This window comes from Dromaius novaehollandiae, chromosome 27 (genome assembly GCF_036370855.1).
Source record: "Dromaius novaehollandiae isolate bDroNov1 chromosome 27, bDroNov1.hap1, whole genome shotgun sequence".
Lineage (NCBI taxonomy): Eukaryota > Metazoa > Chordata > Aves > Casuariiformes > Dromaiidae > Dromaius > Dromaius novaehollandiae.
Genome location: NC_088124.1, coordinates 2,939,184 through 2,998,654, shown reverse-complemented (window position 1 = coordinate 2,998,654; position 59,471 = coordinate 2,939,184). Strand labels below are relative to the sequence as shown.

Here is a 59,471-nt window from a genome sequence, read left to right as displayed (position 1 = left end):
GGATACGCACGAGCAGGGTGTGCGGCCGTACACCCCTGTATGCTTGTGCGCACATGCTTGGGTGTACCTAATATCCCTGCAGGTGTGCACGCAGCTGTGCACGTGTGTGCAAGCAACTGCAGGGGGTGTTAAAAAATAAAAATATTTGAAAATAAATAAAAATATTTGAAAATAAATAAAAATATTTGAAAATAAATAAAAATATTTGAAAATAAATAAAAACAACTTGTTAAGTTGATTTCCTTTTTAAAAATACCCACTCCAGACAGCGGCCTTCGCCTGAAGCGGGCCGGTCCGCGGTGGCTCCGGCGGGGCTCGCGCTTCCCACCCCGGCTCCCGCATCCGCACCGGGTCCAAGCTCCGAGGGGCGGCCTGAAATCCTGCCGCGGGATTTTTATTCTAAGCAAGTCGGGGCAGGAACAGCTGTTTTCAAAACAAACAAGCGCTTCGCTGCAGCGGCAGGTTGCATCAACCTGAAAGTGAAACCGGCTGCCAACACCCGGTGCCGCTGACTAAGCCCCGGCCGGGGAGAAGTGCAAAAGGTGAACGAAACAAGTGGGCCGGAGCGAGCGGCGGTGTCCGGCATCCCCGGGAGTGACTCCGGGGGCTCCTGCTCCGCCGGGGACATCGGAGCCACCGCATCTCCCAGGCTGTTGCGGCGGGATTTGCTCCTCGGCGGACATCGTGTTTCCCTACCCGCCGGACAACTGTAGTTTGGGAGATTCGACTCGGCGGGCCGCGGAGGTGAAAAGAAGGAAAATACCGCTGGCTTTTTGCGGACCCCCCCCGCACCCCAGCAGCAATGGGGGCCGTGAAAGCGCCCCGGCCGCGTCGGGCCCGGGACGGTCGAAGCCGACTCGCTGTTTTTATTGGCAGCGGGTGGGAGACGGCGGTGCGAGCGGTTCAGCCTGTTCGGGATCCTGTTCTGCGGCAACGCGGGTGCTGCCTTCCCTGGTCCAAATCCAGGGAAAAATCCCAAAAGGCGGCTCGGACTTTTTGCATTAACAGGGTGTTTGGCGATAGCGGCCGGCATCGCCCAGGCCCCGTGTTCGAAGCGTTTGGCTCGCCTCGCGCCATCGTTCTCATTACTTCATTGCTTCCTAGTACCCACAGGCAAAACGATGCCTGAACTTTTCCCTTTTCTAGTAAAAGTGGAGATTCCAGCTGGGGGTTCTTGACTAGCAGCCTTGTCCCTTTTCTTTTTTTTCCTTTTCCACAGAAGTTACTGGCTGAAATGCCTTGCCGAGTTCCAGAGATAAGATAAATAATTTACTGGATGTAGGTTTCTGATTACTCACTCTATTAGCATTTAGAGCAAAGAGCTCCAGCCACTGGGAGCTAAATTATTACAGACGAAGCCCATCTGGGTGCCTGTGCCTGCGCGAGACCGAGGAGTTCCCAGCATCCCACACATACTTGTGGAATGAATTGCTGAAATCTAATGGGTTTTACTGGAAGCGCTGGTGAGCGCCGGTCTCTTTTAGTATTTCTTCAAAAAAAAAAAAGACAAACAAAAAAAAGAAACACAACGATGCACGGCCGCCCTGGCCGCTCGCTGAGTAAAACCCCGACGGCGCTATCGATCTGCAAACAGTTCCCCAGAATAAGATAAGCGTGGAGCGGCTGCTCATCTCGCCCCGCCGCAAGAGCCAGCGCTGCCGCGCCGGGCGGTTCCGGAAGCGGCTTTTTCCTGGAGCATCTCCGCTCTTCCCCCTCCGCCGGCCGCGTGGCGTGGGGCAGGTGCCGGGGCGGATGCCGAAGCGCGATTCCCGTGCTTTCCCGGATGCTCTGCAAGGGCCCCCTTTTTCCCCCATCCCGACTTGCTTTCTACGTTTTTGTTTCGGGAAAGACGCAGCGGCGCCTTTTTCCCTTCCTCCTTGTTTTTTTATTATTATTATTATTTGGGGTGATGCAAGCCCAGGGCGGAGGAGGAGGAGGGCAGGCAAACGCGTTTCTCCGGCGTTATTCCCACCCGAAGCCTGGGCAGGTTCGAGGCGACCAGTTTACGTGAGTCAACGTTCGGCACCGGGGCGAAGTGACTCAGCATCTGGCCCCAAAACTCGTTATTAAATTCCTCGCCGCTATGATGAAAGGTGCCCAAGGGGCTGCCCTGGAAACGGAGGCTCTTTATTTACAAACAAAGCTCGCCCGGGGAGCGGCAGGGCTTTCCTAGGGGCTGCCTTCCTCCGACCTCCTCCGGAGCGGGCAGGCGCGTCCCTCCTCCTCCTCGCGCCGGCCAAGCTGCTAATTAGTGTCAGAGGCAGCAGCGTGTCTTGCAACCCGGATGATTTGGGGCCAAATCACCGATGTGCGTAAACCTGCCCGAGCGCTGACGTCTCTGAGACGGCCGGTCCTGCCGGCACCGAGGGGTTGCAGCCCGGCAGCGAGACTCTCCGGATTGAGGGGGAAAACCATCCCGTGTCTCGGAGGCGATGGGGAGTCGCTCAGGGGAACGGCTGACCCGCAGCGCTCCGTCCTCCTTCCCGGCCGCATCCTTCCCTTTCCAGAATGACCCACCCAGAAACACCTCCGTTTCCCAAAACGAGGGCTCGGGGGCACTTTCTCACCCCAAGCTCAGCCTGCACGTGCCTTTCCCCTCTGCCTGGGCTTTGCTGGTCCCGGCTTGATGCGATTAGCATCTGTCAGACGCTCAAAATAACGCAAAATGCACCCGTCCTGCTCGCTACCTGCCTCGCGCCTCTCGGGGGGAACAACCCCTTTTCCAACCTCTTCCGCCCGGATAAAAGCCTCTGCCCGTGATTTTGCCAGACCGAGGCCTGGCGGGAGCCCCGGGGAACGCGTTGGCAGCTCCGGGAGGAGGTTGCACGGAGCCTGCCGGGAGGAAAAACCTGGGGGGCACCGTGCAGCAGGCTCAGGGAGCTGCAGCACCCGCCACCGCCCGCCCGGGCCCCGGCAGTGGCACATTGCACCGCGGAGAGCAGCTCCGGATGGACATCGGCAAGATCCCGGCAGCTTTCGGGGCTCTTCGGCGGCGTTCCAGTCTAGCCGGGGCTGCCTTGCATGATAATCAGGCTTAATTACTGCTTTATCGCTTGATTGCCGTGCGGGGCCCTGGGCGCTGCAGTGCTGCTTTCCGCAGTTGAGCTTTTTGTGCATTCCCTGCCCTCCTGCCCTGCCCCGCGGGCTCGGCCGCCCGCTAGCAACGAGGTGAAAATGGGCCGGAGCCTGGGGGGGGAGAGAGGGGGGCAATTCCCTGCACTGGCAGGGGGGAATTTGCAGCATCGGTGGGTTAAAACGGCGCCTTGTGCCATCCCTGGATGGCTTGTGCCATCCCTGCACGGCGCCGGTGCCAAAGTAGCAGGGTCGCTGCCAGGCCGAAGGGAGCCCAACCTCGTACCTGCCGCCCGAGCATCCCGCTCCGGCGGGGACAACCTGCCCTGCGGGAGGGAGGGCAGGATTGCAGCCGCCACCCAACGAGGGTTTTGCCGGCAGGAGCCTTGAGTCTTTTTCTTTAATTATTATTATTTTGATGTCTTTCCGTGGGCTGCGAGCGCGGGCTTTTCGGCGCGGGGCCGGCGGCGGCGTGGCTAATCCGCTTTGTGAATGGAGGCGCGCGGGGGGCGGCCGGGGGGAGCGGGGCGGCGGAGGGAGCCGCGTGCTTGGGATTCCTGCAGCTGGGTGGGCTCCGGCTCCCCAGACTCTCAGGATGTGGGAAATGGAAGATGAAAGGCGCTGCATTTCCAGCCTCTCCGGTTACAATGTCTAAAGCAGGGGGGAAAAAGGGGGGGGGGGGATGGTTGGGGAGGGGGGATGCTCCGGGGAAGGAGGGGGGAAACCTGGGTTGGGAAAGGGCCCGGCGAGCTTGGGGCAGGCGAGGGGGCGGCCGGGGCCGAGGCGCTCGCGTTTCACATCACGTCAGGCCGGAGGAATTTCCTCCGCTCTGGGGGAGCCTCGCGCGGGGAAAGGGGGCGGCTCGCGGGGCGGCCGGGGCTGGCGGAGCGGCTGCCGCGCACGGAGAGCGGGGCTCGGCGCTGGGCACGACGCCGGGGCCTGACCCTGCGGGGCTGCGGGGGGAAAAGGGCTCGTTCCACCCCGAACGGCGTCGTGCGGGGGGAAAGGACACGAAACACGGCCGCATCCCGGGTCGCCCCGCGCCGGCAGAGCCGCTTCCTTTGCACGGAACGGTTGCGCGAGGAAAGCGCCCTTTTAACTGGATTTAAACCGATTTTGGCAGCCGGCGGGCGACCAGAGCGTGCCAGGCTCTCCGCCGAGGCAGCCTGCAAATGCGGTCGCCTCTCCTCCGCCACCGCCATCCCGCGTGTCCTCGGTCCTATCCCTTCATCTCCCCGTCGCCGCCCGGGTTATGAACCCTCTCCCGGCCGCTCGTCCGCCGCCTTTGTTGGCCCAAGGAGGAGCCGGAGGCAGAGACGGATTTGGCCTCGCTTCCAGGAACGGGACGCGATCCGCGGGGCGGCCGGGCGGCAGCTGGTGTCGCGGGCAGCCCAAGCTGTCCCCGCATCCCGCCGCTCTTTCCGGGAGAGGAAGCGGGGGGAAAAGCTCGTGTTTTGGGAGCAGAGGCGGGGCCGGGCACCCCGCGGGCCGCAGCGGCCGCATTATCAGCACGCCCGGGCTGTTTGCTGGAAAAGGGCGGCAGCCGGGCTGGGTGACCCAACGCTTCCTTCCTTTCCTGGAAGCCGCTCGCTCCGAGCGCGGCGCTCGCGCACTGATAACCGGCCGCTGTGGCAACCCGCGGGGCGGTGACGAAGTGTGTCAGGTCTCAGCCCGCGGGCGGCTCTCGCTCTCCCCTCGTGCACCCCCGGGGCCAGACGAGACCTCCCGGTGAGGGGGCCCAGGAGTCCTGGCTCCAAGGCCTCCGCTCCCTGCACACTGGTGCTGGCAGGATCCGTCCTGGGGGCCGGTGGCGGGTGCCGAGCGTGGTCCTGAGCATCACGGGGCTCATGTCCCCCAGCCAGCCGGACCCCGGCGGGGGTCCTGCACCGCCGGCCGGCCGCTCAGCTAGGACGCCTGGGCCCCTGCGCTGGGAAGCGGGAGCCGGGGCAGAGGCGAGGAGGAAGTTTGCAGGGCGGGTGGCAGCGGGCAGGTAAACAGAGGCCAGATGGGACCCAGATCGGCACCAGGCCGAGCCCGGAGACGCCCGCCGAGCCGGGTGTGCACAGCCCGGCCGCTTATTTGCTCTAGGGAGGGTTTTTCCCCGGGGCGGACGTCAGCGGCGATGCAGGGACGTCACGGCGGGAGCCTTGCCGGGCTCCTCCGTCACTGGCCTGGCTGCATTCCCGCAGCCGGGGCAGCCTCACATCCCAAAGCCCGGCACCGGTCTCCATCCCCGCCGCCGCCGCCAGCGTCTCTGCGAAGTTTCGGCCGTCGCTTCGAGCACCCGTTTGCCGCGTCAGGCGGGAGACGCCGTAAATCCCCCCCGGTTTAATTGAAAGCCGGTGCTGTGGGTTTGGCTTAATCCGCCCTCCTCCTCCTCCTCCTCCTCCATTAGATAACGTCTCGCTGCAACCGCTTTGCAAACGCGCGGCATTCCTGCGCGGCGAGCCCCGGCGCGCGCCCCGCTCCCGCCGGCACGGGCCGCGGCGGCAGAGCACTGCCCCGCTCGTGACACGCGATCGCCGCGGGAGAAAGCGGTGGCAGCAGAAGCGGTTTTTCCTTTCGCGAGGGAAATAAAGATTTTCGGAGCGATTGGAAAGGGCCGGGGGGGGGGGGGCCCCCGCGGCTGGTGTTCGAAAGAAAAGAAATGGGGAAACGCTCGGCGGTGGGTGACGCCGAGCGGCGAAGGGATGCGCCCGGGAAAAACACCGGCGGGCTTGGCCGCAGCGGCCACGAGCCCGGCTCCTCGCCCCAAACGGGGAAACCGAGGCACGGGGCTGGGCAGGGCTGCGGGGGGGCCGGGACCCCCCATTTTGGCGCTGCCCGCGGGGCCTGTTCCTCTTTGCTTTTCTTCGGAAACAGCGAAAGGAGGAAACCTGCGGGCGGGCCTGGGCCGGGCGGGTTTCTCGCGAAGTCGCCGAAGTCGCCGCGGCCCCGGGGACCCGGTGCGGGGGGGGGGAGCGGGCTCTGCGAGCGGGGGGGCCGGCGAGGGCTGCCGGGGATCCCGCACGCCGCTGACCCGCCAGGAATGCCGTGACTCACGGCGAAGGCATCCCTGCTGCCTCCCGGCCCGGCCTCCCCGCAGGGGCCGGCGCGCTTTTTTTTTCCACCTCGGAAATGCGAAGCTGGGCGGCTCCGCGGGACCCCCCCGACCTCGATCCCCCCCCCCCCAGGCACCCAAGGGTGCACCGTGCCCTGGGTCTGGGGAGGCCAGACATGAACTCAGCCTCTCCGAGCGGGCCAGGATGACGTGGCTTGTGGGAGGTGACCCGGGGAGTCTCCGGCAAGATTTATTCCCAGTGTTTGGAGGACCTGGATCCAGCACAGAGGTGGGAATGACCCTTTTCCTGCCGCAGCAAGTCCAGGAGGGACGAAGCCGGGAGCATCGCGCCGGTGCGGGAGGAAAAGGTCATTCCCACCCCTGTGCCGGAGTGCGACTCATGCGGCTCCTTCCTCCGAATCCCCATCTCTACCCTCCTCCTCCTCGCCAGCGCTGGCCGGCGGTGGGTTTCCAGGAGGGAGAAGCAGCCCCTGAACGAGCGCTGCCCGTTCTGGGGGACCGCGGCGCTGCCGACAGTCCGCGCTTGCTCCCGGGAGGGATCGGGGACTTTTTCCCGTGGCTTTGGGATAGTCCTGCCCGGAATGGCAGGAACCGGCTCCCGCCTTGCACCCGTTCCCAGCACCGGGAATGGGACCCGGGAAGGGCTCCAAGATGCGGTCGCGGGGCCCGTTGTCCCAGCCATCCCATCCCACGCTGGTGCTCGTCTTCCCAGAAGCAGCAAAGACCCGATGCTCTTGTGACACCTAACGGCAGTTACCGTCAGCATCCTCCCTGCATTCCCAGGAAAGCTCAGCTTTCCCCGGATGCCACTGGCCCGGGCAGAGCCCTGATCCGCCGTCCGGGCTCACACTAGGGCTAAGCACGCAGACAGCCCAGGGAAAGGGAGATATTGGCCCCGAAAGAGGAGCCTGGGAGCAGTTTTCACTCCCTGTTCCTCAAGGAAATGAAGCCATGATGGTGATGGCTGCCTCCTCCCAGGGACTTCCGACCCTCAATCCAACCACAAATCCGACCAAAGAGCAAGAGCCGCAGCGATACGAGGTGCTGCAGAGGCGAATGGGCAGGTGCCTGGAGAGGAGAGACTCCGGCTGCTCCATCCTCCCCCCGCACGAAGGGGGAGGCGGGAGTGGGTGCACAACCCCCATATCAGACATCAGAGAATCCACACCAACTGCCTCAGCGTGACTCCGGCTTCCCAAATCCCACCGATGGGAGACCTCCACGGCCCGAGGAGGCCGGGGCACGTCCAGCGCCGAAAGGCAGCGCCTTTTAATCACCGGGGCCCTACCGGACTCATCGCGGGGCTATCGAGCGCCTCTCGTTCCCATTGATCCGCGCCATTCCCATCGGCTGCTGCTCATTAATAACCCCCAAAGCAGCCGCTGGCCCCCCCCAGCCCCCCTCCGGCTCCTCCCGGTGCCGGGAGGGAGAGGAGGGCGAGGCCGAAGGCTCCGGCAGCGGGTTTCCCGAGTGGATTTGGGCATCGTTTGGAGCCGGCCACGAGTCTCGGCTTATCCGGGTGGGAAAACCGGGCTGAACCTGGCACCAGGGAGAGGTCAGGGGCTGCTATCAGCCAGCCCAGGCCCGGCGCGGGGCCCCGCTCGGCGGTTATCTGCACTGCCCGGCGCCAGCGCCCGTATCGGCTCTGCCCACCGCTGGCACTGGGCCCGCTGGAGCTGTCGGCGCCGGGGGTCCGGGCTCCGGCCCCATCCCGCAGCATCGCCTCGCTCCCGGGCCCTCTCTGTCGGTGCGGGGATGGAGGATGCAGCGCCGGGTGCTTCCAGCCTTCGCTTTGCAGTGAACACGTTTCTGCTCACACCTTTTTTCCCGTTGCACGGGAGCCTGCCGAGGTGCCGGGGATGCGGCTGCGCCCGGAGCATCCCGAGCATCCGAGCTCGATCCGGAGCAGCCCCGACCTGCTGACGGCGGCAGAGCTATTTTTAAAAAGTGGCCGGTCAGCGAAATTTGCCCCCGCTGCCCGTCCTGCTGCTGCCGGGGGGGGGGGAACCCGCCCCGAAACAGGGGGCAGGAGCCTCGGCACTGGGGACAACGGAGCATCACGGAGCATCATGGAGCTGGGGGGGGGGGGGTCCTGGCAGCAGCAGTGTCACCACGGAGTGGGGGGACCCGGCGGGACAGGTGGCCCCGGGCGCTGCAGAGGAAGGATGCTGGCACCCGGCAGGGCTCCGTGTTTCCAGGGGAACGGCTGGACCGGCTGCAAGCGCGCGGCGCGGGAAAGCCGGAGCGCTGTGCTCTGGCCTTGCAAACCCAATTTTGCAATTAAAAAAAAGAAAAAAGGCCCCTGGGCGAGGTTTTGGGGGGCTTTTGGGGGGCGCCTGGCTTTGCCACCAGCGCACCCCTGGGCCGGTTACTGTAGAAACGGCGCGAGCTGGGCGCGAGGGCCGTCCCCGAGCTCGTTAGCGTAATTACAGCGCGGCACCAGCTGCGCGTGAGGTCCAAGGACCTTCTGCATCTCGTGGCAGGGACCGGCGGTGCGGGGGACCCGGGGGGGGCAAAGCACCCCGGCCGGTGCAGCATCAGGCCCGGATGAGTTTCCCCAGGCTCCCCCCATCCCAGGGATTGAGACAGAGCTTTAAGGAAAAATCAACGTGCGGGAGCCCAGGCGCCGGCGCTGCCTTGTCCCCGTTTGCCCTGCGCCGCTGGCAGCTCCGGCGGGGAGGGCTGGGACGCGGAGCGAGACGCTCGCCGGCAGCCAGCGATAATGGGGGCGGGAGCGGGATGCATCCCGATGGACCGGCCTGGGCAGACGGCCACCAGCTGTCCCCCCCCCCCCCCCCCCGGTGCTCCTGCCCCCTCCGGCCTGGCACCCCGTCCTGCTGGGGGGGGGCACAGGCTTGGCAGGGCCCCCCCGGAGCGTCTCCCCTGCCAGCGCGTCGCTTTGCCCTCCTCTGCGGCTGGAGCTGCCGCGGGGGGATGGAGCCGAGGCAGACGATGGAGCTGATGCGACGGGAAATGTCTGGTGCAGAGGGATGGAGCTGAGGGAAAGGGATGGATCCGATCCAGAGGGATGGATCCGATGCAGAGGGATGGATCCGATGCAGAGGGATGGATCCAATGCAGAGGGACAGATCCAATGCAGAGGGACAAATCTGTTGCAGAGGAACAGATCCAATACAGAGGGACGGATCCAATGCAGAGGGACGGATCTGATGCAGAGGGATGGATCTGATGCAGAGGAACAGATCTGATGCAGAGGAACAGATCTGATGCAGAGGGACAGATCCGATGCAGAGGGACGGATCCAATGCAAAGGGATGGATCCGATGCAGAGGGATGGATCGGATGCAAAGGGATGGATCCAATGCAGAGGGACGGAGTTGTTGCATCGGGATGTGACTTAAAAGCATGGCATGAGCCTGGGGGTTTGTCACCCGCCTCCCCGTGCAGCTCCCCCCTGCCAGCCCTCCACCCCCCCCGGAGCGGCTCCCTGCCCCTCACCCCCGGCAAAGCCACCCCTGTGCCCGCCCGTGCCTCAGTTTCCCCGCGGCGACGGGGAGGGAGGCTCAGCACCCCAGCCCTGCCCCGAGCATCCTCGTCCCCCCTTTTTGGGGAGGAGAAAGCCCCCCCGGGACTGGCCGCAGGCTCACGCCGGCCCGGCACCGCCACGGCCTGCTGGCAGCCGAGGGACCGCGAGCCGGTGCCACCAGGTAGCCCCGGTGCCCGCGTCGCCCGGCCGCCCCACGCCACCCGGGCACGAGGCACCCGGTGCCTCGGGGAGGGCGCGGGGCTCCGCGCCGCCCGCCGCCGCTCTCCAGACAGGAAGACATTAGCCGCGCGCTGCTGTCTGCATCTCTAATGGGCCTCGCTGCCGCTGCCGCTCCCCCTCCCAGCGCCGGCTGCGGGGGCTGCGGGGAAGCCAGGCGCGGGGAGCCCACGGCGGCCGCCTCGGCACCTGGCCCCGGCTCGGGGTGCTCTGCACCCCCGGCTGCACCTGTGCCGCGTTGCTCGGGTGTGCACATGCATGCACCCGCGTCTGCGCACACCCATGCACCCGCATGGGGCCCACGCGTGCCTGCGCTCGGGGCCAGCGCAGCGTGACAAGCCGTGGGGACACGTGCACCCACCCCAGCGTCCCTGCAGGACCGATCGGACCCGCGGGCAGGGGGGCGTCCCCCCCCCCGTGGCGCTTGCTCCAGGCAGGATTGGGTCGGGGCTTAGCATCACCATTAGCACCCTGAGCCTCTGCCAGGGGCTCAGGACCAGCGCTGGGCACCCCGGGATGCAGAGCTGAGCACCTGGGACCAGGCTGAGCACCCCAGGGTGCATTAATGATAGCCTGGGATGCAGGGCTGGGCTCCCAGAACAAGGGCTGGGCACCCAGGGGTGCATTACTGGTACCCCAGGATGCAGGGCTGGGCACCCAGGACCAGGGCTGGGCACCCAGGGGTGCATTACTGGTACCCCGGGATGCAGAGCTGAGCACCCAGGACCAGGGCTGAGCATCCCGAGATGCAGAGCTGAGCACCCAGGACCAGGGCTGGGCACCCCGGGGTGCAGGGCTGGGCACTGGGACCAGGCGCCGTGGTGCACACCGCAGCCCTCCCGGGCCGGGCGCTCTCCCAGTTTATTTCCTCCCCTACATGATTCCAGCTGGCAGGACGGCGCCTATACATATACATATACATAGGGGCACCTTTACGCGACGGCTTCTCCGGGAGCGAACTGCAGAGCTGCCGGGCGGGCGGCCGCGCGCGGGGCCCTGCCTCAGTTTCCCCCGCACCAGCCGGGGGCCGGGCTGCCTTTCCCCGCGGTGGCACGGCTGCTCCTGGAAAGCTCACCCAAGTCGGGGGGGCGGGGGGGGGGGGATTAGTGGTGCTATTTATAGCTGCCTAATGGCTTGTTTTGGCTCTTATTCGCCGCGCGGTGATGGGTGACTGCGTCCGGGGGCGATGGGTGCTGTGCACCCAGAGGTGCCCGGCGCGGGGGGGTCCCAGTGATGCCCCCACGCCGCCCCGGCTCGGAGCTGCCCTGCCCCAGCTCTGGCTCCTCGCGTGGTTATTAGCTGAGTCACAGCTGGGGTGCTGCTAATTAAATGTATTTCTTAATTAACAAGCTCCCAGGCGGGGCTGGGCTCTCAGTCACGGCTGGCGCGGGCAGCTGTGGCCTGGCAAGGCCTGGGGGGGGGGACCAGCCCCGCCTGAGGTGTGACGAGCTGCCGGTGCTCAGCTCCGAGCTGCTTCCCACCCGGCTCCGAGCAGCGCAGGGCCGCGGCTCTTCCTCCTCCTCCTCTTCTTCATCAGCGTGCCGGTGCCTCTGGGGTGCAGCGAGTGCGCCGGGTCTCAGCGTGGGGCTGGGGGATGCCCGGGGGTGGGCTGCGCCCCACGGCCTCACCTCCACCGCCTCCCTGCCCGGCCGGGACCCCGATGCACCGGGTTTCCTACAGGGAAAAAACAAAAATGGAAGCGGGCTGGGGGGGCTGCGGGGGGGGTGCCGCGGCCGGGGTTTCTCCCCGCGCTTGGCAGTCGGGTCATGTCGCGCCGGCGAGCGCAGCAGCCCTGAGTCACGTTCCAGCGGCAGCGGTGACTCACGGCCGCCCCAGGCTCCCGGCGAGCCGCCGGCGCGTTGCAGAGATTCCTGGACGGAGGCAGGAAAAGAAAATTAAATAATAACGCTGCCCCCCCGCCACCCCCCCCCCCGCAAGCCGCGCGGCCGCCTGCGCTGCGGGAAAGCCCTGCTGCTCGCTGCCACCCGCCTCCCCATCTCGCTCCCCAAATCCCCCCCGCCTGGGGATGCCGGTGCAACGCGACGGTGGGGGCAGCCCCGTCCCCCCGACGCCTATAGAGCAATAGCCCCCCCTTGCATAGAGCCGGCCCCTATAGAGCCGGGCTGCCCTAGACACAGCCCCAGGCACTGCAGAGCAGGAGCTGCTGCCCCCCCCCGAAGTGAGCAGCCCCTATAGAGCGAGAAACCCCAGCCCCTATAGCAGTCACGCGTGGGGTGTGTGCCTGGAGAGCCCTGCAGCTCAAGAGCCGTCCCTATAGAGCCCAGCCCCTATAGAGCCACCCTGCTTGGTAGGGAAACCCCCTATAGAGCCTGACCCTATAGAGCAAGAGCCCCCATCCCACGGGCAGCTGCGAGAGCCAGCATGGAGCAAACTCATGAGCCGGCAGCTCCGGCCCTTATAGAGCCCATATAGAGCGGTCCCGCTCCTGCCCCACGCCTGGGGGGGGAACTGGCCCTGGGGACCTGCTGGGCCCTTTGGGGGTGCGGGGGGGGGTATTGCACCATACAGACCCCATAGCGAGGTGCAGGGGGGGCATTGCACCGCACAGACCCCATGGCAGGTTGCAGGGGGGGCACCGCACAGCCCCCCCCAGCTGCATTTCCCACCCCCGAGCCTTTCGGCATTGCTGTGCCCGCGCGGGGCGCAGAGCGGGCTCCCGTGCCCGACCAGGATTCGGGACCAGCTCCGTAAGGAGCCTTCGCCTCCCACCGCGGCCCGGGTTTTCTCAATGACAGCAGCCCGGCCGCCCCCCCCACCCCCCCCCCACCCCGGCGTAGCTGCGGCGTGCGGGTTTCACAACGTATTTTGGTCAGTGCTTACAAGAAAAGGCCCGGGGGAGGGCCGCGGCGCGGGGGAATTCCAGTAAATGGCCTCCGGGCCTTCCTCATTCGCGAGAATAGGAAACGGCGCGACTCGGCCGCAGGGTTTCGCTTTCTGCGCGCGGAGGCGAGGGGCTCTGTCGGACCGCGGCCGGAGCGGGACACGCGGCAGCCGCCCCGGCCGCGGAGAGCCCGCTTGCTGTGCGAGTACGAGCCGGGCCCTGTCTTCCCCCAAACCCATGCGTTGGTAAAAATGGTGCATTTGTTGCATCTTGGGTGCAAAACTCTCCTTTTCCTGGAAAAAAACCCCTGTGGGGGCCACACAAAATGCCGGGTCTCCCCGAGAGCCCGGCTGGGGGATGCCTGCAAGCAATGGCCCCGTGCATCCCTCCACCCGCCTCTCCATCCCAGTGCAGCATCCGCACGCGCAGGGGGACTGCCGGCCGCCTTGCCCGGCCCCGCGGGCAGCTAAGCGCCAGGAACAGGATGGGCAAAAGCTGCTAAAAATAGGGCCCGAGGTGCCCTGTGCCCCGGGAGCGAGCTCGCACTCGGTAAACAGGAAATCTATTCTTAGGCCCATTCACGGCAGAGGCCCCGGGCTCCGTTCGGTTCCTCCCCACATGCCGTGCCGCCCCAGAAAGCCGCCCCATGGCTGTTCCAGCCCCCCCCGGGCTCCCCCTTGCCCGTGCTTTCCCCCTCCCACAGCGCCCCGTGGGGTAACCAGAGCCCCCGGAGCCAGATCAGGCTGCAAGCGCCGGCCCAGGGCTGGTTAGGGTTAAGGGGACGCCGGGGCGCAGCCCCCGGTGACGATACCGCGGGCCACTCCGCAACCCCCCCCACAAAGGCTCCTCGCTCTGCACAGAGAGGTTGCAGGTGGGATTTATTGCCGAGGCCCCCAGGCCCCAGATGCTTTCACGGCCCTGGGCATCCTGCACCACCCGGCACCCGGCTCGGAGGAAGGCTGAGGCGTTGCTGCCCTCGGGCGGCAGCCGGTGGCATGGCACGGCGGGCTGGTTCGGGGGTCCTGCGCCCCAAATCCCCCGGCTCTCCCCCCACCTCCCCGCTCAGGTACTTCCACGGTCTCCGTCCAGGTCCAGCTCCCCATCATGGAGCATGAGGAGGGAGGGGAAGGGGGAGCCGGGTCATCCGCGCGGCAGCAAGCGCGCCTCTGCCTCGGCCCTTCTGCGACAGGGAAAACCGAAACATGGAGAGATCAGGGGATCCGTCCAAAGCCAGCCAGCGAGGGAGAGCAGGGAGGAGGTTCAGCCCGCGGGGCTCATTCTGCTTCGTCGAAGGAGTCCGTGTCCTCGTCCTCCTCGGGGTGGGTGATCCCCGCCGCCGAGCGCGCCATGGCCCTCATCCAGCGCCACTTCAGCTCCTCCGTGTCGGCCAGGAAGGTGTAGACCTGCCGGGACTGCGCCAGCTGGAAGAGGTGGCGAGAGTCGCCCTGGGGCAGGTCCCGCACCTGGTAGCCCAGCAGCGGGATGGAGGTGTGAGCGCGGACGTCCTGCCGGGAGAGCGGAGACGGTGGGTGGGAGGCCGGGGGACGGGCACCCCGGGCAGCCCCTCGCAGACGGAGCCGTCGCTGGCCTTACCTGGGGGGCCGCGTAGATGTACAGCACGAGGGGGTCATCCCGCGGGATCACGAACCAGCCCCGCGTGCCTCCCTTGCTGTTCTTGTCCAGCAGCTGCAGGGAACCGCAGAGCAAACTCCTGCCCGACACCTCCGCTGCTCCTTTCTGCCAAGACACAGCAAACAACCCCCTAAATAACCAGGCACGGGGCAAGGCAGAAAAGGCACTGATCAAAGCGCCATTTCCCGGGAAACCCCCTACTCCGGGATTTCCCAGAAGTTAGGTGGGGAGCTGCAAAAGCCAGAGGAGACACCTTCATCTTTTTTGGGCTACAGAATAAAACCGGTGTGTTGGGAGAGGCTTGCTTGGGTGACTGCTGAGCAGCTAAACAAGTGCTTTGGTGCAGGCTGCAGCTTCCCAACATCCCTGCAGGACTCTCCAGGCAGGCTCGTGGGCTCAGCCCCTGCTCCGGCATGGTCCTGAGCCACCACCTCAGCACCGTTGGCAACAGAGCTCAGAGAAAGAGGGACAGAGGATGAGGGAGGAGAGGCAGAGCGCGGCAGAGCTCACCTCCAGGATGCCTTTGTGCTTCCCCTCCCGGTCCTCCAGCACTACGTGGCCCGTCAGGAAGACGTAACACTCCTGGCACACGCGGTTCAGGCGGTTCCCGTCATACTGCAGCTCGGCCTTGTAGTCGGAGCAGCGAGCGCACACCACCTGCGGCCCCCAGACACAGACACTGGTGGGACTGGGGCAGAGCTGGGGGGACCCAGGGACAACTCCATCCCCATGGGAGCAGAAACAGAGAGCTGAGGGCCAGAAGCAGCCCTGAGCAAGGACACAAGGCACACGAGGGCTGTGTTCCTGCCCCAGCGGCCCCCCGAGCAGGCCAGGAGGGAGGGAGCGCTGGGGGACAGGGTCACTCACGTATCCACAAGCCCGACAGTGGTGCCTTCGGCGCATGATGGCGTTGAAGGGCTCCTTGCAGCGCATGCACATGGTCACCAAGTTGTCCCGCACCCACTGCGGGGCTCGACGGCCCAGCTCCTCCGTCTGGAGGCGGGAGACGGCATGGCTGGGGCAGGCGCTGGTGCTGGCCAGCCTCAGCGCGGCGGCTGTGCTCACGCCCCACTCGGCCTCCCGGCTCCTCTGCTCTCCCCCTTCCCTTCCCCAGCCCCTCTCCCTTTCCCAGGCCTCCCCCCACTAGCTCCGTAGGGCTGTCTAGCTCGGGAAACCGAAGCACAGCCGGAGGAGCACTCCCTGTGCTTCAGCGCAGGGGGATGCTGGAGCCAGGCGAGGCACGAGGAGGGCAGGACAAGGGCTACCTTCAAAGCAGGAGGCTCCGTCTCTGGCCCATGCACAGCCGTCTTGAAGCTCTCGCTACTCTTCTCCTTCCTTTCGATGGCGTCCTGGAAGGCCTGGAGGGGAAAGAGGGGTTGGAGGGATGGCTGGGGAGGCGGCACCAGCCACAAGCTGCAGACATGAGTCCTTAAATGTGACGTCCTGGTGGCAGGGCTGCAGCCGGCCTGGGAACCGGAGCGGCATCCCTGGACACGCCAGCATGTGACACATGTCTTGGGGTGGGGGATCAGCCTGGGCCAGGACCCAGGCGCTCAGCCGGGGTGGGCGACACTTCTCCCAGTACTCAGCCGTACCTTGATCCAGGAGTCCATCTCCTCCCTGGACCTGGGTGCAGAAAAGGAGATAGATGAGCCGGCGTCCCTCCTCCCTGAGGAACCGCAGGACTGTCGCCCTTCTCCTCACCTGGCCTGCAGCTCCAGTGTTCGCTGCTTGCCCGAGACCAGAAAGGTGTGAGGAAACTGCGTGTCATTCAGCTCCCGCACCTGAGGGAGGGACCAAACAGAAGATGGGGAAGCGCTGTGGACCCAGCACGCTGGGACCTTCCTCCATAATGGGGGACAGGGAGCTCCCATGGGCACAAGCCCTTCAGCCCCTCGAATACCGCGTGCACAGGTTGCGCTGCAGCCTCACTGGATCGGGCTGTAGCAGCCAGGCCTGCACATCCATAAAGCCACCCCAGCTCCAGCTCCTCCCTCTACTCCCCGGAGGTGCTGGGCAACAGCCACAGAGCTGGCTACACTTTGTGGGGAGCCTCTGAAATCGTGCTCCAAGGCACGGGGGAAAACGCAAAGGCAAGGCGCCTGTCTGACCTTTATGCCGTCCACGTTGATGCGGAGGTGGACCTGGAACTCGGCGCCCATCTGGATGACCTTGGGCACGCAGTACAGCAGCATGTTGTTGAACTGGGCGGTGGGAGAAGGAGAGGGTCAGTCTGGGCCCAGCAACCTGCCTTTTGCCTGCCCAGGGCTGGGCGTTTTCCTGGGATCTGGGGTCCCTCACCCTCTTTGGACTGATCCAGTTCTTGGGAAGGATCTGGCCCAAAAAGTGACTATTTCTGCCTCAGCCCTCTCCCATCCTGCAGAGGCAAAGCCCCCTGGGAGGGTGACATCCCTAAAGGGCTGCCATGCCCAGGGGATCAGCAGCGTCCCAACCACGTCCTTTACAGGGTGCCTGCACCGGGGGTTCAAACCCTCCCAGCTCTGCATTCACCCTCTCCAAGCGGAGATGCCCCAGCAGCACCCTGGCACCTCCAGCCAGGCTGTGCCGCCCCTCTCCCCATCCACCCTCCCTGCCCCTTCCCCAGTGCATCCCGGCTCCCACCAGGAACAGGTACTTTTCCGATGTGCTGTTGCGGGAGGAGATTTTTAGGACCGGCCCTTCCTTGATCAGCTCGTTGGAGGGATCCACAATGTCGTCCTCGAGGCCCAGTCTCTGATAGACCTCCCAGAGGTTCTGCAGCCGTTCCTGGGGGAGGCAGGGGGACACTGCCGTGACCTGCTTCTGGGATAATCCGAGCATTTTCTGGTCCCCTCGCCTCTGGGTAAGGTGTTGGGATGCACTGATTGCTCACCAGCATTTTTGGGTGGAGGTGGCCATGCAGGGGATGGAGGAGGATGGTGATGCAGGGGACAGAGTGGGACAACAGTGCCAGGGACAGAATGGACACTCGCTGGAGCAGCTGGAAGCTGGGTGGGGAGGGGCAGTGGGGAGGAAGAAGAGCCACAGAAGGGTGCCAGGGCCACAGTCAGGCTCCTCCATCACCCCAGACAGAGTGTTACAGCTCAGCCACAACCTCAGCACACCTGCGTCCCCGCCATCCCCACCTCCCAGGCCAGCTGCTTGGACGCATCTTTGAGAGCAGCTGGCACAGGCACTCACCATCTCAGCGATGGCTGCATTTGAGTGCTTGGCCACCATGAAAATCATTTCCAGGGCCTCTGCAAAGAGAAGAGAAACAGAGGAGAGTTAACCACTTGCTGTAGAGGGAATGGGAGAAACTCCTTGGTCTGTTCCACCCTGGGGAGCCACATGTCGCTGGCTGCTGCTGCCCTCCTCTGGACACAACCCGAATGGCCCTGAACGCTGCACAGGCATCTGGATCCGGCTAGATTGCGCAGCGCAGACCAGTCCTTGGGGGGACAGACATTGGTCTGGTCATTTATCACTCCCATCCTAACAGGGTTGGGCACTGCTGTTACCTGTAGAGGTCTGATACATCCCCTGGTCACTGTAGATCTCGCTGAGGGATGCTGGCCAGGGACCAGCCCTGTCCTGAAACACCACCCGCTTTCCTAATTGACCTCCACACACCCCAAAAAGGGCAGAATAATCCCTCCCTGTTAGAAAAGGGCAAGACTGAGAAGTTTATCCAGCAGCACAGGCTGACTGGGGAGAGAACCCAGGTGTCCTGATGCCTATGTTCAACCTCAAGGGCTGTCAGTTCCCCTGTAAACCCACCCTGCTGCTCCCCACCACGGGCAGAGGCAGCCGGAGCCCTTACTCTCCGCGTCAGCCCTGTCTGGGGACTCGGGTGGCAGTTTTCGGACGTAGTCTTTCAGGAGCAGTTCGTAGCGCGGGATTCTCTGCACAGGTTCCAGCATGTGGTGCTGCAGCGTTAGGTTAGCGCAGACCTTCCTCTTCTGGGAGAGACACCCGTGTAAAGAGAGAGACACAGTGACCCTGCTGGCTCTACCTCCCCAGCCCTGCTTCCCCGTTGCGGGGAGACCCTGGGGAGAAGCGCTGAGGCCCCCCATCTCGCCGTGGCCCATCACCTGGATGTCAGCAATGAGCTCCTGGAAGGGCGGTGATTTCTCCGACCAGACAGTGATGAGCTCCACGGCCTTGTCAAAGTTCTTCACGTATTCGCCGTACATCTTGAGGAATGGGGCGAGCTTCTGGATCACATCCCCAATCCGCGGATTGGAACTCCTGCAGGAAGGGATTGCAGACAAGCGCCTTCCTCAGCCAAGTGGGGAAGATGGACAGCGAGGGATAAAGCAAAGGGGTGGCCCAGGCACACTGGAGAACAGAGGTTTACCACTGTGAACATACACCATCTTGCTCTCCAAAGCGGGCATGTGCCCAGCTCGCAGCCAGCCTAGGCAACTGCACCTGGCAGCCTGGGAACACCCCTGAGGTGTCATTCCCCCTTTCAGGAATACCCTGATCTGGGCTGGAGGGTTCTAAGGAAGTACTTTACAGCACAAAGACATTTGGAGCTAAATAGGCTGAGCTCTCTGGTCCCATTGGGAGACCAAATTCACCACTTTCCCATCAGAAGAGAAAGGGAGAAAAGTTAACCACTTCCATTCTGGGAAAGGAACCCAGGTGTCCTGCCCTCGCCGCCTCTGACTCACCAATCCTCCATGCGCTTCTGCAGCTCTGGCAGGAAGAACTTGGCGTGGAATTGGTAGATGGAGGAGAGGTTGGAGAAGATCATTTTCACCACCTCCTCTGGGACTGTCTTCCCATTTTTGGCTTCCTTCATCAGCTCTGTATAGAACACCTGGAAGAAAGGAGGGGTGAACAAGAGGGTCAGGAAGGAGCCCAGGGGCCTGTCCCCTCTGAGACTGGCACATCGCGCCGTGGAGAGGACCGACTCCAGGCAGAAGGGAAATCCCAGGCCCCAAGAGAGAAGCAGGAGTAAAACGTAAAATGGGCTTTGCTGGGAAGTGGACAAAGGTGCTCCTTGGAAGTGTGGGACATGGGACAGGCGAAGGCCAGACCCATTCTCTGGCCCTGAGGACCATTGGCCCAGCACAGCTCTCATCCACATGGCTTCATGCTCACTGAGACCTCTGGGGAAGAGTCCCTGGTCTGTGCACACCCTGAACTGTGCCCAGGCACTGCTACAAGTTCCCAGCCCTGCCAAGGAGCACAGGACGATTAATGAGCATGAACCTGTGCCTGGCCCTGCCTAGTTTATCAGCGTAGGCCCAGTCCAAGGGGTTCCTGAGCTGTGCTGATGGAGGATGGCAACAGTGTTATCACCTCCCAGGCCTGTGTGGGCCACCCTGCTCACCTGGTCGAGAAGGTGGAGGCGGCTGACATAAGCCTGTTCTGTCTCCAGCAGCTCCAGAGCAATCTTCTTTTCCTCTGGGTCCTGTGCAGGGAGAAGGGCTCAGTCTTGCGGGCAGCAACATGAGGGGTCCCCACCAGCTTGAGGGGACTTCGTTCCCCAGTGTTCACAGCCCGTAGCCCATCATCAACCCAGACCTCTGAGCAAGGGTGAAGGACAGATCTCAACAAGGTGTACAGCAGAATTGAGGGTAAAAAGGAAGGTGTCTCAGGGCCATAGGGAAGCCTGGCTCATGTTCTCCTGGGTGACTTCTTTCTCTGTGCCCTTTTTCCCCTCAGCAATACAGGGTTAGCTATCCCAAGGAGCAGGGTACGGTGAGACGGGTTAACCCCATGGTCTGCAATCCCACCAAGGCCTCTGAATGCAATGTCCTGCAGAAATGCTTCTGCCAGTTGCCAAAGCACAGCACAGCCCTGAGGAGGCCTTGCAACAGTCCTGGCTGGGCCGATCTAAGCATCTGACCCCTCACAGCGTAGTTATGTCAGAGCTGGAAGAGACAAGTCCTGTTTGGATCTATCTGCCCACGCGGAACTCATGCCCATGGCATCTGGGAAGTGGCTCCTTTTCCAGCTCTGTGCACTCTAGCCTTTGCAGGGGCAAAGCCACTTCTCAGAGCCAGCAGAGACCTCAGCTCCGATCCAGCCCACGCGACTCCCTGCCTGAGCGTGGGCACCGGCCAACCTGGCTTGCGCTGCCTCCAGAGCTTAACTTGCCGCCTGGCTTGAGGCCCGAGTCCTGCTGCCTCCTCCAGTTGTCCTCGCCAATCTTGTGCTGGAAAGAGCGGAGGCATTTGAAGCTGAGCCTCCGCTGACCCTGCTGTTCCTCCTGCCCTGCTGCCGAGGAAGGCTGTTTCTCCTCCTCGCTGTCTCGCTCCGCTTGGCGTGTGCTGGCCATTTGGCAGATCCTCTGGTCCTGGCTCAACAAGGACCCTGGGAGCCCTCGGAGATGGCTGGTTGCAGGACTGGCCTGGCTGTGCGGAGCGTGCCGATCTCTACACGGGCTCCAGGGAAATTTGCAGGCCCTGCTGTGGAGGAATCAGCATGATTAGCTTGGCCGCTCCCCCAGGGCAGCGTGGCCAAGCCTAGTCCCACCCAGCTCCCAACCTCTGCACTGTGGGCTGCCCCTGCCACAGCCACGCTGTTCCCCACGCACCTCCGCAGCCCTGCTCTGCGCCGGCGCTGGGTTAAGGCCACCTTCCTTGAACAGAGGTGGCAAGACCCGGCTACACGCGGGGCTTTTCCCAGCACTGGTGCTGCTCTGCCTCTGTTACAGGCCTCCCGATAAAACCAGGATCTGAAAGCGCATACATCCTCTGACAGTGCCACCCTGCAGCCTCTCCTCCCAGTGCCTCCCACTGATGTGGTCAGTCCCTGTTCTCGTTTCTGGCTCAGAAGAGCGTGACTTTGCCATTTAACCCACCTCCAGGCAATGTGAGCTACCTCAATCCCCTTGGAAAGAGACAGTTGTCCCTGGTACCAGCAACACCCCCCAGACATCCACCAGCCACATGTCTTCTTGGCACAGCCTGCTCTTCCTCTCAGGCATCACTGGATGGGAATGATCCAAAATCTGAGGCTTCATTGGATTTCCTGTCCCATCCCAGGCTCCAGTCCCTCCTCTCTTATGCCAGCAACTTGTGATAATGCAGAGACGCATCAGTGGGTTTTGCTGAATGTTTCCAGCCAAAGATGTGGGATGCAATACACTGCCTGGAGGGCTTCCCCTCCCTCTTCAGGGTGTTTCTTTCCAGAACTGCCTCTTTCCCTACCTGTTCCACATCTCTCTGCAGGTTTGGCTCAGACTTGATGCTATTCAAGCAGCCTCCGACCTGAATGTCTAGCTTAAAACTTGTTTTACTAATTCAGCTAGGCCCTGACTTGAGAAACTGGCCTGCCTCTCACCAGCCTAACATCCTTCCAGGCAGTACCAATCCTCGATCATCCCATTATCTTCAAAACCTCACCACTTCATCCTTCCTCCCCAGGACAGGCCAAATCCCACCTGAAGACCACTTCCACCTCTGGGCCTAGCTTTGTCACTTTGGATCCACATCAGACAAAATCTGTGTTGTTTGTTCGTAGAGTGGCCTTGTCCCTGTTCCCGGCAGGGTCCTCTTCCCCTTCAAGCTCACATCATTTAGCAGACAGCACATCTGGATCTCCTCCTGTCCACAGCAATCTACTGTCCAAAGCACAGCCTTGCCCTTTGCGGTGCTGGTACAGCTCTGGCTGCCTGCTGTTACCGTGGAGTTGAAGGCCTCCTTTAAAGCTTCCTCAAGTATGAGGCTTTAAAAACCAAGTGGCCAAGAGGCCTTGGCTAAGAAAAGGGGTATGTGTGGATGGTTTTGCGGATGGGTGTTTTACTGTTTTTTTTCCTCTTCCCTTTTCTGGCAAAGACAAGGAAGACAGAGCAACGATGGAGGAGAAACCACACAGGTCACCGGCTTTGAAGATGACAGTGGTGGGTCATCTGTCATCCAAGAGCTGGTTTCTGTGGTAAATTACTCCAGGCAGGGACCAGAAAGACAGCCATTGGTGGACTGCAGACAGGAGTGGGATGAGGAGGAGGGGAAAAGCAGGATAAAACTGGACATAGAACTGCAAAGGTGCAGATAGATGTCTTGAGTTGCAGCCAGCCATTTGAAGGGGATGACAGGTCCATCCTCATGCTGGTAAGGAGGTATCTGCGAGCACGTGAGTGCTCCCACAGCCATGAACACATCCCACGTATGGGCACGCATAAGCCTTCACGTGAGAGAGACGCTTTACCCATCCCTCCCAGTGTCCCGCAGCATCATGCCAGTCTGAACCTACCACCAAGATCCGACGGAGAACTTCTCCCTTTCTATTTGCAGTATGACTTGTGCTGACCTAGGCTAAACTCTGTTTTCTGTTTCAGAAAGAACTTGCTTCCACATTCCCCAACTTCCTCCCAAAGCCATAAAAGTTACTTTTATTTCCTCTAAACAAGACTCTCACCCCTTACGATAAACAACAAATATGCAGCAGGAGTGAAACAGAGGCATACCAAACACCACAGACGGTTCTAACGCAGCAACATCAAAGGCCAAATTTTCAGTGTGGGACCACGGGGACAACCACACCCCGCCGGAGCCAGGCAGAGCACAAACCTGGGGTGAAGCATGCAACAGAGGTGCAGACAAAGCATCTGGAGCAGGAGGAGGAAACTTCCAGAGGGAAATAAAGGAAATCCAGGGGCTGCCCATCTTTAGGAAGTGCCGCAAAACCCATCTGCCCAACCACTCAGCCTCGCAAAGCTCCCTGATAGCACCTCATCGACACACAGTAGGGCCGGATCTGCTATCCGTGTGTCATGGATGGGAACGCTGAGGCACAGCCTGCAAAGACGACTCACCCCAAGCCACAGAATTACCCCAACGGGGGCAAAGCGGATCCGCTAGCTCCTGCTCTGGCACTGTCCTGCGCTGTCTGTGGATCCCAGCTCACGCTCCGAGTGAAGATGCTGTTTTACCAGGCAGCCTTGCAGCCAAAAGAAACGTGCTCTCCCCCATGACATGATGCTTTCTGTTCCCCTTCTTAGGGGCCACATCTCTGCAAATAACTAGTTAGTCTGAAGCGAGTGTCTGAGATTTGGATCCTCACAGACAGTGAAGCAGCTGATGTCCAAAGGCTGCAAAGACCCACCTCCAAACCCAGACGCTGGTGGCACCAGTCTGGATGGAGAGGCCACAGACAAGGCTGGAGGAGCTGCTGGGGGAAGCAGGCACACCTACCGCCCCGAGCCATGCTTGCCTCCAGGCCAGAACTGCCTGCATACTTGCAAACCAAAACCCTTTTCACTGGCAGCAGGAAAAAAGAGCATTTGCCAGTCAGGTTAACTGCGAAGGTGCTCAAGCGCAGAGGGGAGAACAAGCATGGCACAGTCGGACCCTGAACCAGGCACACAAACCTCCACCAAAGTCAGTCGCGTCCCACTGAGGTTTTCAGACTTCTGTCTATGACCCACAGGAGAGGGAAGAAGCCAGGGCAGATCCGAGTGCCAAAGAACAGCAGGTTACTTAAACACTTTCTCTAAGGCCTTCAAACCATCTCCACCGTGGGTCGTATTCCTTCCACCGCCCACGCCATGTGCAGTGCTAACGCACGCACGGCTCCCAGCACAACCTGCTTACCTTTGGCCTTCAAATACAGCCACCAGGTTTAACACGCTCCTCCGGTTATCCGCCTCCATCGCGTGGGCTTTGCCTGCTCAGAGCGGACCTGAGGCCTTCAAGAGCTGCAGGGCGACGCTGACAGCTCGCTGCCGCGTCTCCGAGCCTCCCTCTGCCCCTCTCCGCTTGGAGGTGTTTCCGGGACCCCGCAATGCTGTTTGGGCACGAGGACTCGCACGCGACAGGGACAATCTGCCGTCCCTCCTTCTGCGGGGAGAGCTCACGCCGGGGCTGACCTCAAAAGGAAAAGGGAAGAGGAAGCACAGCAGGTCACGAGTAGGAGAAACACGGAGGAAAAAGCTGGGAATTCGTTCAGTTTGGGCAACCTCGCCGCGTGCCCCAGACCGGCAGCGGGGATGGCACGACGGCACAAGCACGGCCGCAGACCTGTGCGAGCAGGTGCCCGTCTGCGGGACAGCGAAGAGGCCATGGGGGACCCCACGGGGACAGGCGTCGCCCAGCGCCCCCGGCCTGCGCCCGCTGCCCTCCCTGCCGCAGCCCTGCATTCGACACAGTGGCCTCCTGCAACCAGGCCTCGCCATGGCCTCCCCGTGCCGGACCCTGCGGCTTGGGGGCGCATGGTGGCCATGTCGCCTGCCCCCCCCCCCGCCATGCTGCGCCCTGGCGACGCTGCTCTCTGGTTAGGGGCGACCCTACCATAACAACCCCCCGCACGCAGTGGTTCCGCCCGCTCCCCCCCCCCGCCCATCACACAATGGTTCCGTCCCACCTACTACACATTGGTCCCGCCCCCCGCCCATCACACGCTGGCTCCGCCCCGCGGCGCGGTGACGTAGAGGCGGCGCAGGCGCAGGCGCGGCGGGCCATGGCGGGCGCAGCAGCGCTGCCGCTGCCCCCGGCGGCGCGGGCGCCCCCTGGCGGCGGCGGGGACACGGGGGCGGTGTCGGCCGGGGTGGGCCGCGCCGAGGGCGGCGAGGGGCTGTTCGTGGCGCTGGGCGCGGGGCTCGCCGCCCTCAGCCACCCGCTGCTCTACGTCAAGCTGCTCGTCCAGGTCCGGGCCGCCGGGCGTGGGGAGGGGGCGGTGTGGGGGGACCCCAGAGCACGGGGGCGGGGACAGCCTGTACAAGGAGGACCCCCCTATAATGGATACCCCCCTATATAACGGGGTGAGGACATCCTGTATAGTGGGGACCCCTATAGAGCTGGGGGAGGGGGACCCTGTATCCGGGGGGGTGAGGACCTCTATGCAATGGGGACCCCTATGGAAAGGCAGTATAGGGTCCCCCCGATCATGGGGGATGAAGACACCCTGTACATTAGGGACCCCAGTATAACGGGGCATGGGGGTCCCCTATATCAGGAGGGAGCAGCTGGGACCCCTGTATAAAGTGGTGGTGGGGACACCCTCTACAGTGAGGACCCCTAAGTAGTGGGGGATGGAGACCCCTATGTAAGGGGGACCCTGTATATAGTGGGGTGATTGGGACCCCTTTACGTAACAGGGCAACGAGCATACCCTGTATAACCAGGACCACTGTGTGACAGGGGGAGCCCCTATAAAAGGGGGAATGAGGTCTCCTATGCAATGGGGATCCCTATATAAAGGTGGGACGGGGACCCCCGAATACAACAGGGGATGAGGATGCCCTGTGTAATGGGACCCTCTGTACCCTAAGGACCCCCTATAAAATGGGGGGGGGGGATGCAGAGCCCTGTATAAGGGGGTGGGAATGCAGAGCCCTGTATAAGGGGGTGGGAAGGGGCATCCTGTGCCCCAGGGACTCCCACCTATGTTTGCAGAGGGTATAGGAAGCCCCTTTGGGCTTGGGATGAGCCCCGCAGAGGTGCCTTTAGTGCCGGGGTCTCGCCAGCGGGGGACCTCCAGCCCCGGGGTGCTGGGAGACGGGCTGGGATGACAACAGCGGGATGCCCTGCGGAAGCCGCTTGTGCCCGAGCCTCGTGGGGGGGACACGGCCCTCCGGCAGCTCATGGAGATGGGATTGAAGCCGCGGACCTGGCAGGTTTGGAAACATGGGGACAGTGGCAGGGACAGACTGACAGAGTTTCTCTTGAAGGTCGGGCACGAGCCACTACCTCCAACTGTTGGGAGAAATGTGCTGGGAAGAAAAGTACTGTACCTGCCTGGCTTCTTCACTTACGGTGAGCGTTTCTTCCTGCCGGTGCGAGGCCATGACCTGAAAACAGGATGAAAACAGGGGTGGGAGCCGCTTGCTAGGAGCCCACATAGACCCAGTGCAGTGTTGGACTCGGCACAGGCCATTGCCTGTGCAAGCCAAACTTTAGCAGCACTCCCACATCTCCTCGCCAGTGGCATCCATGCACTCAGCCTGAAGTTCAGAGGAGACATAAAATGCTACAACTAATTGAAAAGCCATCAGATTTACGTACCTCTTGTCGCAAGGAGGGAAAAAGAAGGTCATGGTCCAGACGCTGGCCTTCTTCCCGTGGCTTGTTGCACTTCAGGGGCTCCACAGTGCAGCTTCAGCTGTAGGGTGGATGTACCATGGAGAGGATGCTCTGCAGAGCCCTCTACACTCAGCATCTATCCTGGCATCAGGGAGCAGCAGTTAAAGGTCTCGGCCGGCCTCTTGTGTTGCTGCCAAACGGGAAGCGTGTTCCTCGGCTGGGGCTGATGTTTGGGGAAGAGCCGATTCACTGGGGGGCAGAGGCTGTAACGGGAGGAGGCTCGTATTCAGGATGAACCAACTCTTGGCTCTGTTTTGACAGTGCTCTGAGGACACAGCAGGGGTTTGTATGATGTAGGTTTGTTGGTGGAGGGTTTTGCATGCATGAGAGATGGTTAAGTTCCTTTCTTCACTACAAAACAGTCCTGCAATAACTTGGCCTCCTGCCCTGCTCATTTGTATTGTAGATGGAGCCCTAAAGGGACAGAAATACCAAGAAAAAGGGAAGGTAATATATTTAGAAGGAAAAAAAGTATTATTTTTCTCTCTTTGTGGGTGGAGCAGCATGGGAGAGGTGGGTGAACACTATGCGGCTTTGGGGGTTGCTTTCCCTCTTTCACAGAAAGTTTGTAGTGCACTGGGGAAGGGGAGCGTATAGTCCTGAGAGCAGAGTTGGGCCGATCCCAGAATTGGACAGCAGTACCTGAAGGATGGGGACCTGGTGCAGGAGCAGTATGAAAGCCCTGTAAACCTGTCCTAAACCTGTCCTAGGGCTTCTGGGGCTGGAAGTGCTCTGACAGCGCTCTGTTAGAACAAAATGCATTTTCCAAATAGATTTACGGCACCAGCATCTCGTGGTGCGAGGAAGATGTGCCATGCTTTCCTGGCTGCACTCAGAGTGGCAAAGGAGGGGGGCAGGAGCAATTGGTGCCTGTGCAGCCTGTAGCAGGTTGTATTCCACCCTGTTACACCAGGGATAAGTTGGATCTGTTATTTTTGGGGGGGCTGGAGACATGAGGTAACTTGTCCACCGTCTGGGAGAAGGTAGCAGGGCAGGAACTGAACCTGGGTTTGTAAGATACACATTAACCCCGACACCAGCTCCCCAGGGCAGAGGGAGGAGATTACACCCTGCAACACATGGGAGCATGTCCCTCCCTGCCTTAGTTCAGTTCAGAGCACCTCGTAGCCCTTTCAGGTAGGCAGAACAATCAGAATTAGCCCCAAAATCTGGAGTTATCCTCCCAGTTTAGACAGATATGACAGAACACTTAAAGATCTATTGTATCTTTTCTGAAATAGAGCTTTTCTAATAAATCCTTTACGGGGGGACTGCAGAGCAGCTGCCATGACGTGCTGAGCCCTGGTGAGGTTTCGGCCGAGCTCCAGAGGCAAAGTGCTTGTTGCAGGTCGGCCGATTCCTGACTGACAGCCGTCTGGTGTTTTCTTACCCAGCCAGACACATTGTGGAAGTGGATGGGAAAAAAGGCCTCTTCCGCGGTCTTACTCCTCGGCTCATCTCAAGCACTTTATCCACCATCACCAGGGGGAGTGTGAAGAAGGTAAAGGTCAGCTTCTCTCTCCATAAATCAGCCCGCGGGGTCGGCCGGTGCTACTGCAGCAGAGCTAAGGAGCCCGCACGTGCTCGCTCCCAGCCACGGCTGCAGCGGGGAGAATAAAGCACCGGGTTTTCTCTACCACTAACAGCTCTGAAGAGCTTTCCAGGACAGGAGGAGAATGGTACCCATATCCCCAAAATTTATTTTCTAAATAATCTTAATTTGGCCAATTACTTGCCTTTTATCCTTTGTAAGCAGCCTTGTGACCCATCTCTCCTTTGCTTTTACTTTCCATCCTTCCTTCTCATCTTCCTTCTTGCCTATTTTCCTTCTCCTCTGGTCTAAAGCACAGGTCACTCACCATCTCCTCCTGTCCTCAGACCCTGAGAATTTGTGGTTCAGCATCTCTGTCAGTTTTATCCATGTGGTTCTTCTCTCCCTGCTCAGGCCTTTCCACTGGAGGACATGGAGCACGTTTCTAACAAGGATGACGTGAAGACCTCCCTTAGGAAAGTGGTGAAAGAGGTGAGAGACGTGGAGCGCGTCTGTGCACGGGTTGGAGAACATCTTCTGTTAATATTGCGTGTTAACAAGTGATCCGGGGAGTTCACGCTGAGGATGCACCTAGAGATTAGAAGCAGCTGCAGCAGGTTGTGGGTGAAATTACTTGGAAAGAAACTCTGTGGGTCCAGGCCCTGGTACTTAGTAGCCACACTGGGATCAGCTGTAAAATATTTCATAGAAATAGTAGAGGGAGGTTTACCACTAACAACAGATTTCAGAAGAGGTCTGGAAGTGGTTTCCCTACGTAAAGGGAACAGGACCTGACCTGTGCAGTTTTTCATACAGGTGTGTGGCTTTTTCTCCCCTTCACAGACATCCCATGAGATGATGATGCAGTGCGCATCCCGGGTTGTCTCACACCCCCTGCACGGTGAGTCCTACCTCTCCACCTGGCAGCCTGCTCCAGACCGAGGAGCCCTTGTCCAGGCAGCGCATCGCCCCTAAACCCCCTTTACTTGATGCATTTTTTCCCTTCTATGGGAAATGGCTCCGTGTGAATCTGCAGAATGGCTGCAGGTCCAGAGCAATCACTTGGGAATCCTAACAGTCAGCACGGCAGTTGGGAACTAACCCAACCGAGCATCGAGGCAATCTCTTCCCAGTCATCTGAGAGCTCATCCTAGAGATCCTGCTGGGGCAAGGAAATCCTCCCTTCACTTTCAGATCAGGGGAGAGAGAGAGGCTTTCTAATGAATCTTGTGATGATGAGAACAACTGAGAGGAGTTGGAGGTGATCTGAGTGGAGGGCAGAAGGGTCAGCTTGGACTTTCCTTCACATCCATCAGAAAAGAGTCAAATTGATCACTTTCAGGTTGTCAATGCTGTGTTTCTTTCCTCCTAGTGATCTCTATGCGCTGCATGGTCCAGTTCGTAGGCCGGGAAGTCAAATACAGGTGAATGGCTGCAGCTTGAAGGTTTTGGGTGCACAGAAGCACAAGTCCTGGAGTCAGGCATGCCAGAGGCTCCCAGACGGCGGGGGATACAGTGACCCAGGAGGTTTGGGAGACCAAAAAGCAAATCTGAGCCGTGGCTAGAGAGTGAATGACTGCGCAGTGAAGGAAGGTGGGAAGGCTGGGGTCTGTCTGGGCCCTGGCACGCCTGTTAATTCAGCCGCATTCCATTGGGCTTTCTGGTGGCTGTAGTGCACTTTGCTCATTACACAGGGGATTTCCTGCCTTTTTGCATTAGATGTTAATAGAAAGTGAAGTCAGCAAGGAAGCAGAGTAGGGTGGCACAGGTAACGCAGAGCATTGCTGTGACTGTGCAGATCCGCACGTTTTCTACAATCCTTTTCCAGCAGTACCTGAGCTCCCATGGTGACAGTGCCTCTCTGCAGGGTGAAACTGCACATGCAGCCACCTGAAAGCATGCTGGACGGTGCAGCTAACCCCCAGCTCCCAGCACAAGCTCCCAAAGGCAGGACAGGGTTCCTCTGCTGAGGATCAGCCTAGTCAAAGCATGTTACATGCCGTGCTCATGGCACGTGCATCTGCAAACTCTTCTAGCCTCAGCTATTAAATGCAGTTGTAAGTTGAGCATCAGCCCAGGATTTATCACAGGTTGGCAAACTGCAGACGTGACCCTCCTTAGTGGGTTGAGGAGGAAAATGGTGCTGCCTACTCCATTGGTGGCACAGTGACGGAACGGGGGACGCTGTGGGGAAACACTGCTGTGGCTGCATGTGAAGCTGTGCGGGAGAGAGACTGAGCTATAACCCTGCTTGGTTATAGCGCTGCTTCTTTCTTGACAGCGGTGTGTTCAGCGCCATTGGCAGGATATTTAAGGAAGAAGGGATCCTGGGATTCTTCGTGTACGTGAGTTCTTGTTTAAATACTTTCTCCTGTAAGTGGCAGGTGCTGATGGCTCTCCCAGTTGCTCTGCAAACTGCATCAAAAGGAGTTATGCTGGGCTCCCCTCCTATCTGAAGTCTTGTTTGTCCATGGGACTCTCACATCACTCCGACGAGCAGAGATTAAATCTGTGCCTTTGAGAGAGCTCCAGCTCTACCAATAGGTTTGGCCCAAGGGAAGGGCCAGATCATATCTTCAATAGAGCCCAGGGAAATCCCTTTATTTTTTTCATAGCTTTTTCCCTTGGTGCTTCTTTGTGTTTCAGCGCTGGGCATTTAAAGCACTTGTTTGTGCAACAAGCACAAAGAGCAAGTGCAACAACGAGGTCTCTTGTTGAAATAAAAGCCAGAGTCTGGATAAGAAACACATTCCTCTTTAGAGCACTACGGGTGCTTGTAATTAGCAGGTGGTTCACGCTGGCAGCAGGTTTGCCTGTGCGTCGGGAGCGTGTGATGGATGTGTCGCTGCCTGAACCGGCCTGTGCAGAGCTCAAAGGAGCTTCTGCCCAGTTACAAAGCATGGTGAGCTGGCGGCATTGCTAAAGCAGAAGTCTAACGGATACATTTTTACTTCAACCCTTCATTAGCACTTCTTGCCTTTTTTCACATCTATATAAAACGGAGTCACCTGCTGCCTCTGCTCCGGGTGGGTAGGTAACTCACTTTATTACATGAGCAATAGTAAAGCCAGCTCCGAAATTCCAGAAAGGGCTTCTGGGCCAGATGCATTTTGCTCTGGAATCAGAAATGGGAAATCTGGGCCTTCACATGAAGCATGAACACATTAGGAAGAGGACAAAAATCGCAGGGGGTCTCACACCCTCTTTTCCCAGAGGGGAACCACATTGGCCAAGTGTCACCTCTTGCAGTGGCTCTGCCAAACTCTGGTCCACAGCCCCAAATTTCCTCCATTAAATACAGATCCCTCCTCTCCCGGGTACCAAGGTTGATGTTCCCTGCACCTATCAGCCCTCACCAACACTCCCCTCTCCTCCCATCTGGGCACCGTGCTAGGAAATAGTGTGTGAAAGGAGCCAGCCATGTTCCCTTCCCCCACATAAAATAAACACTGTTGGTAGCCTAATTAAACTTAATAGTTCACAGGAAAGGCTTTAACACAACCCAAAATGTCTCAGGAGGGCTCTGAAGTTATATGCGCTCTACAGCTCTGCTGGGAAATCACATTGTCTTGGAGGGAATGCAAACTGCATCTGTAGGACCAAACTGCTGCCTTTCTGCTCTCAGCCCTCCCAGTGCAATCCAAACATATCCACTCCCTTAAAAAAATCACTCAAGTTCACTTATTTCTCATGTCCTTATAACCTGTACACAGCATTATCAGCAGCACACGCTCACTCTGAATGTGTGCCTGGCTGGAGATAAATCCATCCCCTGAAATGCTTTGGAGTTACACTCCCTGATGTCTTTATCTCACTTCCCCTGTATCTGCAGCAGCCTCCTGCCTGTCACCAGGACCGAAAGGTGGTTGCAGGGCTCTAAAACAGACACTTAAACTGTCACACATAGCTCAAAGATGGCTTGTCCCAGTCCTCCCCTGCGCTGGCATTTCTCCTACTGGGTTGTAGATGGGTTGTGTCACTGTACATCATGCAGGCTTCATATGCTGCTCTGGCTTTTGAGCTTTTAATGATTTGTCATCTTTTAAAAATGTTTTTCCTAGTCCACATCTCCTTGGACATCTCACCAGGCTTGAGAGCTGTAGCACAAATGAATTTGATATTCTCAGTCCCCTTTTGAGGCTCTCTTAGACCACTGATCTCCAGTCATTCCTTAACCGCAGGCCAAACATCCTTACTTTGATGACTAAGGAGAGAGAGGTGCGATCCTTATTGCAGATGGAACAAATGATCCAATTCTGTATCAGATGGGTGAAGTTTTACTTACAAGGCTGCCACCGCCCAGTCCCAGTCCTGGACCAGCCCCCGTCCTGGAATTGCTCAAACTCTTTTATTTTCAGCAGTTCAGGAACCTGCTTCGGACTTTCCTTTTGAGTTAGAGAAAGGATTTTTCCATCTGTACAGGACCAGAACACCTTGATTTCTCCGTCCTGTCTGTTGCTCCCAGATATCACATCTTTATTCAGCAGATCTGTTGAACACTTCTGCTCTTCTTGGCCCCAGAAACCTTGGCTGGGTCTGCAGAGCTGCTCAGGCCTTGACAATAGGCAGTTTGGCTCCAAAAATAAAAAATAGAATTGTAAAACAAGTGAAGCAGTCAGGCTGGGTCAGAGCATGTGGTTCTGATGGCGTGCAGCAGCAAATGCAACTGGTGCCAGTCCAGAGAGGCAGCGCGTTGTTTGGGAACAAACGTCTTGGACTTACATGCTTGAAGGTGGTTCTTCCCAGCCCAGCAAACACCCACGTGGCCATTAACAGCCATGCTTCAAAAAACTCTCTGAATATCTCTGCTGGTGAAACACGGGTTTAAAACACACCTGGATGCTTTTGCAGTTTAACAGCTGCATGAGCCAAAGCAGGCCCATGCTCAGTGGCTGTGCTGGCGGAGCAGACACTGCCAAGGCTCTGGCAAACATGGGAAGCCCTTTGATGTGCTTCTTCCATGGTTTAGGGCTGTTAGAAGCAGCAGCAGAGGGTGGTTCAGCTGCCAGAAGCACTGACCCACATTGGTGAGAGGTGAAAGCAGGGGCAGCAGGTCACCCCATGTCCCCAGTGGCAGCAGGGACCAAGCCCAAATTTGAGGACTGTGAAGCTGGAGGGACCAGAGCACTGCCTGCAGCTAATCTGTCTTTGCACTAGAGCAGACTTTGTAGGAACAACCTCTCCCATTTTAATGTCTAAAACACCTGGAAAGGGAGAAAAAACCTCAAGTCTGGACCAGGGGCTGGAGCCCAGCAGAGAGCATCACACCAAGCTGTGCCCACAGGCCAGGATGCTGCACTGCCAGGGGCATCCTCAGAGCCTGGAGAGGGCTGCAGGCCCTGCTCCCTGAGCCTAGGCTGGGGAGGGAAGTTCCCTACCTCTCCTGGGGTTAAAGGGGGATGGAGTCCCCCAAGAGGTGGATTCCTCATTCTGCATCCAGAAGGGCATCTGTAGCAGTTGGGGAAGACAAACTGAGCAGACACCCATTTCATCTGTGTCTTGCCAGGCTTTCAAAGTGGAAGTAGAGCCGAGAAGGGACTTGGGGGAACAAGGGGACCTGGCTGAGCCATGCCCCTAACGACAGACCTGAAGCCAGAGCATCCCCCAGCCGGAGCAGTCGGTAGCACTTGCAGGCATCCTTTCGTGGCCGTATGCATTTAACCGTATTTGAGGTGCTCTTCCCTTGCCACCTCTTGCTCGATGGCATCTTCCCTTCTCTCATCAGTTGCCTCCCAAAATAAAGATGCCTCCCTGGGGCAAATACCTTTTGGGGCAGCAGGGTTCCTCTGCACTGGCAGAGGAGGGGAGGGCTCAGCACATCCAAAGGCAGCACTGGTACCCTTCTGCATCTTATGTCTTTTTTTTCCTCTCCTTTTCTACCATTTTAGCGGTTTAGTCCCTCACATCCTGGGGGATGTCATCTTCCTCTGGTGCTGCAACCTCTTGGCTCACTTCATCAACACATACGCAGTGGACGATAACGTGAGTGCAAGGGCCCAATGAAGGGTTTGGGGGCCCCATGCCAAGCATCCACTGTTGTAAGGCATTAAAGGGAAGCAGGGGTTAATGTAATACACAGACATCAGGCTTTCTCTCTTGCTCCCCTGCCCCAAACCCCATCATCTCAGGGTCTCGGAGGGATGTCATGCAATGACTGTGACAGCCTGCTCTCAGCTGCCTCCTCCACAATCCCTTTGGTTTCTGTCTTTCCAGTTCAGCCAGGCATCGGTGATCCGGAGCTACACGAAGTTCGTGATGGGGGTATGTAGGCAACGTCATTTCCACCTCTTCTTGCCCCTGTCTGCGGTGTGAGTCTGGGGCAAAGGCTGTAGCATTTGAAGCCTGTGCTTTTTATCCAAAGGTTGGGATAACTTTGCTAACATGCAAAAGCTAGAACAGCAGTAGCTAGCATTTGACATGATGGACAGTGGAGAGACACTGCCAATTTTCTTTGCTTTCAGATTGCTGTGAGTATGCTGACATACCCCTTCCTTCTCGTGGGAGATCTCATGGCAGTGAACAACTGTGGGTACGTTGGTCATGCTGAGATCTAACAGTTTTGTTCCTTTCTTCCACCCCCTTGTTGTCTGAATCCTTTGCTAACAATCGTAAAGCTTTCATACGGAACCATAAACTATATGGCACCTTGCAGAGCTGGCTCGTTTCCTGACCCAGGTTACTTATAACTTTAGATCAGAGGGTGCAGACAAAGGCAGGATAAAAGCTGAAGTGAAGAGGAATAGGGAGAGTCGTGGTGGTACAGTCTGGTCTCAGCTAGACCAGAGGCAGAAGGGATCAAAAGGACTGTAGTGGCTCAGGAGAGCAGCACGAGGGAAAGCAGAGCTCTTAATGCAGCTGCAAGAGCGAGGGGAGACCTGGGAGAGAGCTGAATGAAGCAGGGATGTCTCCTTTGGCCCAGCTTGCTTTCCCAGTCCCACTCCTGCCTGCTCCTCTTCTTGTGCTCATGTTTAAGGGAAGGGGCTGTTGCACCTCAGTGCAACATTGCCTCGATGTCTGCTTGTCCTCAGAGGTGTAGACCAGCATATAGTGCTGGGCTCTTAACGTATCCAGGTAACACTGCTTGTTTGTACACTCCAGAGGTAATTAAATTACATGATCTGTTGCAGTTTAAATAACAAGCCAGTCATTTGGCCTCCAGCCTGGCACAGACACTATTTCTGTGTCCCTACTTAGACTTATCATTGCTCTTGTGTTACCTCTCGGCCCAGATAATGTGACTTCTGCACAGACGCCATCTCAGCTATTTCTTGTTGCCATGCAGGTTGCGTGCTGGCCTCCCTCCCTACGCTCCTGCCTTCACATCCTGGATCCACTGCTGGAGGTACCTCAGGGCTCAGGTGAGGGAGCACCGTGCATGCCCCATCCCTGGGGCTTCCTCCAGCAGCACTGCCCCAGCAGCGTCTGCGCTGCATCCTTGACGTGATCCGTAACCAGTTTGTCCCTCCAGTTATGGCATTTGTATGGGTCACAGCTCAGCTCCCTTAAACTGCCTGCTCTTCTTCCTCAGGGCCAGCTGTTCCGTGGCTCCAGCCTGCTCTTCCGCAGAGCGCCTGCACAAGTGGCCTGCTTCCCCATCGATTAACTCCCCCAGCTTGCGGGGAGAGGTGATGAACTCGGACTCCTCAAGAAACCCCAAGCTTGTTTTGATATATGCATTTTTTTCTTTTCAATCCCAAGTCCACAGTACCAGAAGAAGCCACCTCCTCTCCAGCAAGGCCAGTGATAAACTGACCTGCAGAGAGCTGGCTTCAGACTCCAGCTGGGCCAAAGCCCCTTCTTCACAGCTAACTCGACCGTGATGTGTTAGCAGAGAAAGCAGAAGGGAGTCGGCCCTTTGGTCCAGGCTGTTGGTCTGGAGTTACTGGAGCAGCCTGTTTTGAAGTGGAAAATGCCCAGGTACTAAACAAACCAGCCCCGAGGCATTTGCTGAGACCCAGCGCAGGGACAAAACACTGCTTCGTCCTGCCCAAGCTGAGAAGAGGCAAAAGATCCAAGGTTGCCTTGCCGGGAAAGCCACGCTAACACGTCTCCCATCTCATCCCTTCTGGGCAAGCGTTTGTGAGTCTGCTAGCTCATTCTGGGCAAGATGAACCCTGGGACCTATATCTAAAGGTTTTGTGAGTACTTGAGCACTAGGGAACGCACCACCTCCTGTGGGCATGAAAGGGAAATAATAATATTGAAACAGATAAGGGAAACAGCATCCCAAAGAGGCAGATAAAATTTGTCTCCAGGACGGTGTTGGAACTTGAAAAAAACAGCAGCACTCAGGGAGGGATGTGCAGTGCACACGGTTACTGCTCTGGGAAAGCCTTTTGCAGTGGTCTGATTCAGTGGGATCAGCTGTATTTAAGATAACACCTGTGGTGCTCAGTCCTGCTGGGTATAACCTGGACAAGCAGAGTGTACACATCCCTAAGCGTGAGGCAGGTCTGAGCATCATCACCACTTCACCTGATGGACAAGGAGCTGTGCAATACTGTGCTGGGCTGCTGCGTGGTATTTTCCTGCTGAAAGGCAGGAAACGAGGGCTCACCTTGCAACGTGGACAGCAGGTCTGTTACTGTCTGGAGTAGAGGAGTAGACCTTTAGCTGGCCAAAGACCTGAGACACCAGGGTTGGGGGCTCTTCACTTGAAGATGCTCAGGTGTGGTTGGGCCTTTGTGCAGCAGAGCCTGCCTGCGACAGCAGGGCAGGATTTATCCTCAGCTCTCCAGACAGCATTTTTTTTGCACCAGCCTGTGCTGTTTCTACAGCCAGGCAGACTTCCCCCATTTTGGTTCCCCCCTCTTACTCTACAAAGCAGTCTTTTGCATCCAGTTCAGCATGTTGCTGTACTTCCCTGTCACAGGACCCAGGAAGAGCTTTTGGGGGGCTGAGAGCAGGTTCCCACATGCTGCTAACACACACTAATGTCCTGACCAGCAGCCCCAGGGTATTTCCCAGGTGTTTCTCCTGTGCCCTGGGTGACTTCAGTTCTCAATACCTGCAGGGATTTGAGAGGTAGCTGGGGTCACATCCCATGCCTGTCCTTCGGGGACCCAGCCTGCTGTCGCACAGGGGCTTTGCTCCAACAGATGGGCTTGATCTGCACCTCCAGGCCAGGGCCTGTGGGACACAGTGACAGGGTTTGTGCGTGCTGGGACCAGCGGTCCTGAGCCCAGCTCCCTTCAGTGTCATGCAGTCAGTCCACTCCTTCCTTCCTCCTCAGCCTTCCTTTAATACAGCTTATGTTACAGTCACACAAGTAAAATAATGCATGGTCCTATTCCGTAACATGAGAGATTATTTCAAAGAGGATTTAACTATGCTCTGAAATACAGCTATAAAAACTTCTCCTGGGTGTTTCCTTTTTAAAGATGTTCATTTCTGCTGGGTAACAGCCTTCCTCACTCAGGGAAGGTTTTGGTTTAAGGCAGACCATCCATTTCTTCCCCAAAGGGGGGCCAGAATGGTTGTTGCAAACCAAGATCCCTTCTGCTCTTTCCCTGCAGCCCTGTTGCTGCATCCAAGATTAGCAGCATGGGTTTTAGGCTGAGCAAGCAGTATTGGGTGCACCTGGACTGAATCTGGAGGTGGCTGCTTGAAGCTCCACTTACACACTGGTTTCACCTTTAAAAGCAGCAAAAAGCAGTCCAGCTTGAACTGGGGGGGAAGATATTTTATATGGCTTGCAAGAACAGCACCCAACAGAGCTGTCCTGGTGGGAGCCAGCCTGGAAAAGGGGTCACACAGACCCCAAGCAAGGTGACAACCTCTCCCAGAAGCTGGGGAGAGGAGAAGCAGCAGGTTGTGGGGCAGGGAAGGTGGCCAGGAAGCCATTGCCTTTATAGGGGTATCAGAGGAAGCTTTTGCAGCCTGTGGTCAGGCTGAGGACTCACTGCCAGAGCTGGATGCTTGTTTGGGTGACAAGGATAGCTGGGGTTATTAACCCTGAGCCCTTCTGGAAGGGATACAGACCCTTCACTGCTGTCAGTGCCCAGCTGCTCAGATGAGGTGTTTGGGGAAGGGGGATCAAGCACCCTGTCCCAGGCACAGACCCCATCCTCAGCTTGCCAGGTCCTAGCCCAACACATGGGCACCTACCTTTTAATCTCAGTAGCTGTTTTTTTTGCCTCTCAATAGCCAATTATGTATCTCACAGATCACAGCAGTTGCTCCTGAACACCATACCTCAGTCCTCAAGATTAAGACCACTTTCTGCTGCTCACAAGCCTGAAAGCCTCTTAGCCCACCCCAGCATGGCCTGGCTGCAGCCACTTTAGTGAAAGATGCTGTTGTTTTTCCCTTTAACCATTTCACCTAAGCTTGCACCAAAGCAAGCATTCTACCCCCAATTTCAGCCAGGTTTACTCAGGTCCATAAACTTTGCTGGAAACAGCTATTAAATGTAACTTTCAGTCAATTTAACCATAACTAAACTGGGTTTCAAAGGCCTGCAGGTGACATGCACAAGGTGATGCACAATCTCAGCATTAGCTCAGAGCAGGGGGTCATATTAGTGGAACAGTTAAATGTTTTCTTACCTCCTCCTCTTTTCTAGCCCAGGTTCTTCTCATCCCTTGCCTCAATCAAGGTGACCTGCCATGGGGACAGGGCCTGCATCAGGAGCTGGCTAGGAAACAGCCCAAATCCTGGCTGAGCTTCTACACTGCTCTTAAATTGCTGCCCAGGGGGTGCTGGGGCCTCGTCAGCTCGTTAGCGGGTGCCCTGCCCTGCACCTGGTGCTGGTGCAGCACAGCTGGCGGGAGGTGGGCTCCCGCTCCCGCGACGGGCATCCGGGCTGAAACGTGTGGTTTGGCTTGGTCAGGAGAGCTGGCGCTTGGGACAGAGCCAGGCAGCTCGGACCCCTGGCAGGGGCCACGTCTCTTCCCTATCTAGCAAGGAAACAAACCTGTGTTTAAATATTGACTCTCTCCTGCATGAAAATCCGACGGGCGGAGATCGCTGCCTTTCCATGCCCGCGCGGTGTTTGTCAGTCCTTAGTGGAAAGCAGAGATTGCCAGGACTTTGGCCTGGACTGCTCCCGGCTGCCGGGGAACGGGAGCGGCAGGGACCGCAGCCGCCGACGGGAGAGGGAAACTGAGGTCAAAGCTGCCCTCGCTTCCCGTGGGGCCTCGACTCTGCGATCCGGCTGACCGTGTGCCATGCTGGTGCCCGGCTCGCGGAAGGGCTGCTTGCTGCGATCAGGCTAGCGTGGATGCTGGTTCTTGAGCCGAGCTTGGGCCCTGGTCCCGCAGGCTCCTGGGTGGCTCTTCGGGGCGCTTCGACCCTTGCAGGCTTTGGGCTGCAGCAAGGTGCTGGTGCCCTGCTCGGCCGATGGTGCCAATGGCCCTGTGCACAGGGAAAGAACAAGGGAGCTTGGACGGATTGCAATCGTCTCATCCTCCTCCCTTTACCCCCTCCAGAGCCATCCCGCTAACGACCCTTCGGCTAAGACCAAATTCGCTTCCAGCCCTGCAGCTTTCCTCTCTGCAGAGCCGGGAGGAAGCCAGCCAGGCAGCCCTCTCCAAATGGCTCTACGGTGCCCGTCACCCTGGTATCTGGTCGCTGGGAGCGGCGAGGAAGGCCGTGGGCCGCGGTTCCCCCGCCAGCCCTTGCCAACCCCGGCAGCGGTGAGGGGGCCCCCGTCTTGCGGCCATGCACGAGGAAGTGTCCCCGCGGCGTGGCTGCCCTTGATAAGGCTGTTTGCTCTGTTCTCCCGCGGCGGAGAGCTCCACGTAGGCCCGTAATTAAAAAATAACCCTCTCGGCATTGATGCTGCCGGCGGGGAGGTGGGGCTGGCTGGTTCTGCCGGGAAACGCTCGGGGTGAGGCCTTGGACCGGACCCAGGCGCAACCTCCGCTCCGGCCGGGCGAGCTGGCGCGGTGGCCGCGGGTCCGTCCCCCATTTTGGCAGGGCTCCGTCCCCCGTGGCCTGGGAGCAGGGGTGATCCCGGTCCCCAGCAGAGCCTTCACCCAAAGCGGGAGGTTACGGAGGAGACGGAGCCAGAGGGGCACAGCGAAAGGACGGGGGCGAGGTGGCACCAGCAGCGCCAAGGGAAATTTCAGCTGGAAATAAGGAAAAAAAACCCATTACAGCTGGCGGTTCTTCCCCGTGAGTGTAGTGCAGCCCCGGGACAGAGGAGGGGGCACCTCCAGCCTCCGCGATGCTCCGGACTCCTCCAGGCACGGCCGAAGCCGGCCCGTCCGGCCGCCGCACGCCCCTTCCCACCTGCGTGCCCCTGCGAGTGCGGGATCCGGGGTTGACGGCGGCATTTAGTCTTCGGATTTGCGGAATAAAGGCCGGGAATCACGCCGGCGGCGATTTAGGGGGGACATTTGGAAAAACCTTTGGAGCCGGAGGTTACCTGGCCACGGCCTGACCTGCCGCGTTGGCCATGGCCTCCCCAGCTGCCGCCGGAGGGGTTTAAGAGGGAATCTCCCACGGGAGCGGGTCAGGCTCCCCGCCGCTCCGGAGGGGTTTAAGAGGGAATCTCCCGCCGGAGCGGGTCAGGCTCCCCGCCGCTCCGGAGGGGTTTGACGGGGGGGGATGAGAGCTCTGCGGCGTTGGGCCCCGCGAGGAGGCCTTGGGGGACGAGCCAGGCCGCGGGGTGCCGGCGAAGGCGCTCCTCCCCGCGTGCGGCGGCCCCGGCGGTGACACAGGGGCCGTCCCGGCTGCCGGGCTGCACTCGCTGGTCGCCGCGGCCCCCCCCCGCCACGGCCTGCGGAGGGGAGGAGGGAAACACGACCGTTAAATAAGTCTCTCCGGCTCCCGGTTCGATTCCTCTCCCCCCTCCTCGGCCCGGCCGCTCGACGCTGCCCCTTCCCTCCCGGCGGCCGCCCGCCGCCCAGCCCGCGCGGCCCCTTGATGAAAAACGCCGTAATTCCTTAATCTTTCTGAATTGAGTTTCTTCCTTAAAAGCCGCCCGCGCTCGCCGATCCGCCGGAGCGGTTCTTGTCACGCTGCCAAAGGAGGCTGGGAGCGGAGTCACATGCCGCAAAGTTTTACAAGCCGCGCGAGCCGTCTCGGCAGAGGAGCGCGAGCGAGACGGGCAGGCAGGCACGCACGCACGCACGCAGCCCCGCGCGCCGGGAGAGCCTCCGCCGCGCGCCGGCCGCCTTCGCCCGCACGTTTTCGCTTTTGGCTTTTTGGAAGGACAAAGACTTCGGGGTGGGTTGGCGCGTTTGTTTTTCGAGGGCCGGCGTCGGGGAGGGGGCGAAGGAGGCCGGAGGCGGAGAAGGGGGGAGCCGAAAGCGCCGAGTTTCCCTTAGCCGAGCTGCCGAGACGTCGCCGAGAAACTTGGAGGAGGAAAGCCGGGGGGGAGAGGAAAAAGGAAAGAAAAAAAATAAATAAATAAAAAAATAAAATATGATGACGTCACTTCGAGCAGGGGTGCCTTCCCCGCTGCCTGTCAGATGCGACTGAAAAGAACAGGGCAATAAAACAACAGCCGCCTCTGTCTCCCTCGTTAAACACGGCACTAATTGGATGTTAATGTCTCCTTGCTCTTCTCGCTGGCCGATTGTGAGCGCCGTGGCGCGCTCGCCGCCCGCTCGCTCGCTCGCTTTCCTGTTGCGAGGCTCTCGGCAGCTCCGCGCGACCCGGTACTGTACGCTCCCTCCTGCTTGCGGACTGGAATAATTCAGGCGCCGGGAGTACGAGAAAGGCGAGGCGAGGGGGCGACCGGTTCAGGCACGGGGAGGGCGCGATGGATTTCGAGAGCTCCGCTAATCTCGACGTTTTCCCGGGCATTGTCCTCGCCGAGTTGGAGCCGCGCTGTTTCCATCCGATTTTTTTTTCTTTTTTTTTCTTTTTTTTCTCTCTTCTCCCCCCCCCTCCTCCTTCCCCTCGCGTTGGGTCCAGTGTGCCGGGCAAAAATACACGTTTTTTTTTTTTTTTTTTTTTTTTTGCTTTAAAAAAAAAAAAAAAAAGAGCGGTTCAATGACGACAAAACCCCAAACCTCCTCCCAGCTCCCCCCGGCTCGCCGCCCAGCCTAACCCCTGCGTGGAAACAGGCGTTTTTAGGGAGCCCGAGCAGGAAGTTGTTGTTCTCTGGGTTGCCCAGGTCATCCTTAAAGGGTATGTGTGCGAGGGCGAGCGTGCGTGTGGTTCTTGGCCGGCGTCCCCGCGGGCACCGCGCGCCCTCGCTCGCCGGCGGGCCCCCGCGCGCCCGGGAGGTGAGTCGCGGAAGAGCGTGGGGTGCGCAGGGCTTTCGGGGAGGGGGGGCGGGGGGCGCCCACGGGGGACAGGGCGGGTGGGGGAGCGGAGGGGAGGGCAGGGAGCGGGAGGCGGAGGTTGGGGGGAGAAATCTGGGAGTAAAGTCCTACCTGGGATCGGTGCCAACTTCCTGCAAAGGGTTACAGCCCCGCGGCTTTGAGAGCCCACCAGAGGCGAGTTCGCTCTTGTCACGCTTCCAAGGCGAGATGAAGACAGCGGGAACAGGTACCGCGGATGCCGAGTGGCCTTGTTTGCCCGCGGCCCGGGGTGGCTCGAGCGCTTGTTTTGATTTAAATCCTCCGAGGCCGAGGGAGATTTCTGGATTCCCGGCGCCGCTTGGGCGCGGGGGGCCTTCGCGCGGCCCACGCCGGGCGCCCGGGGAGCACCGCGGCCGGGGCGCGCGGCCCGTGGGGGGCCCGGGGTGGCGGCGGGGGGGGGGGTGGCCGGGGGGGGCCGCGGCGCCCGGCCGCCCGCCCGCTCGCCGCTTGGATTAACACGCGGAAGATGCGCCTGTCACTTTGCTTACTGTCAGCGCCTGCTCGGGGCCGGGCGACGGCTTTGTTTGGCGCTGCCGGGGAAGCCGTGCCAACTCGGACTTGGCAGGCGAGCCGGAGTGGGCAGGCCGAGGGGAACAAGGAGCGAGAATTACTGCCGAGGCTCCTCGAGAGGGAAGCGGCCGCAGGCCCGTCTCGGCGCCCGGCGGCTTCCTCGCGGCGTGCATCTCCCTCGCTCCCCCGCGCGGGCGCCCGCTCCCTTTTTTTCTTGTATTTTTTTCCCCCCCCCCTTTCGGCTGGTGCGGACAAAACGAAAACGGGTTTTTGTTTTGGTTTTTTGGCATCTCCCCAGCGGCGTCGCCACCCGCCCCCCCTTCCCTTCCCCAGCCCGCCGCTGCCCCCCTTTTTAATCATCGCCACCACCCAGGTACTCGAGGCAGGAAAAAAGGCCAAAAAACATCCCCGCGAACCCAAACTACCCCCGATCCAACCTCCCCCCCCACCCCCCGGGGCGGCGATTTCTCCCAAGCTTCCTCCATGGCGGGTGGGTTTATTTTTTCGTCCTTTATTTCTCTTTCCCCCCCCCCTTTCCCCGCCGGATCGCTCTCGCGTTGGGTGTGCGCGTCCCTATTCACGGACCCGCCGCCTCCCGTCGTGCTCGGCCCAGGAAGGAGGGAGCCCAGCACTCGTTTTTTGTGTGGCCGCTGGGCGAGGGAGTTGGTGACGGAGGGCGTAAGGGGGGGGGGCAGGCGGGAAAAGCAGCACTGGGGGGGGGGAAAAAAAATCCAAGTCCCTGGGCCTTTTGTTTAACCTGCGTCGATGAAAAGGAAGGTCTTGGCTTTTTTCTCCTGCCCTTTTTTTTTCCCCCTCTTTTTTTATTTGATTTCGTTCCCTCCGCGCTCGCGCCTCGGCGGGTCGCTCCCGAGCCAGAGCGGGCAACTTTCCGGAGCGGGGCCGGTGGCGGAGCGGGCGGCGGCGGTGGCCGCTGTGTTTTTTTTTTTGGTTTTCTTTCTTTTTTGGGTGTTTTTTTGTTGTTTTTGAAGCCGCCTGGGTAATAAAGACGGCTTGTCCCGCGGGCGCGAGCGGGCAAGCGGCTCCGAGTGCAGGAATTCCTGCCAGCTCGCCTTTGTGCCAGCCTCTCCGTTGGCCTTTGGTGTCTCGTTCGGATGAAGCCTGGCATCCAGGCACCGCCCATTTCTTGGCGTTGAGCGGAGAGGAGAAGGAAAGGGGAGAGCGAGAGAGAGCGAGAGAAGGAAAAAAAAAAGCTGTCTCACTCAAACTGGCCTTTCTCGGAAAAGGATCCTTCCCTGATGATTGTCCGGATAAGCGGAGCTAAATCCAGCAACCACTCAACAACAAAACCACTCTCTTCCACGGTGCGTCTCTCTTGCTGCCTTGGTACGGAATCAAACCTCACTCTTAATTTTGGGGGTTTAATTTTTTTTTTTTTGGTTTGTTCGGTTGGCTTCTTTTTTTTTTTTTTTGCCTTTAATTTGAAATAACGTTTCATTTTTCCAATTGCTCAGGCGCTTTGTCGTGGCTGTAACCTTCCTTCTCCCCGAAACCCCTTCCCTTTGAGTCCTCCAGCCCTTGGTGCTAAAACGTCCGACTTTAAAATCCTTAAAGGGTATGGAGAGGGATGCATAGCAGCTAGCCCTATCCCTCCGTGCAGTGCTTGAAGCAGGATTCGAGGGCGATTTCTCTCCCTGCCCTCGCCCTGCAGCCCGGGCCGCCGGCGTCCCCGAGAGCCGCTCGGGGCTGGGCGTGTGGCGTGCCGCCGCCGCGTTATTTCCACGCCGGGCACCACCGACGGGGGGAAAAAATATGTCGAATCATGTCGGATTTGCAATTCAACATGGCAGCCGCAGCTAACGTGGTCGGAGCTCGTAGTGCCGAGCAGCCCTACGGGCACGCGTGCTCCTTTTCGGCCGTGCCAGGGCAGGGTGGGGGCACGGGAAGGATGGAAGGAGGCAGAGGGAAGGATGGGAGGGAGGGTGCCCGGGGTAGGTCAGAGGAGGAGGATAATTTTTGGGGGGGTGGGGGGGGTGAATTTCAACCAGGAGCGATTCGAGAAGGAGGGAACTCAAGCGGTCTGGTTTTGCGAGGCGTTAACTGTTTAGAAGCTGGCTCGTTTTTCCTGCCTTCGGCTCGGTTGGCACGGCGTGCCGGGGCGGGCGGCAGGCCGGGGGCCGCGGCAGGGCCGGGAGCGGCGCGGGAGGCTCGGCGGGTGGCGGCGGACGAAGATGGCCGAGGGAGCGCGCCGGCGACGGCACGGGGGAGAGCGCGAGCTTGGAGGAGAGGGGAGGATGTTTCTCGTGGCGCAATGGCGGCCTTTAGGCTTTGGAGATGGACGTAGCCGGGGCGCTGCCGGGAGGAAGCGGGCTGGCTTGCAAGGGCGTCCGGGAAGATGAAAGCAGGCGCTTTGCACGGAGCACATCGCCGCCATCCGAAGCCTCCCGCCTCGTGGCGGTGAGCCCCTGTCCCCTGGCCGCTTCGGGCGAGATTTGGCACGACCGCGCCAAAGCTCTCCAGGTCTTCCCGGCTGTAACCGAGCTCAGGGCTTTGGCCCCGGCGCGTGCGAATCTGTCCTCTTTCTGTCAAACTTAATTTAGGCCCGTTTGGGACGCAACAAAAGCAGATTGTTTGCAGGGCACGGTCCCCCTGCCTCCTTCCCGACCGCCACGCACTTCGCAACCGCTCGGGAGCCATGAAAACCGCCCCTCCTCCTTCACCAAATTTTTCCTCCTCCTTCCCCCCTCCTGGCTTCCCCCTCCTCCTCCCTCCTCCGAAAAAAACCTCTTTCAGTGAGTGACGCATGGCCGTACAGCAAAGCCTTCGAAACTGGCCACAAAGCGCCCAGGCCCGAATTCCCCAGCCCCGCTTTGCCTCCGTGACCCACCTGCTCCCGGTTTTGGCCGCGCTCTCGTGGCCATCCCCGAGGTTGTCTCGCCCGCCGCTCGGAGATGCTGTGCCGGGCGTTGCACCGCTGATCAGCCCCGCAGCGAGCTGCGTGGCCTGGCACGCAGGGGCTGGACCGCCGGGGCTCCTGGGCTCGGCTCACAGCGTCCCTGTGCGCTTGTCGGCCGTTCGGTATGGCCGGGGCCCTGCTGTAGGTTTTGCTACGAGGCAAAACACCGCTTGCGACGGGCCGGATCAGGCGTGGGAAGATGCTGAATGGGGTCTTCGAAGGCAGCTAGGTACCAAAGGCTTCGTGGGGCGAGTCCGGCCCCTGTGCAATGCTGGGTTTTGCTGTCTTGAATGTCTTCCTTGCTGTTAGAAGTAAGGTCTCAGCTTCCTTTCATGTCAAATGGTCTAATCAGGAATACGATTAGCCCGTTGTGTCTGCTTTACCCCCTCTAACGAGACGTCTTCTGGAGTTTACGACTGTCGCCGATCGTTCAAGTGCCGGCAGCGTGACAATAGACATAGCCTGATCTGAACAAATCTGAGAGCAACACTTCACTCCGCAGGCCCTTAAGGCTGCCCTGCATGTATTTCACGCGCCTGCGAGGCCAGCTGAAGGCGAGGGACGTTGCAGGTCCTGCGCGGCTCTGGGAACTGGTCCTTGGCTTTCACAGGACACAGCAGTTGGTTTGGAAATGGAAACTCCTGCGTTGTCCTTAGCAGGAGCTGTGGGCAGTCAGTAGTTCTTGGGATCAGGCCCCAAAGCTGTGGTGTGATGCCCTCTTCAGCGGAGCTGATTTGCACGCTGGTTTCCGTCCAGATGCTTAATGCTAATGAGAAGGGAGCACTAGTTTTTTTGCTAATCGGTCAAGCTTTCTCCTTGCAGATTATTCATATAAACAGAGTCTGGGGTGGAAGGATACATTTCCCAGTTTGCCCCCAATCGCTATTGCTTCCCTGGGAAAAGCCGGTGGAGGACTGATACAAAAACCCCACTGAACCGATGGCGTGACTCCAGTGGGCTCTGGATTGGGCAGCTCCTGAGAGGAGGGAGAGTCCGAACTCAAGCAAGACACTTCTGACGTGTCCTAAGCAAAACATCTGGCACCCCTGTAAGAGCCCATGCAGCCAAGGGACGCAGCTGTTTTATTCCACACAGCTCGCAGCAAAATAGGGCTCATGCTTCCAGAACATGGCTCAGCAAAAAGGATAAATTCTTGAAATTGGGAGTTGGATCTTTTTGCCATTTATCGCCTTTGAATCTGGGGTTTGCTCTCAGGCTGTTCTGGTGTGAGCTCTGCTCCATCTCAGGAGGGAAGATCAGAAGTTTTTCTCCAAGGCTTGAGCCTTGCTTGGCTATTACAAGCCTTTCCAGCAGTTGAGAGGAGCCACTCTGGGTTTGCAGTGACATTCCTGAGAGCAGGATCAGGCCTCCAGGTTTGTCGAGGGTGACTCTGGGAAATTTCCTTTCCTTAAAAGGGCCAGGTCTGGCCAAAGCAGAGTTTGGATTGTGTTTTCCTTTTTTTCCCCTTTTTTTTCCCCCTTTTTTTTCCTTTTTTTTCCCTTTTTTTTTTTCTTTTTTTCCTTTAACTTGGAGCAAAACTCACCCTAGTGAAAATTACCTGACTTACAGTTGCAGAGAGTGCTGGGCTCTATTTCTCTGCAGGCCAGCTCCCACGGTGACCATGGCTGAGCAGGCTGCCCCCACACTGGACCATCCGTGTAGTCAGCTTTGCCCCTCCAGTGACCACTTCTGGTGGGGAAGGAGGAGGTGAGAGGGAGGGAGACTGAATTCAGCCTTTGTGGGTCAGTCCTTAGCCTTCCTACTGATTGCCAGCTTGTTCCAGTGGATTTGGGGGCATACGTTTAATGGGATCCTTGTAGAAACGCATCCCAGTGGGAGCTGATGCTAATGGCTTCATGCACCATGGGGAACATGGAGTATCCAGATGCACCTGGGTCCACATCATCCTCCATACCACCCAACAGCTGGTCCTTAGAAGAATCGATATCATTTATTTTACTTGCTACAATTTTCTCTGTCTCATGTGTTTCATTCCCAAATTTCCCTCCACTTCTTCCATAGTACTGGTTTGCTATTGTGGAGTTGCTCATGGCTACTGTTTATCTTTGATGTTACTTGGCTGCTGCGAAAGGTGAGGCCTGGGAGGACAAAGCAAGGCAGCTGGTTTGTTATTGTAGGGTTGCTCATGGGCACTGAGCTGTGCTGTCTGGATTTGCTGTTGGAAAGCCTGTGAGATATGCAGGGCTATACACGCAGGGTTTGTCATGCTAAGGTCACTCATGAGTGTCCCAGCTGCAGAAAATGTAAGAGAAGAAGCAGCCCAGCAAAGGGCACAACCAGCATGTGGTATAAGGTGCTCTGAGGAGGCTAAGAGGTAGGTATTATATTACTGTGATGATGACAACCAAAAATCACCTGCTGTGTACAATTCACTGTGATTTTGCAGGGTCCATGCTTTGCAAGCACCTCTCACAGTTATTTCTAACAGCACTACTCTCTCCTGCGGCTGCTGCCGGCGCATTTGTGCCACCATCTCAGTGGGCTCAGGGGTGAAGGAGCCAGCCCAAGGGAGATGTCTGCGCCCAGCAGGGCAGCCCTGGCCCATGGGGGACTGAGAAGGAGGTTTCTTCTCATCTGCAAGACTGTGCCAAGCGTTGTGTGCTTCCTCAGTCCTCCTCCTCCTTCTCTTGGTGTGAGGGCTCTGGGGGGTAGCCATGACCACATTTGACTTGGTCAACTCTGCTTGGCCAGGATCTCTGGGGTGTAGTTTAAACTTGCAGGATGGCCTGTGCCGACATTCTAGTGCCAGGCGTGAGGACCTCAAATGGCTTCAGCTGGGCTGGGAGATTCTGGGAATAACACCAAGAATTCAGGGAGTGGTTCTCCTCTCCTTCGGTCTTGGCTTGTTCTCTTCCCCCCAGCTTGGCAATGTGCACCAGGTCTGCCGAGGGGAAGAGCAGCCGCAGGGGCAGCTTGTGGCATCCCAGAGCTACCTTGGCATACGGAGCCAGGGATGGCTTGGGAACAGGCAATGGCATAAGAGTGGGCTAATTTTCTTGCACTGACTTTGGCAACAGATGCTTGAGACCTAGAAACAGAGGCACCCAGGGCAAAGAGAGAGGGTCCCAAGAAAGCCCCGCTCAGAGCAGTGGCTTGGGTTATAAGAGTTTTCAAGCGGGCTGCACTCCTCATATAGAAACTCCACTGAAAGCAAGGCCTGGTGCTGGTAACAACACGATGAACATCTTGAACATGATGAACACATCTGCTTCCAGTGTTCCCGCTTGTGGGAGAAGAATTGGGGTAGGACCCTGGGAGCTGAGCAGCCCCATGGTGAGGACGGCTGGGGCTCGCCATCCAGCCATGCTGCCTTGGCGGTGCATCACTGTGGCTGAGCAGAGCTGGGATGGGTGCAGAAGTACGCAGATAAAGAGGTCTGGGAGGGTTTTCTCCTTTCTCCAAGTACTGCACAAATGCAGATAAGATTTCCAACATCCCATCCCGGTGTGGCCAGTCATTATACAACTTGCTGGGGGATTCCCTCTGATGTTTTAAATCTGCAAAAGCTCCTTCATTTCCTGGCTTGGTCAGCTGTGTGCCGTTAAACATACACTAGACTTCACCCTAGAGGTGGCTGCACATCTCAGTGGAGGATGTGGTGACCCCCACCGCATGATATGTTGATCCCCAACACAATCCTTGTTGCAGGACTTGTTCTTGTTAGTCCTGAATGCTTCGCGGCCATTCGGAGAGGCAGTGGCAAAGAAAGAGTCCCATAATGAGCTCCCAAAGTAGGGAAACTTGAGCCACTGGAGCCTGGCTGTGCTGGAGCTGACAGCCAAGATAGGCCCCTGACCTCGGGTTGGATCTAGCCACGCCTGAGCACTGTGGGAGTTTCCATCTGGATCTCAGCTTTGCAGTCTGGGACCTCCCCTCCTCAGGGGATTAGCCGAGATGCGGTTCCCAGGACAGGGGAAGGGGCTAATGAATGGAGACAGGATAACGAAGCAGGTAAGGGCTTCCTGTCCTTTAGGGCTCAGGAGGAAATCCTGCAGCTGGTGAATCTGGATACGATTAGTGTCCATTTCTCCCTGTGTAATCAACCCATCTGTTCATCCTTGTGCATCAACAGCGCACGCCCCATCGCAGGCAGATGCCTCCCGGGCACTGCTCTTATCTGCATCTGCAATGGCCACTCCAGGCAGCCTGAAAACAAGGCTCGCTCTGAACCATGGGTGCCGTGACTGCATCTGCTCCCTCTCCCTGCTGGGCTCAGCAGCATAGGTCAGGCCAGAGGGAGCCCAAGAGAGACGTGGCTGAAAGAACGGCTGCGATTGCTGCAAGTGGACCAAGCCCAGGAAAAGTCTCCCTTGGAGGGAGGGCGGGTCTCTTCTCCAAAGGGCTCTGAACTTTCTGGAGTGATCTTTGTAACATGCTGATAAGCTCAGCTTTCCAGACACCAGCTGCTCAGCTGAGCTCAACTCTACCTTGAGCAGGTAAAGGTGGACTATGTTTGGCTGCCACCCCAGGCTTGTAAAGTCTTGCTGATCACGTGGGATCTTGAGTACAGGCTATACAGTCCTCACTTGTCTGCAGAAGGGACGTGGTTTTCAGTCCTGCTGCATACCAATGCTGGTTAAAGTTGATAGGTGCCAATGCAGGATCTTGAGGATTTGTTCCACCTTTTTTCCTTGGCAATCTTGCCCAACTATGCAAAAAGCGTGTGATGGTCTTGCATTGGCTTGCAAACACCAGGCAGCTTGTTGACTTGAACTGAAGTCAAAGGAGGATCTGGCCTGCAGATGAATCCTTCTTCATAACACTTGCTCAAGCTTACATGGTTCTTTAAGGGTCTTCTGAAAGGTCAGACTTGGTGACAGAATCAGGACAAAATCTAAGGGTTACAATCCCAAATCCTGGTGTCCAGTAAACTCAAACGGTGTGAACTTGCAGTTATGTTGGCTCTTGCTTGTCTTGCATTTGGTCATTGGAGCTTCTTGAGGGATCCACTGCATTAAGTGCTGTCCAAACACAGAAGGTAAGGATGTTCCCTACCTCAGGCAGCTTATGTGCTCAAACCAGATCTCACCTGTGTGTAGTTTTAAATGGTCCAGACACCTGAGCATTTGCCATTTGCAGAGAGCGCCAAAACATCACTACCGTGCACAGAGTGCCAAAACATCACTCCTGAGCAGAAATAATTTGAGGTATGCATCACAAATTAAGCATTTCATTTACTTTTAAGGGGCACTTGTTGCTTAACTTCTAAATGCAACCTGCCTTCAGCCCCTATTATATTGCTCTGGACTGCTCTCTGGGTCCTAAATCTTGTGATTTTTGTTTGTTTTGGAACACACTGATTTACCACTGAGGAATAAACGAAAAGCAAAAGAAAACAGCAGTACTTGTTTGCATAGGCCCTACATTGTTCTGTGTTCTGCTGCTACTGAAACAGACGTGATAAATCCTGCTCCCTGGACAGAGAGGGGTTCTGGGTGGTGGCTATGTGCAAACAAGGCCAGGGAAGATAAACAACCAGAAAAATATTGTTTTTAGGAAATGACAATTGAGGATGGCCAATCAAACGATGAGTCAAAGCCAACACGACACCATCAATTAGCAAAGACATATTGATACCATTTCTCCAAGGCAGTTTTGCATCAACAAAGAGGAAAGAGAGATGAATCTGTGTTATGGTCTCTGTGGTCAAACTTGGCTGCAACTAGGAATCCATATAGTTTGTGTGTTTGAAAAGGAGAGTTCTGTAAAGGACTCTGCCTGCAGAAAATGTCTGTGATTTCAGAAGAGCTCAGCCAACTGAGTGGTGAGAATCAGCATCAGTCTGTTGGTGTCATAGTGAGAACTGCTGGAGGTGGGAACATTTGCAAATCTTGCTTAATGTAGGGGGCCCGCTTTTCGTACAGTTCATTTCTGAAAATGCATTGCTGCAAACTCAGCCCGCAAGAATCTAATCCAATACACAACAGAGACTCCCAGTGACTAGAAAGGAGGATGTAGTTTTCAGACTGTAGGTTCTTGTCTGCCTAATTATAAATTTTCAGCTTCTTAAGATTAGGCCTTTGCATTGTAAATATGTGACATAGCCATTGCATTTTCTTTTCCAGCTGGGGAGGAAAACAGCTAAATCTGCAGAGTTTCAGAGCTTGCAGGATTCATATGGAGGGAGAATTTGGTCTCACATTTAAAAATCACAAAGCCAACCTCAGTTCCCTGAGCAGGCAAAACTGTCACAACTTCTCTTCCACCCAGCCTACACTGGATGGCCTGGGGAGAGTTTTGCTCTTAAGGGGCAACTTTTGGCACCCTGATGAAGTGCAGGATCTAGCTGAATTGCTGTAATCCTGCCTGAGAAAGGCAAACAACCTCAGTCAGCTCCAGTGGTTACATCTTTGTTAGGACCTTTCAGAGCTAGGTCACAGTCCCTGCTGTGAGGTTTGACTTCACTGTTAAGTTGCCTCTATAGGCAGAAACAGAAGGTGCTTGAAGCTGCATAAAATGGCCTTTGGATGAGTTCAGGACTGGCTGAAGTCTAAAATGGTTCGGTCTGTGGGATTCATTGCAGCTGTGGCTCCAAATCCAGTTTGGAGTGGGTCCCAGTGATGTGGAAAGTGAAGTCGCTTCTCACTTTAGTGGGCAAAGTGCTCTCTATCACCACATACCTTCTGAAAGAGAGAGGAGAAATTGCCTTCGGTGTGTCCAGCATCTAGAGTGAGGTGGGCTGTGGGTAACAAACAGACTGCTGGGCATGTACTGAGAAGACTTGCGATGTTGTCGAAAACTCTACCTTGGCTTTCTCTGCTTCCTTGGTCTGGAGTCCCAGAACCATGTTTTCAAGAAGAAAGTCAACATCTTCAGCCTTGCTGAGAGAACCTGGCAGGGAAGAGTTAGGAAGGACTCTGCCCATTTTCGTTTCATTCAAACATGCTGTGGAAATAGTGTGCATAATGCAGATAAGTTTAATTCTTTTCTCTCCAGCTGAGGGCAAGGTGCCATGGCTGATAAAAACTGGGAGCCCATCCTTGTTAAAGCCAGTATTAGACTTAGACCTTTATGAGATCTACTGCCTCAAGCAATTTCATTGTTCAAAGCACATTCAGTTAATTAGTACATTAACTAATTAACCTTCTCAGCGTTGCAGGTAGGGAGCATCTATCTCCCAAAGGAGGAAACAAAGGCAAAATGACTCACTAAGACTGGATGCATGAGCTCAGCAATGCAGCTGCATTAAGTCTGTTTTCCCTTCCCAAATGGTTTTGTTGTTGCTGTGGTGACCTTATGTACATAATGCCCCTGTGGTAGAAATGGAGGGGTCCTAAAATCTCCTGAGAGAGTGCTCAAGCCCAGTGGGGCAAGGTGCCACTGGACAAATGGGAAGAAGAAAAGAATCCATCCAGATATACTCAGAGAAGGCAGTTGGGTTCATGCAGACACTTGTACCAACTAAGGAGGAAAGCTGATGTAATTTCTCCCCATTCACAAGGAAAGTTTTCCTCATCAGTGAATGAATAAAATCCCTTTGCTTCTTACTCACATTTTCAACCACTCTAAGTTTCATGAACCAGAAGCAAAATAGCCAGCATGGGGAGGAGAGAGCATGTGAGAGATGACAGTGGGACTGTGTTTGTACAGGCTCATAGGGATGTGAATAAACCAGAAGAGTAAGTCCTGAAGACACTCCAGCAAACAGCCAGAGGGAAAGCTTTGGTGCTGAGGAAACCCAGACACTCAAACACATCATGATGAGCAGCTGATTTCCACAGCTTTTGAACATGGTAGGAAAAAGCTGAAACACAAGGATATAGTTCTTTGCAAGACCGAAGGCAGCATCACAGACCCTGTCTCACGAGCCCTGATCACAAACAGAAATGGGCAGTCTTGTTCTCCCCACCCAGCTCTGATCCGAAGTCAGACAACACTATTTGTTCTGCCTAACACCAACCGTCAAAAGACAATCCTTTCAAAAGCTTAGCAACAAGTAGAAGTGTGTGGAAGAATGAGCACTGACCCTTGCATTGAATGGTTTTTCTCTGAAGAAGAGAATCTCCTGGGGCTTGAGTATGGGCCCATGTGCCTTACCAATGCTTCGCTCCTGGTTTTTGACCAACTCTTGCTCAGGCAGTGGGCCCATCACAACACTGCAAGCTTGAACGGCAATGTCAAGGATGTGGTCGAACGAGAGCTCTGGTGAGGTCACAGCAGCATCTGAAAGCAGAAAGCATCTAGAGCAACTGGCCTGGCCTGTACACCTTTCATGACCATATCTCAATCTACCACCAGCAAAGCCCACAGCAGCCCAGAGACAGCAGATCTGCATATTGGAGGCTACAAGAACATGTCTCCGCACACCAGCTCCTCCCTCATTCTTTATTATGCTCCAGCATTTCAATGGCATTCACACCTTCCTCTCTTAATATAAACCAACATTGCAGCTCTCTCAGTAGCTCATGTCCACAAAACCTGTGCATTCATGATATCCTTCCCTTGCTTATGCAGTCAGATACCTTCCCCTCCATGCTAAGAAGACTTCAAAGTCCAAGTATACACACACCCTTGCTTAGTCTTAGATTCCCATTCCCATCTTTCACCTCTTATAAACATACACCAACACTGTGACCAAGATCTATTGAATAAGCAAATGGTGCTGAGGGATTATTTGCAATTATATCTGGGTTATTAGTGTTCTCAATGATCCCAGCCCCATGTCATTCTTGTCTATAATACACTCTCTCTCCAGCTCAGGACTCAGAAAGAAGACGCTGCCTAGCTGATCTAGAGGCTCTGTTATTGGGAAAGGTAAAACACACTGTCTTGTAAGCATATCATAGCCTGTCCCATAGCCTAGCCCATCCCCCCATAATAAGTTTTCACTTAGATTAAGGATAAAAATAAAAGTCCTCAGTCCATCAGGGTGCCCATAGGTTGGGCTTTTCTAGAAGAGAGTGTCTGTGCCTGAGCAGCTCAAATTGTTTCTCTTTCCTAGCTTCACACTGACACGTTGCATATGGCCATTTCCTGATCTCTTGGTATAGATATCTAGAGCTTTTTCGTCTTCATTCTGCAAACCACTTTAATGTTTTTCCTGAAAGAATTTTGCACAATAAATGCAATATTCTTTCAGTGCAAAGACATGGGTTTTCAAGTGAACCTTGACTTGCCAAATCCTATTAAAATAAACAGGAATTGGTCCTTCAAATGCCTTCAAAAATTCCAAAATAATAGTTTGGTATGAAGAGCACAAACCTGCCTTTGAAAGAGGTCTTGCAGCTGCCCACCAAGCCTGAATGAGAAGTTAGAACAGGCAGGCATTGATAGAGTTTGTTACAGGTGATGCTCATCTTCAAGGATATTTTAATAATCAAACACAGCAGGTTACTAAGCAAGCAATCTGTAATAATCTTCATCTGGAGGTTTTAGGATACTTTGAAGAATGTTGGAGAGAATCTTCATTCTGTCATATTGTGAGGAATAGTGGTTATTAAAAATCTTAAGGTTGTAGGCTTCTTCACGGGGTAATTCAAGATGCTGGCATTAGGTTCCTGCTTGGAACAGCTCTTCAGAGATATTGCCCTTTCTACTGACTAAACAAAGCTTGCCAGCTCTAGCCTCCAAAATTTATCCCATGTGAACATGACGCCAAGTGACTTGTCCTTACAGAATTTTACAGAATTACAGAAATTACAGAATTTTTCTCACGAGATCTTTAATAGCTTCAAAACTGTGCTAAATTTTGGCATTTGCATTTCCCTTCATCTTAGGCTTGTAACTGGGAACTTTTATCCATCGTAAATCCTGAGAACAGTCCTGATTCTTGCTGATCTATCTTGCCTACTGCAAAGCAGAGTCCAAGTATTGCTCTGTTTGCTCCTAAGTGTCTTCCCACGTCTTGATAGTCTTATGTGACATTGCTAGGTGGTTGTCCCACTCTAACAACCTGCTCTCCTCTGGTTTTAGTCAGGACTTGAAGGGACTTTCCTCTATGGTGGAGGAGGGGGTTTCAGCTCTGCAGCTTGTTGGCTTCTCTACCAAGACCACTAACAGCTCTGTGGTTTAGGGAGAACAAGGTCCCGCACTGAGCTGGTTTCACTCCATGCTCCTCTTGCCCCGAAATGCTGTGTAGACTGAAAGGTGTGATGCTGTGCTGTAGAACAGGAGGAAGGCAGGTAAAACAACTGGAGCTTGAGGGGTGCTTTGCAGGTGTGAGGCACTGCTGGAGGCAGTCAGCCAGTCAAAGAGCTGGCAGTGGGAAGCTGTGAGCCCTGCTGCCTGCTGCACTGCTCCTTCCAGAGTGCCTCAGCCCAATCCTTCCTCGTGCTCCCAGCCTTTTGTTCCTCTTGGCATGCTCGGAGGGCCGGGAGACAGATCTGCACCCTGGGATGTGGGGTAATACAGGGCAGCTGCTTGCACTGTGCCCTGCTGTGCTTGACAGTGGAGGGATGGTAGCTCCAGGCCAGTCTCACTCTTGAGCAGTTGGGCCATGGATGGATCTTAGCCACATAGCTCTGTTTCTTATGTAGACTCGTCCTGGGCAAGCGTCCTGTTAGCTTTCTCAGCTGGGAAGTCTACTTCTGGGGATGGGAGGAGCAGGATTAGGCAGCTGCCTCCCCACCATTTGGAAATATGAGAAGCCTTCTTGACAGAGAAGTGGTTCCAGCCTCCATCTGGAACGGACGTTTCATCCTTCATCACTATCCATCCCTGTATCAGTCCAGGCTCCTTCTAGAGTCCACAGCAGTCAAAGAAAGCCTATGGGAAGGGCTCTGAATCAGCCTCAAGGGCTTTCTGTAGAGCTGCAGGGAGCCCTGCTAGGCAAACATGGCTGATGAAGCGTTAGTTCCTTCACTGGGGAACCTTGTTGTCCTCACTGTCCCACTGACTTCTGGAGGCTTTGGATCAGGCCCGAGTTGAAGATGCTTCCAGCAGCTGAGTCGCGGCTAAACATGGGGCCTTGGCCGGACAGAACTGCGGCATTTGCTGCGACAAGGTGGTGTGTGTTGCTGCCGGATGAGGACTGAGGGGATTTGGAGGGAAGGGGAGGAGGAGATTTGAGCTTAGCTAAGAAACTTTATTAAAATCATTTCTCCCCGAGTCGTCTCGCTGCAGGTGCGATTTAGGATCTGGTTTCCAGGGTCCATACTGTCCCTTTTGCCTACGAAGCTCTGTCCCAAAGGCCTCATTGCCGGCTCCGGGTTCCTCTCCCCCCTCCCCACACCCTCCTGTGGGTGTTATTTACACAGTTTCCTGTCCAGGGAAGTTCAGGAGTTTGACGTTACCGGGTTGGTTTCCGGTCTCCTGCCCTGTTCCCATCAGGAGCTTTTACGCAGACCGAGCTGTGCGTCTCCTCGGTGCCGCCGACGGCTGGGGCTGGAGCCTGCCCCGTGCTCGTGCCAGTAGGCAGGATGGAGGCGCCCAGCCAGGCCCCGGGAAGGAAACGTAACCCCTTTCAGGCCAGACAATTCGAGCTCAACCGGCTCTGGAAAGCTGGAAAACTTGTCCCCGCATCAGCCCCGCCGCGTCTGTCGGCCTCTCTCGGTCCTGCTGCGGGGCTGGACGGGCCGTTCGGCCCCCAGCATCAGGAAGGGAGGACGCGTCCGAGTATCTCTGCGAAGCTTTTTGGTTCCTGTCGAATTTACACCCTCCCCTTTCCCTCCCTCTCCCCCCCCATCCTCCCTGCGCGCTCTCTCCTGCTTTGCGTCTCTCCTCCCTTCCCTTCTCCCTCCCATCCCGAAGCAAACAAAATGGCTGCTGCATGGCCATTTTGTTTTCTGTCTGGAAGGGAGAAGCAAGGACACTGGGACTTGGCTCTTTTTTGGAGGCTGCGGCCATGTTCGAGCCCAACTCTCCCGTCTCTACGTGGCACCGGCTGTAGCGAAAAAAAAAAAAAGGACCTTTTGGAATGAGACCAAAGTCAGAGACAGAGAGTGGGTAGTTTTGGCGTATGTTGAGCACTGAAAATGCCTGGAATTGCCAAACTGAGCTTTTGTATTAGCAGAGTAAGGCTACTCGGTGCATACAGAGTCGTGGGGCTGCACGGTATAGCCGGACGGAAAGGTTTGTTCACTATATTCAATAAAACAGCCCTCCTTTCTTGTGTATTTATAAAGTACCAGAGAGCACTGTTGTCTAATTTGTTTTTGGACGGGCGGATGGTTTTACACATCGGCTTGGTATGATTAGAGCCGGTCATTGCCGGACGGTAGCATTTTAACCTGTTGTGTGTCCTCTTGTTTTTGGTGAATATAAGATTTGACCTTTCCACTGATCTGGCAGTGCCTGGATTTAGCTAATGTGATCTGGAGGATTTTTTTAGGGGGGGTTGTTTTGTTTATTACCTTCTTGCCTTAAAAGTTTTCATCTCGGGAATACAAAATCTTAATTTAAATATTAAAAGAAATAACTGTTCTGGCTTGTTAAGTACTTGTTTTTCTTATGTGGATGGTGTGGTTTTATGATAACAAGCTGTTTACTGCACCAGTGTGCATATCCTGCACACGTTAAGGTGTGATACACAACAGAGACGCCATGAAAAGTAACATGCCTTGAAAGTTTAAGGCAACTTGGTGGCGTTTCCATACAATTTTGCGCAGAAGCATGGCAAAAATACCAGAACATGCGCCAAATAACAGGGATTGTTTTTTTTAAGTGATTCTGCATTTTCCTCAGTAGCCCGGACGTCTTTTCAGTTAGTAGTCACATCTCCTCGTTCACGGACGTTCAGAGGGACAGAGCTCTGTCCCGAGGCACGGGGGGACCAGGCTTTGATAAGACATCGGTATTGGGGTGATCACCTTACCTTTCTTGAGGGACTGTGTCCGGACATCTGGAGAGAAGCAGACACTTCCAGAGAGAAGCTGGGAAGGAGAGCAGAAACAGGGAAATCGGTTTTCTCTTATAGAAAGGTATTTGCCTCCATATCTGCTTGGCTTTCTTACAAAAGGACAGTGTAGACAATTGCGGTGGAAATGGTGGTCTCAGAGCTGGTACTGCATGTGTGGGCGCTGGGCGGATGGGTCTCCTTGCAAATTAAATATTTTGGTCTGAATATACATTAGAGGTGTCCTGTACACCTTTCGAGAGCAGTTGCTGAACTGAACAGCCTGAAGGAAAACAACATTAATGGAAGAGTTGTATAGAATAATGCAGGAGAGCATCTTCTTTCTGTAGATTTTTTTAGTTATCCTATAGAATTGAATAGGGGGGTAGTTAAAAATAAACCCAAAAGATTGTTTTTCTGTTATACCTCTTGATTTTTAGTACTTCAGAGAAATTATTCTATGAAATGTCCATAGCGCCTGCTTTAATTTTAAGAAAAAAATTTGGGGATTTTTTTTCTGCAGGACAGTGTAAATTATATGCTAATTGAAAAGGAAGATACATGAACGTTTAGAAAAAGCATTACCTTTGTGGCCACCTTTAATAATAAATTTATGAAGGGTTAATAAAAGATAAGTAGTGTAAACAAGCAGGTTGCAGATGCATGCATTATAATAGCAAAAACACATCCATTAATTATGGTCTAGATGTTTATAAACATATGATGGGACTTGAGACAATCCTTAACAAATCAGTAGGTGTTTATTAAAATATCTGTTAATTTTTTAATAATGCTTTATAAATCCCTTATAAACAAATGCTACTACTATGTTGATACAAAATACTAGCTACGTCATTAAAACAGCATGGAAGAAAAAGATTACTGAGACACGGGGCTGTCATAAGGATGAACTTTAAATATTTTTACTTCCATTTCCCTTCTCCCCTTTGCCTGTTTGCAGCACCTGTGATTAATTTTTCTGAAGCATGATATTTTAAGATAAAATCCAGCTTCAGGTGTCTAGGAAGATGGCTTGCCTTGCTTTTCACGTGTGTTTTGTGAGAACTTAGAAGAAACTTGTCCCCTTAGCTAGTTCGGCAAAGGTATTTTTTTG

The 59,471-nt window shown here is 56.9% G+C and overlaps 2 protein-coding genes and 1 long non-coding RNA gene across 7 annotated transcripts; 1 reads left to right on the top strand and 2 right to left on the bottom strand.

Moving 5' to 3' along the window:
- Positions 1 to 13,558: 13,558 nt before the first annotated feature.
- On the bottom strand, positions 13,559 to 24,606 carry FGD2 (FYVE, RhoGEF and PH domain containing 2). 4 transcript variants are annotated; one of them, XM_064498200.1, is made up of 17 exons: positions 24,561 to 24,606; positions 23,865 to 24,139; positions 20,393 to 20,735; positions 19,655 to 19,735; positions 18,990 to 19,138; positions 18,405 to 18,561; positions 18,134 to 18,272; positions 17,512 to 17,570; positions 16,954 to 17,097; positions 16,443 to 16,535; positions 16,036 to 16,115; positions 15,927 to 15,957; positions 15,597 to 15,689; positions 15,199 to 15,324; positions 14,842 to 14,988; positions 14,293 to 14,436; positions 13,559 to 14,204 (listed from the first exon to the last, which is right to left on the bottom strand). In XM_064498200.1, exons 2-17 carry the CDS (start codon positions 23,921 to 23,923, stop codon positions 13,974 to 13,976), a joined length of 2,076 nt encoding a protein of 691 aa, XP_064354270.1. In that variant the 5' UTR covers positions 23,924 to 24,139; positions 24,561 to 24,606; the 3' UTR covers positions 13,559 to 13,973. The 4 variants fall into 4 exon arrangements, with proteins under 4 accessions (XP_064354270.1, XP_025967649.2, XP_025967648.2 ...); XM_026111864.2 differs by lacking the exon at positions 24,561 to 24,606 and having other exon boundaries at positions 20,393 to 20,732; positions 23,865 to 24,504; XM_026111863.2 differs by lacking the exon at positions 24,561 to 24,606 and having other exon boundaries at positions 23,865 to 24,503.
- Positions 24,607 to 24,671: 65 nt separating this feature from the next.
- Positions 24,672 to 37,239, top strand: MTCH1 (mitochondrial carrier 1). 2 transcript variants are annotated; one of them, XM_064498202.1, is made up of 12 exons: positions 24,672 to 24,915; positions 25,940 to 26,024; positions 27,746 to 27,852; positions 28,297 to 28,374; positions 28,726 to 28,783; positions 29,255 to 29,306; positions 30,164 to 30,223; positions 33,771 to 33,864; positions 34,011 to 34,143; positions 34,344 to 34,411; positions 35,165 to 35,240; positions 35,411 to 37,239. In XM_064498202.1, exons 1-12 carry the CDS (start codon positions 24,730 to 24,732, stop codon positions 35,509 to 35,511), a joined length of 1,098 nt encoding a protein of 365 aa, XP_064354272.1. In that variant the 5' UTR covers positions 24,672 to 24,729; the 3' UTR covers positions 35,512 to 37,239. The 2 variants fall into 2 exon arrangements, with proteins under 2 accessions (XP_064354272.1, XP_064354273.1); XM_064498203.1 differs by having other exon boundaries at positions 24,673 to 24,915; positions 34,096 to 34,143.
- On the bottom strand, positions 26,001 to 42,967 carry LOC135323762 (uncharacterized). Its single transcript, XR_010385287.1, has 4 exons — positions 42,213 to 42,967; positions 38,430 to 41,795; positions 26,274 to 26,765; positions 26,001 to 26,059 (listed from the first exon to the last, which is right to left on the bottom strand). It is a non-coding gene; the product is annotated as an uncharacterized LOC135323762 (long non-coding RNA).
- Between the last annotated feature and the right edge of the window lie 16,504 nt (positions 42,968 to 59,471).

What these genes read in the sequence shown, in the direction of transcription:
- FGD2 (XM_064498200.1), bottom strand. Translation starts at nt 23,923, where the DNA reads ATGGAGGCGGATAACCGGAGGAGCGTGTTAAACCTGGTGGCTGTATTT. An exon ending in AGCTCATTGCTGACATCCAG is followed by an intron (nt 18,273 to 18,404) that starts GTGATGGGCCAC and finishes TGTCTCTCCCAG; the next exon opens with AAGAGGAAGGTCTGCGCTAA. An exon ending in ATGCAGCCATCGCTGAGATG is followed by an intron (nt 17,098 to 17,511) that starts GTGAGTGCCTGT and finishes TGCCTCCCCCAG; the next exon opens with GAACGGCTGCAGAACCTCTG.
- MTCH1 (XM_064498202.1), top strand. Translation starts at nt 24,730, where the DNA reads ATGGCGGGCGCAGCAGCGCTGCCGCTGCCCCCGGCGGCGCGGGCGCCC. An exon ending in CCAGGGGGAGTGTGAAGAAG is followed by an intron (nt 27,853 to 28,296) that starts GTAAAGGTCAGC and finishes CTCCCTGCTCAG; the next exon opens with GCCTTTCCACTGGAGGACAT. An exon ending in GGGATCCTGGGATTCTTCGT is followed by an intron (nt 30,224 to 33,770) that starts GTACGTGAGTTC and finishes CTACCATTTTAG; the next exon opens with CGGTTTAGTCCCTCACATCC.